The 72,089-nt window shown below is 38.6% G+C and overlaps 1 protein-coding gene and 1 long non-coding RNA gene across 2 annotated transcripts; both read left to right on the plus strand.

Annotated features, from left to right (window-relative positions):
- The first annotated feature begins 20,765 nt into the window (after window positions 1–20,765).
- On the plus strand, window positions 20,766–53,326 carry RAB11FIP2 (RAB11 family interacting protein 2). The gene is made up of 5 exons (XM_052677312.1): window positions 20,766–21,386; window positions 31,599–32,041; window positions 32,737–33,199; window positions 45,096–45,141; window positions 48,786–53,326. Exons 1-5 carry the CDS (start codon window positions 21,034–21,036, stop codon window positions 49,011–49,013), a joined length of 1,533 nt encoding a protein of 510 aa, XP_052533272.1. The 5' UTR covers window positions 20,766–21,033; the 3' UTR covers window positions 49,014–53,326.
- Window positions 53,327–62,430: 9,104 nt separating this feature from the next.
- LOC128077787 (uncharacterized) lies at window positions 62,431–70,450 on the plus strand. The gene is made up of 3 exons (XR_008205180.1): window positions 62,431–62,521; window positions 65,148–65,231; window positions 68,335–70,450. It is a non-coding gene; the product is annotated as an uncharacterized LOC128077787 (long non-coding RNA).
- The last annotated feature ends 1,639 nt before the right edge of the window (window positions 70,451–72,089 follow it).

Below are 72,089 nucleotides of genomic sequence, written 5' to 3' on the forward strand. Positions count from 1 at the left end.
ACACAGCTGTGCTGACTTAATGGGGGTTTGCCCTGGCTTTTCCTTGTCCTCTCCATGGGCTGCTGCCTCCATTGCTGCACTCTGCCTGCAGTTGGGCTGTAAGTTATTAGAAAAAGCTGGGCTTTTTTGTTCTGTGTTTCTACAGCACCAAGCACAGCGAGAATCCAAGGGTCTCTCACAGTACTGTCCTATCAATAATTAGGAGCAGTCATTATCTTATTCCTGTTACCAAATCAAAGAAATAATGCTGCTTTGAAGCAACTAACAGATGCTGGTGCAAGTAGCAAAGCACTTGTGATACCCACGGCTCTTTTTCTGCTCTTAGCTAGCCACTAACTCACTTAATTTTGTGTAGTTTAGCACATTACAAGATTGTTCAAGAGTGCCATAAATGATGTCAGGCACCATCAGAAACCACTTCAGAAAATCATTGCCTGTAGCCAGATCAAAAGGTGAACACCTGGAAACTTGCAGTTCTGGGAAAGCAGAATAAATCTTTTTTTCTTCTTCTTTTTTTTTTCCTCTTCCTCTCAGAGATTTGTTTCTTTTTGCCTTAAAGAATTTGAAAGGTTTATTTACAGCTTTTCAAATGACCCCTAATCTATTTAGAAAAACATAGCATGGCAAATTCATCTCGGGTGTAACTCCATTTGTTGACTTAAGCAGACTCGTGCCAGAAGGGAGCCTGGCCCAGGAGTTGCTCTGCAGAGACACACAGCAAAAAAAAAAAAGGCATTTGAATATAGTAGTTAATTGGCTTGTTGAGTCCCATCACAGACTGTCCTGGAATATATTTATTAAAGATAAATCTCTTATTTTGGTAAGATGCTATCAGTGACCCATGGTACAGCTTTAACCCTCGCCCTGTTCCAGGCAGCGCTGCTGGAGGCTGATAATTTTCACAGCACCTGACAGCATTTAAAGAGACATTGTGTTACATAGTTTGGTGAAATGTAAGACCATAAATAACTTGGCAAATTGCTTATTCTGTCAGATATCAGCAATATAGATAATTAAAGAATCCATCAGGGTCAGCTTTTAGGAAGCAGTATAAAAAATTACTTATTGCAGTGCTGCAGAATTCAGAGATGTGCTGGTAGCCTGTTGCAGAGTCTGTAAGTAATATTGAAACAATGCCTGCTCTTGGATAATTTAACCAAAACATGACTTGTTTGCTTAGGCTTACACACTGCCAGCATTATTTCTTGGCCAGGTGTGTATCAGTTTATAATACTGCGCAGGGATGCCCAAACCATGGATGTTTTTATGGTACCTGAACCCTTCAAAATATGGGGCACCTCTGTGCATCAGACCCAAGTCCTGTGCTTCCTGCACTGTTCTGGCCTTGCAGCATGGCTGCAGCTATAAGCCAAACAATTTACAAGGAAATCCTGAGGCCACAGAGCATACACAAAGCCCTTTCCAAACTGGAGTGATAAAGGCAGTGCTAAGATGGAAACTTGTTTTGAGAATAAAAATGACCTTCAGTGTGTGAGCAAATTGATTTCTAGTAGGGGGAAAAAATCCATGTATAACATGTCATCCAAAACAAGAGTCTTTTAATTAAACATTCAAATGAAGCTGGGCGTAAGCACGTGGATTGCTGCTAAAAGCAAATGGTTTATTATATATGCCAACACTTCCTAAATTTCAGCCAGGGTAAAAAATATTAAATAAAAAAAGAAAAAAGAAAAGCAGTATTTTGTATAAGGCTGCTTTGATATGTACAAGAAACTTTTGAATTCTTACACTGAGAGAAAGAGTGCTCTCATATGAAACAACAGCATGTAATATAAAAGCAACAAAGATAAACATTATCAAAACTCAAACTATTCTTTTGAGATAAAATAAATGAAATGCCCATATGATTTCTGTTTATGAGTCAGATCAGCATTACTGAGATTTTAGAAGTGTCTTTGTGAGAGTGAGATCGGGCTCTGCTGCGTGGCATCGCAGACTGCGTTTGGATCTGGAGTTACAAGGTCTGAAAACGTTCATTTTACCTCTGCACTCTCTTGTATGAAGCACACTTTCAGTCCTTCCAGTGGATTCAGGCTACAAGTGACAAATTTAATCTGATGCAAAGCGTTTCTGTGTTTGATGTTAACTGCAATAAAAGCGTTATCCAGTTAGACCTCTTAAAGCTTTGAATAAAGCAGGTACTTGACATGGAGTTTTCATTTTTTGTATTAGTTGTATCCCTAAAAAAGTGTGAAGTGATAAGTAATCTGAATATACAGCTTTTTTTCCTCAGGATTTCCCACGTAGCTCACATGTATTACTATTGCATAGTAAATAGAAGTTTTAGGTATTTGTTCATAGAGGTCTTTCCTTGAACTTAAGCATAAGTTATCTAAACAGTTGAAAAAAGATTTATAGTTATGAAGAGGCCTATATGTCAAGCGAAGTTTTATGATATGTTCCATAATAAATTAGCAATAAATGGATACAGGTGACTGTGGAATTTATGGCCTTTAATGTTTTAATGCTTCACTAAAGAAAAACCTATTATTAAGGTCCTAAAGGGTAATACAGGAATACCATCTACAAATTGTCAAATTAAATAGTTGTTGCTAGGTATTTGAACAGTGGAACATTTTGGTTTGACCAGCAGCAGGGGCAAATTGGAAAGAAAGAGAAAACTAGATCATCTCAGAAGTGTAAATGGAGGTTTTTATCCTGCAACCCTACTGCAGCATGTCCCATCTGCTCCAGCAGTTGTACTGAAGATTTTGGGCCAGATCCTGCAATCATCTTGTATTTGAATAACCTGTAATTACACATATAATCTTCCTAAGCCTCTTCACAGAGCTGTGAACTACTCATATAGGTAAAGGCTTTAGGATTCACCCCAGGTTAGTCGTTGGACAGAAGCTGGTGAGCAAAGCACTGTGTCTCTCCTTGGGTGAGATCTTTTCAAATACTTCCAACCACATGAAAATGGTTGTTTGAATTAAAGGAATAATGCGCTGTGGGAAAGGAAATTCTGCTAGAATGTGTTTGAACAAATGCTAAAACTTGTTGCACCTATGGCAGAGCCCACGAACCCCCTCCATTAAGCTCTCCTAGGTGGTTAAACCAATCAGAAGACAAAGACATGGGTAAAACTGGGAAGGATCCAACTGAAGAGGAAACCAAACCCTTGGGTCAATGCAGGAATGGTATTTGGTGAAGCAAGGGGGAGAGATCTAACTTTGAGGAGAAGGCAGGCCAAGTAATGAGGGGAATCTCCAATACCATTTGGCACTTGCTGGTGTGCTCGTGGCAAGCACCAAGGATACATTGCAGATCCAGCAAAAAAAAAAAAAAGGTCAAAATTGCTGTTTAAAATGACACGTATTCAAGCCATTAGCACGGTGTCTGCACATTAACACATCAGCACAAAGGTAGGGCCCAGGGAAGAAAAGGGGAGGGTGAAAGAGTTATTCCAAAGTGCTTTGGGACTGCTGCTGGGGCAGCTCATCTCTAAGAGGAAACACATGTTATCCAGCCCTGTGCCTAATAGGGTTGGACAGTAATTAAAAAATATCTTTTATTTGCAGAGCTGGGTCTTGAAACTTAACAACCATTGTGCCATTAATCTTATTGAGCTATAGTGAAGATTTGACCCAGGGTCAGCAAGTGGGGTTTTGCTGGTGGTGCGGGGCCATGCACTGCAATGGGATGATGCAGTCCTCAGCAGGACCAGTGTTAACCACAGACAGTAGTCAGGAAGGGAGTCATACAACAACTGATCCTGCTGCTCTTGAATCTCCTCTAAAACTGCTAGCACTTGCCCCAGAATACAGTATGGGTGAGGCAGAGTTGTTGGATGGAATGGGAATCAGGAAAGGAATGGTTATGGCCAGATTTGTTTGTTATGCTTTGATCAGAGGTAGCTCAGCAGAGCTTGTCTACCACTGAGCTGGAAACTGTTAGGTTTGCATTCCTGCATGTAGGTGCAAGCTAGGAGCTGATGGGTGGTCTAAACTTGAAGCTCTACCATGCTGTGTTGCAGACCTGTCTCATCTGTCCATCTGTGGAACTCTTCTGGCCTAGGGTGCCCTGCTCTGTTCTGCTGGTAAAAACCAACATGCAGAGGGGTTGCAACAAGCACTGCCAGGCACAACTCTTGCTCAGGTGAAAATCTATCCACAGTCAGAGTTGCTGTGACAAAGCAGCTTTCTAGGGGAGTTTCTAGAGGGAACTTTTTTAGCCAGCATCTAGCAAAACTTTGGAAAGTGTCAATTAAGCCTTGTTGTCATTTCATTTCTCTTCAATGTGACCTCAGTAAAGAGAGATACTTTTCACTCCAGATAATTGTTAACTAACTCATTAGTCTTACTTTGCTTTATTGTCATGACTCCTCCAGATGTTCCTGCTTGTTTTGACAGGGTTGAAGATCTGTTTGTTTTCCAGATTTCAGGTTGTTTCTCAAAAGAATTTGATGGAACACCTGTGATTTCATCTGGAAGCTGCTTTTATCCTCAACCTGCGTATAGCTAACTTCCAGAAGACCCTTCTGTCCATATGTCTATCAGCTGTTGGTTGGACCCACCAGAATTCCCTACCTTTTCTATGCACATGAATACTCTTGATACAAATCTGATTTTTCAGATTCAGATGTTATGGATTCTCCCAATACTTGTTATGTTTCCTTGTGCCTTTATATTATTCATCACTTGCACAACAAGTTGTGCTGTTATCAACACCAGACCATTAAATAGAGATCCAACAATTATTTCTCTGCAAAACAACTCTCATGAAAAAAACAGTCAATTGTTTCCCTCATCATTCTTCTAAAAAAAAAGTTACAAAATTTAAGACAGATTTGCTAGTTCAACCCAGTATTTGTTAATTTACGCATTTAGCTAGCCTAAGTGTACAAGGCAGATTAAAACTGGAATAGTACTGTACTTCATTATAAATATGAGGTTCTGTGATATGGCTTTCAGGTTATTTTGTTATTTGTTATTCCACCACAATAAATCTTTAAACATGCATATTACGTAGCTCTAGTTCTTGAGATTTCTGATGTATGGATATTTTAATGGCATCTGTGTAGTGCTCAAATGAGGATAAAGAAATAAAATTTATGGATTTCAGCTGCTTCCATGCTTTAAAGTAAAGCAAACTGAAATATATGAAAGCATATAAGTGATGAAGTGTAATGAACTACAATTGCTTTGCATTTGGGATTTTCAAGCATTTTTAAGCAACAGTAAAAGAACTGAGATAAGTGTTGGAAAGAGTCATCCTAAGAGATGGTACGTGTACCATAATGATGAATGAGAAATAAGAGAATCATAGAATGGCCTGGATCGAAAAGGACCACAATGATCATCTAGTTTCAGTCCCCCTGCAATGTGCAGGATCACCAGCCACCAGACCAGGCTGCCCAGAGCCCATCCAGCCTGGCCTTGAATGCCTCCAGGGATGGGGATAAAAAAGGTGTGTGGCAGTTCATATGATGTGATGTTAGATGTGCCAGGAGTTCACAGGAGAGAGAGAAGAAAAAAAAAAAAAAAAAAAAGGCAAAGGACATTCATGCTGAAAAATAGAAATAAAGAGGAAGAAAACGGAACACACAACCGAACACATCAGCCTCATCTCTGTGATGTTGGTGGTATTTTCCAGTTTAGAGAAGCACAAGAAAATATGATGGGATGGATCTCCATAAAATTAGAGGCTGTATGCTTTCCCGTGCAGCTTCCTAATAGAGCAAGACTGGGTTACAGCTCACCTTATAGTGTTTCGTTTGGTTTTTTGTTTGTTTGTTTGTTTTTCCATTTTAAGTATTTCCAATTCATTGATAACAGAGAGTGATTTTTTTTCTTATACTGGTGGTATATGCGGCAAACTGGTTTTTGTGTTCAATTCTATACAGCTCATGTAATTGGTACTTTAGAAAATACAGCAGTGACTCAACAGCATTTTTGCTGGGATTTATATAACAGCCAGGCTAAGTTCAGGGCCATTTATCTTTTTGTTCTTTTTTTTTTAAGTTTCTCTGGCCATATCTCCTTGTCTTCTTTTTTTTTTTTTCTTGTTTATTTCAACTCAAGAGAGATTCAGTGAAAAAAAAGTGGAAGTTATGCTAATGAATTCTGTGCTTCCCTTTTAAAGATACAAGCATAATCTTTTGCTAACATGCCTACTGCAAATTCAAGCATGCAGGATCAAAATTTGAAATTATTCTCACTCTCAAAATAAAACAATTATGTAAAAATCTCTAGAATGCACATTTAAATCGCAGTAGAGAATACAGCACCTTGAAATCCATAGTCAAGTTTAAACCTATTGTGAATGCACTGTATTGAACGCCCTGGGACTGGGAGAATGAAGTGACACCATTGAGCCATTGGGAACTGAAGCAGCCACATCCTGGCTGTGCTGATGTCAGCTCCTGGTTTTCTTTCTGCAAAGTTCAAATGTATAACCCTGCCTCTGTCATTTGACAGGCAAATGTGCTCAGGCCCCTAACATTTGCACTGCTGCTCTTGCTGCCATTGTTAAGAGAGCCTGTTGCCTTGTAAAAATGTAGCTACATGTGTTTCATAAAAATCTATGTAAGAATAACAGCACTGGGGTACTTACATCTTTCTGAAACAATTGAATTCTGAAACAAGCATCTCTGGTTCTTCCTCCTGCAAATGGATCAAATTACATTTCACTAGGTAATAAAGTGTGGTACAAAAGCCTGTCCAATCTGTTTTCATCTTGTCTTGTACAAAGTCTCAGATAGACTTACTCATTATTCAATCTAATGGGTCTGCATTTGGCATATATTGAATGTTAACGCTCTCCTTGAAAGCTGCAGAGGTCAACTGCTCCTAAAAATCCCTTTCCTTCCTTTCTGTGCATGTTTTCACCAGGAATAATAAAAACAACAGAACTGAATGTCATAACATCCTAGAATGGAGGTGCCGGTGTAAACCACAATGATGAAATCACGGAGGCAATTTTTTGACTGCAAATTTGGCCATCCCAATGGATCCTTGTCCCTAGCTGGAGATGTGCATCAGGGAAGGAATCTGCTCCTGACGAAACGCTCTCAGAATTGAAGGTCCACATTATTAAGCACTGTCATCATTGCTAATTGGCAGTGTTTGTGTGACTGTGGCAATGCATGCAAAAAAACCCGCCGGCAGAAGCTGAAGTGGGGATATTACACCATTCATTTAAATGCTTTTTAGGATGAAAATGATTTAATTTTATGAATTTTATGTTAGCTGTGAGTTAAGTCGTGGTCATCAGCATCCTGTAAGTGGTTCAGTTGCAGCAATTGAAAAGCAAAGTACTTTTGAAAACGGCTTGAAAAGATATTTGGATATAAACGATAGGCTCCGCAGCAAGGAATTACAAAACTTACTAATCGCAGACAAAGATGAATAACATGCTGATACAGTTAAAGTATTTCCTTCACTCTCCTTTTGCTCTGTATTTTTTTCTAGCACTCAAAGTAGACGCATCGCATTTTGATGTCGCTTGGCTCTTTTCAAGGTGTGAAATTGGTGAGTACCAACACCAAAGGAAAAAAGTTCTTTTAATACTGTGCTGTGCCACTTGAAGCATTATTACCCTTTGGCTCGAAGCCAGCAAACTCCAGTGAGAACTATTTTATAGCAGATGACTACAATAAAAGATATTTAAACATGGCCTAACAATGGATTAAACTAGTAAGACATAGTTTGCGTTAGATCCCAAGGATGAATATCAAAAATAGAGGCAATATTTTTGAAACAACAGCCAGCAGTGAAAAGTTTATTTCTAATATAAACCAGACAGTCCCCAAAATAATTTGTGGTTTATTTAATTCTTACCGTTCATCTTGTGTTCTTTTGAGTAAGCTAAAGTAAGGCACCCGCCTCAAAACAGCAGCTGGTTTAGATTTTGATTCTGGATCTCCAGTGAGCTGAAAAACTGTAATCTACATCTGCAGGGGTGGGGAGTCATTTCTGTAAACAGAAATAAGGATTTGTTGTTGGGGGGAGGGCAGATTATCCAAAGGTGCATTTGGGAGAAGAAAAAAAACAACCTTGCAAACGTATTATAATAAATTACTGTTTTGTCATTATCTGGTTATATTTGCACAAACATCAACTGCATGTGAGCCCTGAAAAAGAATGTCTCATTGCCTTTAATATGCACTGCAGTGTGCACCCATACAAAATCATTACTGTAACAAAACCAGCTGCGTGTAATAGAAAGCAAATGATTTACAATGTTACTATAAGAAACTACTTTATTTCGTATTATCATAAAAAGAACAGCACTGAAAATTTGCATGACAAACACAAGAATCCAGGAAATTCCAAATCTAATTCATTTTTAGGTTTTTAATAGGTATTAACTTAGGAAGGTGAATTGTTAAGAACATTTCTTGGAGAATATTCCCAGAGAGTTTAGCTGCAGTACTGGAAATCACGTTTACTGAAATACATGGCAGTCCAGTAGATGAAGAAAATGCACAAACCTTAAATACATGGGTTGCTCCAAAAGTAATGCCTTCTATTTATTTCCACAGAATCTACACAATATCCGAAGAGCACAATCACACTATTTGATGGAGCAAATTCTCAGCTACAAAACACAATTTTTCAACACTGTCACCACCATTAGCTGTGACTTGCCAAAGACGAACAAGAGCCTCCATGCTGTGCTTGTAAAAATCTGTACCAGCGGAAGTGACCCACTGTCTCTGTCACCACTGCTGAAATGCACCATTGAGCACTTCACTGTGCTGACATCCACAGTTTGGTCTCTATTAATGTTCAGCAAGCGTCAGTGAATGTCAATGGGTGCCATTTTTTTTTCTTCATGGAGGAATTCAATGACACATCTTTGCTTCATATGCACTTCCACGTCAGCTGCCATTTTGTCAGACTGCCCCTCTGCTGCCATCTGTCAGTCAGCAACAAAATGTAACAGGATATTGGTGGAAGGATCCAGTCTCTACTGCCATACCACCAACATCAATCTCCGACATCACAGGCCGACATAATAAGATAGGAGGCATTATTTTCAGAGCTGCCCTTATAGTTTGCATTCCCTGCAGATCCTAGAGAAGCACGTTTATTTTTACCACAACACTTTGGCTGAAGGTTCTGTGCTATCACGGATATTTCTGGAGCCATTGGGCCGTCACTCCCTGGGACAAAAACTGCTGGATTAGTCACCGCTATTCTTAAAATTTCAGTAGATGTCAACCTGCTTGGTTACATTTTTCAACTGTTATGAAATTAGAACAAATAAATATAAGCAGTTTCAAACCCATACTCTACCCAGTTGTATGGAGTAGCTGGGTTACTCAAGGGATTTACTAGATTACAGTGGACACCCCATGAGCAAGGGCACAAAGTCTGTCTCATACAAGTCATGTTGCATCATGGCAGATACGCTTATTTTGTGTAGGTATTGAAGAAGATAACACTTGTTGCAAAAAAAGGCAGAGGGCATGTAAAATGAAAGCTAGTCTTGAACAAACGGGGCTTTATAAGACTTAGGCAAAACTCAAACAAATGTTCAATGAAAGTCACTTTTATGGCTTTACTTTGGTTTATCGCAAGGCAGTAATAAATGTGTCTTATTAAAAGCCAGTAAAAGAACACCACCTACACCACCAATTGCTTTAACTGCAGATATAGCAGATCTGGAATAGTTACCTAAAGACCCTAATTTCCTAGCATTTAATGCTTCCCTGTCCATATAAACTAGCCTTCTATGGATTTAAAGACTGTTGGAAGCTAAAAGCAGCAACTGTTGCTGAGAAAACGACACTTTGAAAGCTCTGTTTCTTTCTCAAGGTGAATTTGGAGGAAGGTAGAGTGAGCATGTAGCTCTTGTTGGTTAAAGAAATGCCAGAAGAGAGCACGCCAGCAGAAAGAGAAGCAATTCCCCCAGTCTGCGTAGAGCACGAGCTTTTTGCCTCCACTTTATTGCTCAGCGGGTCAAATTCATTCCTGGTGAAATGGCAGTTCCCATGGTGAAGGCGCAGGAAAATTCTGAAACCTTCTGGCACCTGTCAAGAAATAGGGATGTGAAAGTGGGGGGAGGAACTGGCATGTAGAAGCTGGGATTAAGGGTGGGAGCCACCACATAAAAGGTTATTCTTGTTCTGGTTGTTAGAACTTTTTTATTGCGTAGAATTTACATACATGCTTATTAAGTGGTTTAAAAAAGAAGCCTGACAGATATTAAACAGCATGCCACAGTCTTTATGCTGCTGCCATACAGATGTGTCCAAAGCATAAACAGACTTACATTCAGCAATTGATTGCTCTATGGGAGAGGATCTCTCTAGTAAACTTCTCCAAACTTTTCAGGACAATTAGCTTGAGAATTGGAAACGTCTTTTTTTCCTAATTTGATCCTTTTCTTGATCTCTTGCTGCTTTCCAATTATAAAGAGAAAATATATAGCAAGTGTTTTAATACCCTAGATTGAATTTCCTAAACCTAAGCTAGCAGTAGAGTTACTGGGCCAGGGATTCTGGCACAAGACATACAGCTGTGTGTGAGCTGGTGGGAAAACTACTGGCATATCATGACTAGTCTTCGTGTTCACACTTCAAAGAAGGCATGGAAAATTGAAAATAGATCAGAAAAGAATGATTTCAAGATACATAATATCTGCCTCATAGGGATCGATGTATGCAAGCCTACTCAGTTTACTTTTTCAAAAGAAAGGTTAGGAGACTTGATGATAATATATTAATACCTACATGTGGAGAAGATTTATAATGGCTCTGATAGTTAGCATGTAAGAGTGCATTGGGAAGCTGAACATGGACAAAATTCAGATTATGGATAAAGAAAACAGGATTAACAGTAAAGTTAACGAGTTATGATGAACATTTCTACAAAAAGATTGTGGATTCTTCCCCCCAGCAGCTTTTTGGTCAAGACTGGATAGCTCTTTGCTGTAAGGAGAAACATTATGCTCGACCCATGAACTGCAAGGTGGCTGCAGGATTTCCAGGTAATACATTCTGGCCAGAATAACTTTGTTAATCACAATGATCTCCATGACCATGCACAGGAATGGAGCAGTCCAGTCTTGCTCAGTTGAATTAGCTGGTAAAACTGAAGCTGTTATAAGAAGTGTGTTAAAATCCACATCCTAAATGGTCCCTCGGGTCTGGCACATCTGAGAAGCTCTGTCACTTGCACTGATGCCTTTTATGCCTGGACCTAGGAGTGCCCGCCTTCAGAGGGGAATAGATCCTGTAGGCATCCTTAGCTCTTGAGTCCAACCCCAGAACTGGTGGACTGCCCAACAGGGAGCTAATTTGCTTGAAGTTTATCACCCTACCCTTTATTTTCAGTTTTCACAGTGTTTAAGTTGTGAAGATCCTTCCTTAAAGATCCATCCAGCTTGCAATAAGGAAATGGTAATTGCTCTGTTCTGTTCTCTTCATACTTCACCCAAACCATACTCTAAAATTCAAAGGGAGACTCTTTTTGAAAGTATTTTGAAGTTTATATGATAGTCATACACCTGGTAAAAGCCCTTTAATGCATGAACTTGTCTTATCTAAATATTTTTCTGTCCGTCATCCATTTTCTCAGCTCTGTGAAAATATTAAAATGTAGCCAGGTAATCTCTTATATCCAATCTCATTTGTGTCATGCCCAATCCAACTGCTCTAATCCTTCTTCCACCTTCCCACCCTGTTATTATTTTTTTTTTTTTTCTCTCAAAGACTCATAAATCTCTTGCCACTGGGTAGAAAACTCTGGAAAATGTCCTTTTGGGAATGCATACTGGGTGCTTAAATGCTGACCTGAATTTCTGTGATTTGAGCAATTTTCAGGGATGAACCTGTAAAGTGGTATCTTGGCCAGGATGATATTTAAATTAGCACTTACAACTGCCTCTGACTTTTGTTCAGTAAAGGCTATGTAAAGGCTATTTTCACAGTGACATTAGGCTCGTGCCTCTCCTTTGAGTCAGCAATCTCTAGGCATTATCGTGCCATTCAACCCCAGCTGTGGTGCAGTTAGTAACGCCTCACCTACAGATTTCTGTGACCTCTTGATATTGTCCCTAGGGATAGAAGGACCCAGGTAGTGGTAGGACACTTTGCAAACAATCTTGAGATAAATGAAGCTGGCAGATCCAGTTGTCAAAGTGGAGTATTTAATTATACAGCCTTTTCTACCATAGAAAATGAAGGTGAACCATGCTGTCCCTAGTGATGTGGGGGAGAGAAAAAATGAGATTGAGCAGCAGCAAAGAAACAAAGGAGAAGCTAAAGGAAAACAAAATATGGAGATGATTTAAAATCACTTATGAGACCTGTGCCTGCTAATGCATTTTTTTCAAATGATCACGACTTACATAAAATGCATTTGAACATCTTCTTCTCATTAGAAATACTGAGTTGAGAAAGATATAACCAGTATCCCAGTGTGTTCCTCTTACATGGGCTTTGAACCAGAGTTAGAAAGTTGCATCCAACACTGGTATGCCTTAACATCATATGTTACTGGGATGATGAGACATCTGTGTTCTTATGTGGACAATCATATTTACTCCAAGATCGGTGAGAGAGAACAGTTGCTGGTTAGCAAGGTTCCTATTTTTCTACCGAGACTGGTACACTGCGTCTTTTATTTCATACTTTGCTAGCAGATGGTGTTTCAAAAGAGATTTCATTTTCATTCACTGTATCTTCATAGACAATGCTGTCAAACATAAATCAAAAGAGGGGAGTACCACTGGCTTAAGGCCATGAAGCGAAAAGCATAAGGTAAAGCAGGAAAACACATCACTTGTTCATTAGATTCATTCAAAGAGGTGAGTGAAGAAGCTCAGAGGTGCATTCAGTCAAGTTCCTCTATTAGAAGCAAAGAAAGAAACACGATGGACAAATGTATACACCCAAGAGGAGACTGTAACATTAAGTGCCTTTTTTCGTTTTTATTTACTCAGATTCCATAAAGAACTAAATCTGATTGCAAAGCTTTGCTTTCAGGCACAGCTTGTTTCTAAAGCGATAGTGAATGAAAGTGACAGAGCAGACTCGGTGCACTTCTAGTGCAGGGGAAAGGGCTTCAGAGCTACACATACTAGCCAGAGCCTTCTGCTCTCAGTCACACTGGAGAAAATTCAAAGTAATTACCCTACTGACTTCAGTAATAATTTATATTAGCGTAAATGACAGCAAAAATTGGACCCAATGTAGAAATAATTTATATAAGACCCTAAGTATAGTTGCACAATTCAATCTGTAAATAATGCCACTAATGCACATATGGCTAATTTACATCCAGACTATGAGAACATATCCAGTACTGACTTCCAGGATGTTTGAAACACTAGGCAGTGCCAAAACAAATCTGCAGTATTCCCATAGCCTTCACAATCTTTCCAACTTTTGGTGTTGGGAAGATTCACTGCAGATATTTTGGAAAAGTGAAGTTTTGTCTGTTATATGACTAGGTTTTGAATGATTCTTGCAAAAAATAAATAAGAAGGGCACAGAAGGCTGTCAAGATGCACTCCATGTCTATTTGCATGAGCTCTATGCGCTCGCTCATCTCAATAAGTTGTTTTCATCTAATTTGTCTCTTACTGGGAGCAGAACTTAAGAAGCAGCTTGAGTTTTCTAAGAATAAACCATGCCTCAATGAAAGGAGGGTCGTAAGCAACACTGGAGAAGAGTGCTTGGAGTATGTACATTTAATGCACATAAAACTTTACTACACCAATTTAATTTAGATTCCTTCTATAATCATATATTTATATTAAGATCTGCCTGAAGCCGAACTGAAATTTACATTGCTAGGAGGCAAAGATGATATAAAATCTGAATTATTCATCAACACAGCAAGAAGAAAATTTCTCCCTAAATGGCGAATATTGTTCTGAGCTCTACACCAGCTTTGCAACACGGGGTGAAGAGTTAAACAACCTGCGTCTTGATTTACCAAGACATGAGAAGAACATGTATTCAACTGAAGCCTAACAAATAAATAAATCCTCCTTTCTTTTTTTCCTAAAATATCTTATGCTATTTTATTTATTTTTTTTTTCTCCCATATTATCAGAGAGTAAGGGTTCTCCTGTTACCAACACATAGGAGGTGTTGAGACTCCACAGTCAACTGCAGATTAATCACGGCTGACTTGGAGCTGCAGGTGGATTTCATTAGATCCTTCAACAACAGAAGAGAGATGCGATAGTCCTCTGGTAGGAGAAAATCTCTGGGAAGAAATTTTGGGGGCCTGGGAAAAAAAACTCTTGGGAATGAGTTTGAGTGTGTTGTTTTAGTTAAGATGATCCAACTGCAAGAAGGAAGTCGTCTCACCCTTTTCAAGCAGCTTTACTTTAAGCTGGATAGATACTTAACCAGCTTGCTGAAATTACTAACTTGTAGCAAGCAAGGAAACAATGGAACTATAACAGTTCAAAGTACCTGGTTTCAGGTGGCAGCCTACTTAGTTGAATGTTTATGTCTTATAAACAAGGGGAAAGAAGTAGAGAAGGTCAGAACTACAGTTATTAAAATTTGTTGTAAGGACACATTTTTATGGTGTTTGCTGAGATTTTCCTGCAGAGAATTGGTAACTTTGGGATAATATCTGAGGTAATGGTTTCTGAGTTCCTTAGAGACCTATAAAGAGAACAAATGTATGATATATTTAAGCGTAGGAAAAATACCTCTAAAGAAACCTCATTCAGACAGTGATAAAAATCTCTTTTTTTTCCCCTAGTTCATTAGGACAACAGAAAAAAAAGGCCATAATTTTCAAGTCATTTGTTTCTATTGCTAGCATTTCTCTGTTTCTGTCAAGTACGAAAAAGATTATTCTCCATAGCGATGGTGAAATTATTCTTGACTTTCCTTATATCTATGTCCAATTCCAGTGCATGAAAGATATTTGCAAACTTCAAGCATTAGATATGTACTGAAAACTAAAGAACGTGCATATTTAGGTCTGAAAATAGATGTCATACAGCCAATACTTCTGGTGTAACTCTTCCCAGTTTGAGCTTCTGTAATTTTTGGCTGGATGCTTCTCTAAAGGTCTGCTTGGAGATCTCTATTAATTTCTAAGGGAACTAAAGGTAAACCTGGATCCAGACCCCAGGCATTGCATGTTTCTGCTGCCATCTCTTGTAGGTGTCTTCCTGAAGATGATATGAATGCCACAGATCTAGGGCCTTTCAGTGTGCCTAAGGTATCATATGTGTATTTTAGATTAGAAGTGCTTGAGGAGTTTGCATGACAGGGATATTTTGACCCCCTTATTCCCCAAATAAAATAAAAAAAAACACAATAACTAAAATGACTTGCATTTTCTTACAATTTATGCAAAAGCTGATGAGAGCTAAGTGTCGTCTTAGTTTCAAAAAAAAAGCTGAATTGAAACCTAACCCAGACATCCAACTAACATCTTGAGGCATAGGCAGTTTGGGTCAAATCTGGATGACTGGCAAGTTTAATTACAGCATTTGATGACTGTTTTACAGCATTTAAGCCTCTTTTAGCTTAACAATGGATGACAGTGTTGAAAGGCTGTGAAACAAGTTCAACGAAAAATGAACAGAAAGGAGGATTCTTCCAGCACTCTTACCTGGTGTTTATTTAAAGTCTGTTATTTTACACGTCCTAATGCATCTGTGACTCCATATTTCTGGTTGAAAAATGACAGGTTTCCATCAAAACAATGAACAGTTCTATGAGCATTTGCCTTATTTTGATTTCTTGTCCCACTCTTTATGCACACTTTTCCTTTGCTATTTATCCTATGAATCTGTTTACTGAAGTTACTTAATGAAACCAGTGAAGAAGGAGGTAGGGAAGCTACATCCTAAGTAGAGGATAAGCTCATACCTGGTGAGAGGGGATAAAGGCACACTAGCAATGACAGGGCAGTAGCTGAGAGCTTCGTATCAGCGTGATAATGTGTGTACAGTTGTTGAGATCTACAGTGAATTTCAAACACAGTGTTGAGGCCAAGGCGTTTGGAAGATGAAATCATATATCTGAGGATACGTGCCATAATGTGAAAGACAGAAGAGAGCATGTAGAGCAGGGCATCGCCTGACTTGTCCAGCCTCAGAAAACTGGGAATCTCCATACTTGAGAATGCAAAATTTGGGTTCAGGACAGAAACGTGATGAATATTCATCTAGCTTTTAATATTTGCAATCAAAATACTTTCAGCTTAACAATTACGGTGTTTTGGGGTTTTTTTCCTCTGCAACCCAGAGAGCAGACAGAAACAGTAGCTCGAGGAAAACTTTCCAATTCACAGTGGTGGGTTTGATCCCAGCAATTTGATTTCTGCAATCAATTAATTCTGGTGAATTCCTGGAGAAGTCAGTAATTGAAACAGTAACAAAAGCTAAGATAAAGTTAACAGACAACTATGTTCAGTCTCAAAACTTGCACTGCTTCTCCACTAAATATGTAATCTGGACAGTTGCAACAGCTACTGAAAGCTATAGTCAGCTAGGCTGAAATCAGAAGCTTGTTACATGTGTAGACAAAATGAGCCTGTGTTTCACAGCCGCAATATGTTCAAAACAAATGCATCACCCAAGATCTGCCAACAAAGAATTATTCAGCAAATAATTTCAAAGAGAGCATTTTCAAAAAACAAAACAAAACAAACAAACAAAAAAAACCCAGAAAACGACAGAACGAATCCTACTTCATAAACAGAAGTCAAGGAGAAATTAAATCACAAAATTATCTGCTACAGTTCACCACTGTAAGCACAACTGCTCTGATCCTCTTTAGCAAGTATGTAACTGGAAATGAAAAGCAGAGGATAGAACAGCCTCACAGCAGCGCAGGCTGGAAGATTTTCTTGCATTTTCTTCTGCAAAGGCAGCCAGACTATCAAGCCTGATGTTTAATCAGATGTACTGTTGGCTCAGGAATGAGAGTGGAGAGGCTATTTCAAAGTACTGAAACTGTCAAAAATCCACCATAATTCTTAGAATTCCCTTTTTTGAAAAAAATAAAATACTGACCCTTTGGGCCAGGAATGCTTGGAAGAATGTGTAATAGAGATAGATGGCACACATGAGGATTATGGATTCATATTAAATACACCATAGATACGCACTGTTGTTCTGTGTTAAGCAATCACTTTCTAAACAATCGCTTTTTAAACTTTCTCTTGTCAGTGTGTCTTGTTTTCTGTCCAAGTCCACTTATTCTGAGAACAGTCAATCATGGTTTTTCTTCCACATTGTGGTTTTGTTTCTTTCAGAAGATTTTTGAGCTCAGAATATTACGTTTGGAGCTTGCATTCCAAAGTGTATCTTTAGAGCCACATCACAATGAAAAGCATTTCTCGGTGAGGAAGTCTTGTAGCTCCTGTATCATTTTGTGTTGTCCTTGTCCTCGCCTCTCTCTACCTGTGTAGGATTGGAGGAACACATGTGAGAAAAGAAAGGTCAGAACCCTTGATGCTAAAGAAAAGCCAATAAAGCTGGAACCGCTGGTCTAGCATCGTTTTTATTTGCACTCTTTGTTCTCTAGTGCTGGTGCTCCCAGCTTCTCACACTTCCTCTCCTTTACTGATAGGTAATGCACCTTCTCTCACATTGCCAGTCCATTTCCTATTCCTTCCTAAATAAACCAACCAAAACAAAACTTGTATGATTAAGGTGCATTTTGATGATGTGAGCCAAATCAGTGAAGGAATGTGATGACCTTGATATGTAAAAAGCCAAGTTCTTTTCACAGTGAAAGCATGAATTACGGATCTTGCCAAAACCACAAGCTAGGAGAAATTCCTCCCTTCGCCCAAGAGTCATTCGAGTTCTAATGATCTCTTTCAGAGTCCCAGGACTTTTCTTCAATCTATTTTTTGTTGTTTGTTTGTCTGCTTATTCCAATCAGCAAAGTGACAGTGAAAAGAGAATTTATCCATCACCTCTCAGCTTTGTGGCACCCTTCCCCATGTGATCTGTTGTTTGGTTAGTGCCCACTTCAAATTCAGGCAGAAAAAAGGGTTTCTCAAAGATCGGTCATCGTTATTAGCATTCCTGCTGTACTGCTAAGGCAAAGTATTTAATATTAATGACCACTGATATTCCTGTGCTGTTTGTCCTGCATTCAAGATGCTTGGTCTCAACATGGAGGAAAAGCGAAAGTGAAGGAACAATATGGTCTCATCACCACAACAGTGCACAGAAAACAAAATGGATGTTTCTTGTTTGATACTTACTAAATCAAGGATAGCGATAAGCACAACCTACAGCGTGTGCAGCCACTGCATAGTGGCTGTGGTTTAGCAAATGGGAATCCAAGTCATTTCTGGATTAATGCTCTAACATAGTGCCAGGGGACACTGTGCTGCTGGAGATATCATTATTTAACTAAGATGTTTTGTTATTTATATTGCACATTACATTCAAGAAGAGGACAATGTTCCTATTCCAAAGAGGACAGAATCAAAAGGCCAGATTGCAATTTGACCCTGGAGGGGTATAAGAGTGAATAAAATACATCTGGTGCACCTTTGAGCAGAATTCACTACGAGCACAGGGGTGGAGAGGATGTTTCCCCAGTGCTGGCTCCACCAGATGAGCAGAGAGAAATGAAAATGGGAGAAAGGCTCCCCCCTGTTCCTCTCACATGCCACACTGTGTGCAAGGACGAATAATCCACCACTGACTTTGAAGGCAGGAAGGGCAGACAGTGTATGCTACTGGTATACTGTATTCTGCGGTACAAAAGTTCCTCCACCTTCCTCTGTTCAGCTGCAAGCATATGTGCTCAAGCCAGTCCCAATTTAGAAATATACAATAAGAAGAAATGATAGAATACCAATAAATGTCAAAGAAAAAAACACAAATCCTGCCTGCTGTAAGAGCTCATAAAACTTTTTCTAAGACACAGCATGCAAGACATGATGTTTGACTTAAATTCCTGATTAAATAAATACATTCTGCCTACCTAAAATGCATTTCTTGTTTTGATTTGACGAGTGCATCATGCTCAGTCTAGACTTTAAGCAACGAAGAATAGTCTATTAAAACAGAATTTATATGGGGTAAAACTCACTTGAGAAATAATCTGATTTACATATGTCTTACTGTTTCCCAACAAGAACCCAGTGGCTTTCTCTCAGACTCCTGCAGAACGCTTCCATTGTGATCCTTCCTTGCTCTTCCAGCCATTTTCCTGAGACATTGCTACGCTGTGCACAAACACAGCGGTTCAGCCTGGGAATTTGTTTAACATCTCCTTGCAAATCGTTTGGGAAAGACACCCAACGAAGGATGTGGGACTTTGGCAGCAGCAGCAGAGAGCGAGCAACTTCCAGGTGAGGGTCAAAGTCAATTTATACCAAAATGATGATGCACAGCCATAATTTGGCCATTGGTTATCTCACCAAACAAACAAACAAAGATAATTGCAGCATTAATTTTCAAGAAACCCTGGTCCTAGATGAGCCATTTACATACTTTTTCTAAATATGGCCCCAATAAATGTTCTGAAGTTGTCATCACCAACTGCACAGTCTTCCAACATCAACAAAAAGCAGATACAATGTGGAAGAGGAAAGAATGCCAGCGCCGTATTAATAACTATCGGAGCATGCAGACAAATATCCAGCTCTCAGTCAAAACTTAAGGGTCATCCAAGTAGTTATTTAAATTGTTAAAGATAACATGAGCTTGGACTCAGCCTGTAAAGGGAAACTAATGACTGTGTGCCGAGCAGTGATCCCCAACCTCTCCTGACCTCGGACAATAACTCGCTCAGCATTACGTGGTGTGGGCAACATCATACTTTACTCTCCCTAATGGCCTTCAACTTTAACTTTTTAATTTCCTGTAGCTCAGTGCAGCAGGGGAAGTTTTCCCAAGCGTTTGTTGCTCACTAACCCGCGGGCCAGGGCTGGGGACATGCGAGGGGAGGAGGATGAAGCTTGGTTCTCTGCTTGCTGTGGGTGGGATACAGAGCTTTCAACCCTCACTGCACGCTGGGTTTTGGGTAGAAATGATGCTGTGTCTGTCATTCTGTTTACTGGTGCTTATATATGTGTGCACCGACTCCACAGAAATGCACCCCAGTACATACGAGAGATATTTTCACATCCTCGCTTAAATCAAGCAGAATGCTCAGGGCGGGGTGGGTAAAAAATCAAACAAGTTTCCTAAGTTCGCAGGCGGTTCGCACCAGGACAAGGGCCCGAGCTGGGCCGGCACGGAGCGGCCACGGCCTGCGTGCGAGGGGCTCCTTCCATCGGAGCTCCTTCCCTCGGAGCTCACGGGGACGGGGCGGTGTGGAGCAGAGCTCTCCTCCGCTCTACAAAGCGCTGAACGAAGGGCGCTGCGGCGCTCAGGCGGAACGCAGCCCCATGCCGGCCGTTCCCTTCCGCCCCTGCCGGGCACCACCACCGGGAAAAAGGGAAGGGGAAAGAAAGGAAGGAGGGGAAGCACCGCCCGCCCGCCCGCCCGGCGGCCGCGGGGAGGGGGCGAACTCTGCCCTCTGCCCTCCGACCGCCGCCGCCGCCGCCGCCGGCAGCATGGGGAAGGCGGAAGCGGCGGAGCCGGCCCGTCAGGCCGGGCGGCGCGGGGGAAGCGCGGCGAGAGGCTGAGGCGGCGGGAGGGCAGCGCGGCGCGGAGCGGAGCGGGGCGGCGGCGAGCGCGGTTCTCCCCCCCCGCGCTGCCCGCCGCCCTGAGGCACCGGGAGCGTAAGGGGCCGGGGAGGCCTGCGGGGCCCGCGCTGCGACGGGGGGCTGCGGCGCGCCGGGCCGGGCGGAGAGGCCGCGGGCCCGGGGATGCCCTGGGGGCGGTGGGGCCGGGAGTGCTGGGGCGTGCGGGGAGCCGGGGCTGCGCCGGGAAGGGCGGAGGGGCCGGCCGAGGAACCGGGAGCCCTGTAGCGATGGAGTCACCCGCGGGGCTGCCCCAGGGGGGGGAGACCTGAGCGGCGGTCGGTGCCTCCGGAGAAAAGTGCTCGGAGAGCGGCGGCCCGGGTCGGTGGCAGGTGCCTCCGCTGTAAGTGCCCTTACACAGTAACTTGGAGACTTAAGAGACTTTGTTTTGATTATTGCTGCTGCCTGGAGCTTCAAAATGATGCTGGCAGAGCAAGCCCAGAAGTGGTTCCCAACTCACGTGCAAGTCACGGTTCTTCAAGCCAAAGGTCTGAAGCCCAAAGGCAAAAGTGGCACCAACGATGCGTACACCATCATCCAGCTGGGCAAGGAGAAGTATTCCACCTCCGTGGCTGAGAAGAGCCTGGATCCAGTGTGGAAGGAAGAGGCCTCCTTCGAGCTGCCCGGATTGCTGATGCAGGAGAACCCGGACAGGTACATCCTGTACCTGATTGTCATGCACAGGTCGCTGGTGGGGCTGGACAAGTTCCTGGGACAGGTGGCCATAAGTCTGAACGATGTATTTGAGGATAAGCAAAGAAGGAAAACAGAGTAAGTGATAGTTGTTTCTTTGTTTTAACTGTGGCTTATTTCCTTCGTATACTTGGGTTTTGGAGGAGGGTGGAAATAGAAGCCTTGTTATCAAAGTATTTGGAAATGAAATTGGGACCTTTCTTTCTTCTGTGATGTTCAGAGCCCCAGGGATGTACACTTATGTCACTGGGGACTGAGAAGTTCTTTGTAATCACAGCAGTCGTCCTGCACAGGGCAGGGCTGTCAATAACATTAACATTCTTTGACAGATTATTGTGTACAACGTGAACTCATTGCAATCTGTATTTCTAATGATTTTTGTTTCACCATCTGCTCAAGGCAATATCCCCATTCAATATGTGCTCCAGTTTGAACCATGTATAAGACTCAGTCTCTCTGGAAGCCTGATGTCATTCTTTCTAAAAATGCTTTTAATCAACTCCTGCAACCAAGTATCTTTAAATATTTTTTATTTATGTTTTAGTGGCCACTGAACTGTGACTTACGAAGGCTTGCCACAGCAGTGCAGTGCTTTTCTGATCCTGATTAGTCCTAGGCCATGATCCTTGCTACAGCAGGCTTCTGCGGAGAAGACAGAAGAGAAAGTGCTGCTGTTGTAGTAGTTTCCATCGTTACATACAGAAGTATTTATCAAATAAAATTGTCATTTGCCAGCAAATTCTAACACTACAATGCAAGAAAACAAAAAGTATAAGAATCACAGCCGTGTATTAGGCTGAAAAGTAAATGTGTCAAACTGTTGTGGGTTTTTTTTTTGTGAGCGTTCTTCAACTGAACTAGTAAAATTGTTAGCATCTCTGGTGAGAATATGGTGGCACAAAAATACTTGGTTACAGCGTAATTTATCCTTCAAAGTTTGAGGGAATAAATTATATAGCTGTAAGTGTACTGTTCATATGTCTAGGACTGTTTGTTGTAGTAGATGTGTCCCACAGAGGTAGCACAAGAGCAGCATGGAGACTTCTAGGCTACCTGTATGTAGGCAGAGATGTTCTGCAGTGGTTAAGAGTTAATGCCCAGGTTTCTTTCCTCCTCTCCTCTAAAGGTTAATATCTCATCTGTAGAGTAGAAGTAACCCTGTGCCCAAACCTTAGCTGTTAAAACTGAAGTCCGGTATTTCTTGTGTTCGCTGTGGTGGGTTTACGGTAAGATGCTGGACTTTGCATCAAAGTGACTAAGACTCTGGCATCATTTATCTTTCGCTGACTGTGCTGTGGAGGCGTCAACCTCCAGCAGAGTCAGAGCAGACAGTTGGAGACGGCAATCAGTGCAGCAGTATTAGCCAGATCATTCTGATCAGTGCCTGAAAGCCATCCCAAAACCTGTCTCTGCTGATGTGTGGCGGTGGTTGAGGTTGAAGAAGCGCTGAAGACAGGTCAAAGCTGTCTTTGCATTGCTTTTCTTTTTTCTTCTTTTTTTTTTTTTCCCTTTAATTTTTTAGCAAAATGATGAGTGCACTAAACATATACTAGAGAACAAAGCATCCTTACAGAATCTCTTGTGGGTTTATGGTGTGAAGTAATATACTTTTTAATTGCTTATCTTTTTAAGGGCAAACCAACAGCGGTACAGTTATCTTTATGCAATATGTGGTAATGCCTGTAGCTTTAGGCTCTTAATTTCTGTTTACATTGGGTTCAAGAAGTTTCAGTGCTCTTTAGACATGGATCTTAAGTACTCTTTAATCATCAGTTGTAATTATCTTGCAAGTCAGTAGACAACTGCTTTAGGTTAAACACCTCACTGCTCTGCAGGAAAAAGGTGACTGAATAATGTAAAACCGCTACTACAAGTAACTTTGTCAATCTAGATGAAAATAAGCATTCATAAGCTGGAGGAAAATATGTAAATTATTCATGTATTACTATGAATAATATTTTCCTTTGGGGAACCATACACTTAGCTTCAATTTTACTAAAATTGATGGAGTGTTACAAAACCATTGCAAAAAAAAGGTGGAACTGGCAGAATAGACACAGTGCTTGTTGCAGTGAAGTAAATACACAGAGCCTGTCAGTATTTTTTTATATGAAGTTTTGTTTAGTGTGGTCTCATACGTGTTCTTTATTCTTTTTTTCTCTGAAGTGTGAGAGAAGAGCTCACGCTGCATGAATGCGCAGCGATGCCTCCCCAGGCTGCCACAGAACTGCTGGGGCTCTCCAAGCTGCCCATGAGCCGTACTGCAGGAGGTTGGGGCCCCTTGGGAGACTTTTACAAACAGCCTAAGACCTATTTTCAGAAGTTACTTGAGCATTTAAGATTGGAAATCTTATTAAAGGCTGATGGGTGTTAGGCTTCTAGAGCCTAACAGCCCTACTTATAAAAGTCTTATATATGTGTAAAAGCGTGGCTGGGTGGTTACTGGCAGCTTGGACAGCACGTGCTCTCTTACTGCCAATTTAAATTCTTACGAGTAGAGCCATTGAAAATCTACTTTTCCTATCAAGGTCTTTATGTCTTAGAAGCCTAGAAAAAAAAGGGGAAATTATTTTGGAAAAAAATAATTCAGTCCTCAAGCATTCAGATATTTTTGAAAAGTTACCATGGTTGCCTTCTAGTGCCTTCGTGCAGCACGTGGATGTTGTTGCTGTTTCTCATAAGCACTAGTTGGAGAGGTAGGTGCAGTATTTGTGTGTGTTAGGAGGGCAGACTTTCAAAAATACATTCGCAAATGTGATCCCAAACAAAATTTTTTCTTTTTTCCCTTTTATTAAATCCTTTTTGATACAAAATATCCCTGGTCCTGAGTTGGCAATAAACAAAAGGTAATATGTTGGAGCTGAAGAGCATCTAGCCGTGACTGTGCTGTGGGAACTGAGATACCCAGTGCCTTTTAAGACTGAGTCCAATGTCTTTATTACTGAAGCATTCTGATGGTTGAAAGCTGTACTCATTGTTTCAGAAACACTAATCTGTTTTATTAAGCAATGTTTTTACTTTCAAATATGTTCAACAGGCTTGCGGTGTTATTAAATCCAGAGTTATTTTCTTATGTTGATGTAACCTTAACATTTCTTGCTTTGTTTGGGGATGAATGAGATCCAGTTATTTGATGAAGTGTCTATTGGTAATATTTCTACTTTTTAATATATTTAATAGCTTCCTCTTTCCAACACAGCTGTACATATGGTGCTGTAAGAGACAGACTCGAGAGTCACCAGGGTATTGCAAAAAAGATATTTAATATTCTGCACAATGCTGAATCCTGTCAGCAATTCCCCAGAGCTTTTTTAGGAGGGAGGTATGAGAAGTGAAGGCTACCAGCTGATTCTGAATTCCTAGAATTGAAGAGTGTGGGGTGTGTGACATCCAGCTTTTTGTATTTTGTTTTATTTCATATCTTATAATTTGGAAGCAATACATTTACAAATTCACCACAACTTGAAAAACGTATTTAAAATACGTTAAAATAATCCTTCTTTCTCTGTAACGTTTTTTGTTGTGTTTACTTGTGACACCGTAAGAGAAAGACTTCATACAGACAACGTTTTAGGCAGAGGCCCTGTGGTAAGATTTGCACATTGTGTATCCTAAGAAACTTGCGCTGGAACAAGATTTAATGAAACAAAGCAATGTATCTACTATGCTTTGATAATGAAAATTCTGTATGCATCCTTTTTCTTCCTAAAACTGGTGATTTTTTAATTTCTTAAAAGTGAAAACTCCTGGAACAGTTCGATGCAGATGTGGCTCAGATGGTCCCTCTTTAGGTTTCTTCTGAGACCTCAGCCAAAGCATGTGCAGGATCCCAGCTTATTTTTTCCTTGTCTTGGTGGAAAAAGTGCCATCACCCTGTGGTACCTTTGTAAGTGTGTCTCTGGCAACTCTGCTTTTAGTTAGACATGGGCAGGCTCTTTAACTTGCTCTTTTCTCCTGATTTGAAAGCTAGGTCCAGATGCTGAGAGTTTTTACTGAGCTGTTTTTAACTATTTGGAAAGCGTGGGAGATACAGCTTTATTGGAGATACGTTTCTGATCTTAGATTTCTGCCATCTTTTAATTGTTTGCAGGAGAATCCTATGGCTTTTTTTATTTTAATTGTTAAATACATCTTTTTTTTGTCTGGTATTCTAGAATAAATGCACCTCTTCTGCTCTTGCAATTGAAATTTATATGATGTTAAAGGAATCTGTTGTTTTAAGGCATATATTTGTAAAACTGTATGTATTTGTAGTTATTTCAATTCAGTTGTTATTCATCATTGCCTTAATACTGCTGATGACTGAACAGTGCTTAACACCAAGCAAGTTTTTGAATTACCATAGAGCAAAAAAGCCATTTACTGATGTGTTTTAATTCACTGCAGTATTTTTCAGTAGCTTTTCTTTAATGAGTGTGCTCAGGTTTTTTTTTCTCCTGCACACTTATGTAACCCAGCAATGGAAAAAGGAATTTCTTTACCATGATGGTACTTATTTCATCAGCACTCATTTGGTCCTTGTTACCCTCTCACTCCATCCTGTTTATTGCCTATTCCTTTGCTGGCTTTCTTGGAGAGCTAATTTTATTCCATGTTCAGCTGATGTAGGATGCAGCACTGCTCTGGAATGCAGAATGCAGAGGGAGGCAGGCAGTGGTAGTTATTACTTCTTACAGAAATTTTGTTGGAGGAGACTTATTTGATTTGTGACTTAATTCCTCCTATCCCTGGTTTCTGTAATACAACAGCCTCCCCTTCTCACCTCCAGATTGCATCAGTGTTGACAAAAATGTTTATTTGAGCATAATACAGTAAAGGAATCTTGGCCTTATCTAAGATGTTTCTCCTCTGCTGACATCAGTCATATAAAATAATCGCAAGCAACTCATGAAATGAGTTAAAAAAACCCTAAGGAGTGAACTGATCAATACTACTCTATTGTAAGCACTTCTCCTTATGAATACTGAGCTTCCTGAAAGGTATGAAAACGTTGTGACTTCCTCCAAATTAATATGAATTCCTTCTTGGAAGCCTCCCCTCTTACACAGAAAGGTTCCTCTTCGATCGCATCCGCCACAGCAGAAGCAGGGGGGTGGGTGGCTTCAAATACAACTTGAGTGATGAGTAAGCAAACAGCAGCTGATAAACAGGTTGTCATGGATGGGCTCACTGCTTCCTGATGAACAGCGCTTTTTAAAAATCAATGCACAAGAAATAATCCATAGAAATAATGAACAGCCTGGCTGGTCCATGCAGATTTGCTTTCATGGTAGCTCTCAGGAAATGGAAGAAAAAAAGAAGAAAAGTTAGTAGTGGGGAACAGAGGAAAGATGGTTAAAGAGAAGAGCAAAAAGTAGAGCCTTGTTGTAGCTTTATGAGATTATAAGTGTTCTAAATCATCTAGCAGTATTCCCAGCATTTACATTTCGGCAACAAATGTGAGCATATACAGTGAATAAGTCATAATTCTGACTCAGAGGCTGAGTACCATCTGGATTGAAATGCTTGCGCTCCATTTTCTGTGCACACACATGCTTACAGAAAGCTGCAATAACTGCCCTTAATTCTCATCACTTCAGTTACTTTCTAAAATAAAAGTTTTCACATGTAGTTTTTAAGCAAAATAATAACTGGTGTAAATGAAGGCCACATAATTACCTTGATTCCAGCTGATGTTAGTGAGCCCCTTAGTAAGGGCATTGTTATGTCTGTCAGTTCCCATATGTTTTGTGGTGTTAAATGTCAGTCTGTAATATTTATTTTTAAACTCAACTTTGTATATCTCATTTCATTTGGCTTCCAGAAAGTAATAATATTCATCTTTGTGAATGTCATCACTTATCTTAATAAGTAATCCATTTTCTTCTTCATTTCCCCTCATACGCTGTGTATGCCATTTTCCTACTTTTCCATCTCTTTGGCCAGTCTCTTGTATGACATCTAATCGTCTTATTGGGGGAAAAAAAGTTTCTGAATTTTTTATTTATATTAATTTCCTGCTAATGAGTATGTTAGATGATTCTTGGCTTTGAACGTTGTTTCTTTTACCCATTAGCTGGATGAATCTAACATCTGTGTTAGTAGGATTTTGTGTAGTCTCTTCAGCGTACCTAACCTGAGCATACATAATCTAACATAAAAGCAGCAGTTCTTTCTCAAGGCAGCTGATGGTCATCTCCACTCATTGGGATTTGGGTGATTGTTTTAGGGCTGATTTTATAAGTACCTGCTGACCTCCTTGTAATGGTGCAGCGGAATTCCTTAGCAGATCAGGCTTTTGGTTTTAGCTATAATATCAAAGCTAGCAATCTTGTAGGTGCTCTGATTGCTTGGCTTTTTGCAGAGTTCATTCGGTGACTTAGGAATTAAAATCAGGATTTTGCAAGAAATCTTTGAGTGTAACCTAAAAATTTCAGCAAAATGCAATTAGATCAACTCAATAGGTGTTTACAGAGTGAAGGCAGAAGATTGTATTTGAGAAGCTGTGAAATGAGGGAGAAAATTCTTCTGTTAGTTCACCTCTTCGGCATTGGCAAGGAAACTGAATCAGAAGGTGCTGCCAGCGTGCAGAGTGAGTCTGTATTATGCTTACAAAATAAAACCACAGAAACCTGTGCGAGAGAGGGAAAGCCCATTAGCACACTCAAAGCCATATGAGAAAAAGAAGCAGCGGTTGTTCTAATGGAAACCATAGGGAAAAAGTAGAAAATAAAGGGTGTGTGGACGTTGTCCTACAGAACACTGGAAGGTGAGAGCAAGCAGTACGAATGTGATTCAGAAGGCAATAGGGCTCCCTTTGAAGTTAGGAAAATTTGCCAGACTTTGTACAAGGTCTGTTTAAATAAAGACTGTCTGCAAGACTGGATGTAATATTTGGTTATTAAATAAAAGGGCATCTGCTCTCATAAAAGCCACCCTGTTTTTTTTTTCATGTGTTATTGGCTATTTTCCTACTTTGTGCAGGCTTTCTATAGAATAAGCTTATGGCAGCCTGACAAATGGAGTATTTATTGTGGCTAAAAGTACTGTAAACAAAACCAAAATAGCAAGTTTTATTGGCTTTTATAATACATTACAATTTTTCAAATTGGCAATGGTATAGTGGAATTTAGTATTTTGGGACCCAAATGTTATCTGAAAACAGTGGACCTCATTTTCCAATTCTTTTTCTATTATGTACAGTGCTGTTGTTCTATTTGTTGCTCACGCCCATGTGTTGTAGAAACAGATTCTAATAAGAAACATTTACAGACTCTGTTACTCATGTGCAGCTCCACACAAATGCATTCCTTGCATTTGTTCTCATCTGTTTAAAAAAAAAAAAAAAAAAAGTAATAATTATTTGTTGTTGAATTTGAAGAAAATCACTGAGAGTGCTTCTCATATTGTCTTGTATGAGCAGAAGCATATGGGCCCTTCATGATTCAAGATAAAATCTCAAACGTGACAAAGAAACCTCACCTCCTTTACTTGCCTATAACGATTAAATATATGTGTTTTATACAAAGACCTGACCCAGCAATCATTCTTCAAATAGAAATTCCACTGAAGTCCAGAGGAATTTTGCTGAAGAGTTTGTGATTAAATTCTGTTGAGATCAGAAGTAATGTAGAATGTGGTCCCTTACGGGTCTCCCCTGTCTTATTAAAGTGAGAAGAGTTACTTTGTTTTCCCAGCTGAACTTACCTTGGTGTGAAGTCCTTCAGAGCCAGCTTGGAAAATAGATGTACAAACCACAGAAGGCAGTGTAGTGGTTGTGTATGGAAGTTGTACAGACCTGGTAAATATCAAAATAGCATGTGTGGATACATCATTAACAAGGAAGTCTTGATAGTAACAGAGTTGTTAATTCATGATAAGAATGCGAATAATTGGGTTAAATTTAGTTTTAAATGTAAAGGCTTTCTTCAACATAGCAAAATCTTAAGAAGCTGTTGATGTTCTAAATCAAGTTAAACAGTGTCAAACATCAGTTTGAAGTTTCAGTAATGCCTAACTAGAAACATGAAAATTCATGAATCTTATCAGAGATACAGTATGAATGTTTAAAAGAATGAGAGGAGGGAAAGGGAATACGTTTCCTTACATTGCAGAGTGAGCTCATAAATTCGAATGTCAAAAAATGAAGTCCTCTCTGCCTGTTAAGCCTTCTAAAACACCCGTGAGCCTTATATATATTTATATTTAGAGACTGCGTAAGCCATCCTGCACAGCACTTGCTCAGTGTTTTTTGGTTTTCTTGTTTGTTTGTTTCTTTTCACACAGACCAGACATTTGGAAGGTTATAAGGAAGGGCTTGCTTGTTATGCTTGTGGGTCTTTTTTATTTCATTGCTATTATTTTTTAAGAGTATATAAGAACATATTTTCTTTTAAACAAAGTAGTCTAAGTTGTCTTTCCTTTTTTTTTTTTTTCTTTTTTTTTTTTTCTGTGATATTGTAAAAAAAAGATTTACTCTCGTTTCTGTTGTGTATGTTTCCTTTGAAGACTCTGTAGATGAATTGAGGAGTTTCTGGAATCAGTTACAGAGGAGTGAAATCTTAGTAAGTAAAATGAAAAATGATCCTGTCTTCTTTAGAGACTTAACATTCAGTTTTTGCATTTCATATAAAACACATAAATGAAGTTATCTCACAACAGAAGGAAAACTGTCTCCCTAAAAGTTGAATTGTCCTTCATTGATGTCCTACCTTTTTGAAGTTCTTGATCTCTTGATCTGGTGTCAGTGTCAGGACAGAGACTTTCTGATATTTCTTAATTATTCTGCTTTGGAGTGGCATATAATACTTCTGGGATATCACAAGGCAACAAAGTCACAATACTCTTTATCCTTTCATTGTTTCTTTGGAAGGTCACCTTTGTCAACTCAAAAAAATAGTATGTCTCCCTGAAAACTTGATTTCTTCTGTCACCTTTAAATATATTTATGAAATCTGAAAGGAAATTGAGGGCTATTTTTCTCCTTCCCTGACCTTGTTTTGTGTATTTGACAGTATTGAATAATGTATGTATAACTGCATAATCAATTTTGCATCTGTGTTGATAGGCAATTTCATTTCTTAGTCTCCAGTTCAAAAGTTACTTCATCATGATAATGTACTCTTGTGTTGGTGTGCGTGCATGCATTTCTACTGACAGTGTGTTCCCAGGAGTGGTAAAGCAACAGGAGAGTGTTGCTACTTGATATTTAGCTGAGTCTTTTTACTCATCTAACTTAGAGAGCTAGAAATATGAGTTAGAGCCTGTTAGATAGTTTCAAAATTAATAATTTCATAAAATTTACAAGAGATTTTTCCAGGGCTTCTAATTCAGCATCACCTCAAGGCAGGTGGAGGAACTTGTCCTTTGGATGACTTGTCTTCCCCTTCCCAAACCTTTTCAGGAAGGTTGAGAGGTAGTGTTATTTCTTTTCCTTAATGATGTCAACCAAAGAAATCATTTAATATTTTTCACGTGTGAGAAGGAGTATAAGAAAATCTCTCATGTCCTCCAAAAGGAGAGAAAGAACAGCAATGAGAACATACGCAGACGTGTTTAGAGCACTTCTGTGGAACTGGAAAATTGGAAATGTGCCCTCGTGCCCCTTTTGAAATAGGAAGAAACTACTCATGATGAGTGGGGAGAAGGTCAGTCATTCACTTAGGTAAGGCTGTGGAGGAGGGACTGAATCTTAATTCTGCTGGTGCATCCAATAGACAGAGGAGTGAGATGGACAAGTAGTCAGGTGTCTGATTAATGATAAGGTCTTTGTTGAAACTGAAGAAACACATATATTTTTTGAAACAAGTGAGCTCTTCAATTGGAGGTTTGGATGTTTCCAAAGCCTCTGAAGACGCGCTGAAGTTAATCCTACCAGTTACCCACAATGAAGGGCAGTGTTGGATACACTGATGCTGTTCCGCCACTTGTGTTTGTGACAGCTGCAAAACCAAAATGATTGTAAGGTGTGAATCATTCCAAGGTCTTGAATATTTCCTTATTTGTTTCTGTAATAAATATTAGATACAAATTCTTCTTTGTAAGCAGATGTGATCCCGTTAGCTTCAGTGGAGTTTAGTAAGTTTCCACTGAGTTGACTTGGATTCTTGAAGTGAACAGAGCAAAGAGCTTCCTGCTTCCTAGTTATTGCATGTATCCTCTTCCAAAACCAAGTATGGACCAAGAAGTTTTTCAGTATGGGAATTTGACTTTCGTATTTTTAATTATATAGCCAGGCGTTAATCAACTAACTAGATTTTAATTGCTAGCTTCCAGAGAACACAACTTAACTTGCTCTTTTTCTCATTTAAGGTGGTTTCAACTAGAGTCCAGGCAAGGGAAAAGAACCAAAGACAGAGGAGAAATAAAAGTCAATATTCAGTTTATGAGGAATAACATGACAGCAAGTATGTTTGATTTGTCAATGAAGGACAAAACCAAATCCCCTTTTGCTAAACTAAAAGACAAAATGAAGGGTCGAAAAAATGATGGGACATTTTCAGATACGTCATCTGCAATCATTCCAAGTACTCACATACCTGATGCGAACGTAGAGCTATGTAGTGGTGAAGTACAAATGAAATCAAAACCAAAAAAGCCTTTCCTTTTGGGACCTCAGAGGCTATCTTCAGCTCATTCGATGTCAGATTTAACAGGATCCCATGTCTCCTCAGAAAAATTAAAATCCAGCACAGTTGGCTACTCTCATCTTTTCAAGCGTCAGCTGGAATCTTTTGGTTCAGTTGATGAGGGAGGTAAGTAAAACTCACGCTACTCGATCACGACCATTACAATTATAATTCCCAGCTTCTAGAGCAGGTGAAAGTCTGTTTCTTTAGTTTATGAAGCAATTATGAGGCCAAAAAATAATGAATTATTGCTGACCTATTTTTTCTCTTCCATTAGTTGGAAGTAACTTATAAATGCCTTTAAGAGTGTAAGGAATAACTTACATTGGTCATAATGTATTATAATTTTTAATTTTTCTCGTGTCCTCATTTTGAGAGTATCTTTTAATGAAACGTTGCATTCAAGAGAGAACTCTAGGCAAAGTAATATAGTGTGAAGAATAAGTCTTTTTAAAAAAGTTAAAAACTATCATCAAAGTTGTAAATCTCATTTATACAAGTAAGTGAAAGTGCTTTGCATCACTCAAAGTTATTACACGATAGATTACTGTCACTTTCTGGCTACAACTGTATTCCTTATAGAACATAGTTCTCATACAGAAAATTAAAAAAATGCTGTAGTTTCTTCCTTAAACATTTCAGTACCACAAAGACAATGCCAGAACTGTTGATATTTTAGAAATAGATTTGTTATTCAAGGGTGTTTCAGACTGAAACTCAATTTCAAACCCTCTATACTGATGCTAAAATGGTTTATCTGTGCATTATAAGCTATGCTGTAGTATCTCATCGATGGTGTACTAATGCCAGATTGTTTGCAGGAAGTCTAAAATCTCCGCATAGGAGGACATTAAGTGTTGATACTTCTAAAATGAACCAACTGGACAGCACAGCTGATGAAACTGCACCGGAAGCACAAAATGACCCATTTACCAACGTGAGTGCTTCGTTACCCCAAAAATTCGCTACACTGCCAAGACAGAAGAATCCATTTGAAGAAAGCCCAGCAACATGGGATCAAAACATCAATCTGTTTTCCAAACCTGTTGAAATCAAAAAAGAAATTAGAAAAGAGAAAAAAGAGAAGGTTAGTCTTTTTGAAAGAGTGACTGGCAAGAAAGATAGCAGGAGGTCGGATAAACTTAGCAATGGGGGATCAGAGAGCTCCACTGACTTGAAATCACCGAGTGCATTTGGTGAAACTCATCAGGAGAGTTTTGATTACGAGTCGACTAATCCGTTCATGACAAACTTCAAGCCTACAAGCATGTTGCCATCTTCAAGGTAGGTTTTGGCTGTATTTTGATCTGCTATCTTGAACGTGTTATATAAATGAAAATGTGAAGTGTTGAGGGACACAGTCTTTGTGCTTCGTAGTTATTTTTATCATTGTTAATCCATTACTGAGTAACATTTATGAACCTTTAATGTAATTTAACTTTTTCATTCTATATTTTATTTAGAAGTTGCATTTATATTAGTAAATGTATTAGTACTGTGACTATTCTTAATTTTGCATATGCAGAAAGCCTTGCTCATTGCTAGCTATTGCACTACCCTCAGTCTAAGCCAAGGTTTTAAAGGGAAAAGTTTTAATTGTAAGGGTAAGATGGAACAGAATAAATAAAAGATTTGAGTAATGAACGCAAATGCTTTGGAAAAAATGGGTTTAGATTCTGTGTGTTAAACCACAAGAACTGGAGACCATTCTGTTTCTAAATGAGAGCATCTGCCTGGGCCTTTATCATGCCTGGGATCGTTTGGCTCACTGTAGCTTTCCTGAGTTCATGTGTATTCAAGACCTTACACCAGGCAGCAGTTTATATGCTAAACAAAATGACTTGAGTTATAGGGGTTGATAAGAAACTTTGATTTAAATAATCTATTTTAATCTTTGTTTGCTTATCAACAGTTTACTTGTTTTCCTTAAATTAAAAAAAAATTCACTTCACTTTTGGTTTTTGTTTGCTGGATAGACTATATACACAGATATATATGCACACACTACATATTCTATAGCCAGTGTTCATGATTAATCAGATAATTATTTTTATTCATTTACATTCCTAAATTTTTTGTACGTTAATGTCAGAAATTAATTAACAGATCAATCGTGTTGTATCCCTACTTTTAATTCATAGTTAGAATATATGCACTTCTGTTTTAAACTTCAAATTATTTTCTCAACAAAACTAATTGTTGTGAATTAGATGAACTGAAATGGGCCAACTGTAAAAAAGATTAGCTGTCTACAGGCTCATACAGACTTCAGTGACTCATCTTCTTAGTGCCTCCTACAAGTCAAGCCAGTTCTACTGTCTTAAATAACGTATTTACAGCCAGAGTCTTAGAATATTATTTGTTTAATAAAGGATTTCTCTAGATTAAAGCGAGGTTAGGATGTAGCTTGGTTTGTCAGAAGTTAAACTTTCATTTAAATAATCTCCTTTAAGCAGAGCTAATTTAAATAACAATTAAAATTACATAGCATTTAATATTTTTTAAAATGAAAAAATGTGTTCGGGCAGATGCTAGATATCAGTAGCGAAATCTTTTGAAGTTCTTGAATGCAACAGATCTTGATAAATATAAATCTTAAACAATAATCACGATGGACTTGTTTTTTCTTTCTTTTGTAATTAAAAAGCTCATCACAGTGCCCATTTAGAAGGGTTCTGGTCTTCGTTCCCTCTTTTTGTGTGAGTCTCTTTTACTAGTTCTTGACTTTTATGTAAACATAGCTACTTGTCTTGTCAGAAGTTTTTGTCATTTCCAAAAATGCCAAAAGTAGAAAACATTGTGACCATTTTTATAAGTCAGCTACTCTGGAATAGTATGTATCATGCAATAATTTATGTTGTAAGCTTTTCTACCCTCCACTACTATGGTCTATGAGTATCTTTTAAAAAAAAAGTTCACTTTCTTTCATATGTATCTTGAACAATTATTTTCTTTTGAAGTAGAAACTAATTCAAAATGTGCATATTTAATAAGTTTACAGTTTAAGTTTACCTTTTATCTGCAGAGGATTTGTTGAATAGAATCCATTTTTAATTTTTAGAATTAGTAATACTGTGAGGAAAGAGTTGTACAAATCTGTGAGCACAAAATAAATGAGGTTGAGTAACAAATTCAGCATGCAGGAAGCACACATGGGGAATTTGGATTTTGTGTTGCTGTTTATTTACTCAGCATGCTGTTAAGCTTTTTGATGGATACCATCTTGCAAGTAAAACAGGCGGCAAGTCTTAGTAAGGTGTGTCCAAAATCAGTGTTCTGGGTGGATGATGAGTTTGCTTTGCAGTTCATCTCCCAGTTATCCCTGTGTAGCTATGCCTTGCTTTGAATAATGGAACAGTCATGGATTCCTGTCTGACGAAACTGAGCAGGAAGATGTGTGGTTAGGCCATGGGACCTGGCTGGGGCTAGTAGTACAAACTGGAGGAAGAAAGCAAGAAAATTCCACGCACTCCCAACACTCCTCATCCCAAACCACTAAACCAACCAGTCCAGGCCGGTAATATGTATAAATAGATTAATTAAAAGCCTTTTAATATATATTTACACCTCAGATCAGCCACAGGAGACTCATTTGGTTTTGTTTTTTTTTTTCCTCTGTCACCTAGTTAACAAGATCTCACAGGGTTTATCCAATTTCATGAGGGTAATCCAGTCATTATGAACCGTCACTATACGTTTACCTTAAATTGAAGGAGGACTCAGTTTGGAGACACCTCTGTACCTCCTTTCTTTCTCTTTTGTTCTCATTTAGTTTCAATGATTCTTCTCTCTCAGATCCTTTTGTCCTTTCTTTGCATTCTTGTCTCCTTGCATAGCTGGAATCTATATAATCTATGTACTACTGACCTTACCTGTCTTTGTAATACTAAACATTTCAGCAGTCATCTTTTTTAATCAGCGTGTTTATAGTCAGCATCATCATTAGAGGCTCCTACTGCTACTTATATCATATCTAGATTTGTTTTCTTTTTTAATGATTATTTTTATCAATGTCAGTTTGATTAACTGCTTTAGGACACGTGATGTTTGACTTCGCCTGGCTAATAATCTCTTTAGAGCAAGGTGACAAATTTTAGGTTAGGAATCAGTGGATGTACAAAAGACTACCAGTAGAATTCATGGTTATGCATTTTTGTGTAGATGTTTTTGTTGCTGTATTATCATTGTTCTAGATTTGCCATCAAGGCAGAGACCTCTTTTATCAATTGCAGAAGTTATGAATCTGGGAAGAAAAATATATAGTTTCTTCTGTTGCTAGCTGCATGGCCATGCATGTCTATATCCTGATATCTCTTTAGAGTGAATAACATTGTAAAGCAGCTTTTCAGCAAGTTTGTTGGGCTGTGGGTCTTGCCTCAAGTCCGTCTGAACTGATTTGGTTGGATAATCTTGACCAAACACCAATTGTGTGCAGAGCTGCAGCTCATAACATCACTGACTGCAGGCTGGGGGAGCTGCTCAGCAGAGCTTAACATTATCTTTAAACACATTCACTAACAATTAGTTTTGTTGTCTTGGATTTCAAGTGGTTAAATTGCAATCAGTAGCCACGTGGATTTTGTATTGAACACAGTTACAGAAATTGACAGTAATCCTTGCAAACAAAGATCTTTTTATTTGCAGTGACCAAAGCTTATGCATCATTTCTCAGAAATTGTTTATGTTTAGGAAAATACACTATGGTAGGCTAATAAACCGATGTGAAAATTTCTCAATTTACACCACTTGACAAGTGCTAAGAGAAAAGCATCTTTAATTTTAATGTGTTATTAGGACCTTTTTAGAGAGATTGGACAAGTTATTAACAAGGTCCACTGAGACAGGAGACGGGTAATTAACAAGACCTACAGAAAGGGAGTTTAGGTAATTAACAAGATCTTAGGCACTGGACACAGGGAAACAAATAGTCCAATATTTAAAGTTGACAGGTTGTTACTAGTCTGATCAAATTCCAGATCTGGGAATCTGGATTGATAGGTGCAAGCTCTCTACAAAACATTGTATGTAGTGTGTGTATGTGTATCTTACATATGTGTGCATGTGTGTGTGTCTGTATGGCTTGTTTCCTATGTATAGAACATGAGTGTGTGTATATATATCGATATATGTATACATGTGGAGAGAGATGCATTAAATAAAAATAACTTACAAAATAGCACTTCCATCATATAAAGGAAGTAAAATAAAGCTTGTGTTGTCTACTGAATGCTGGTTTCACTTTTTCTCAAGTTCAAGCAATAAATGTGTTATGTTCTTACTAAGAAGTATGGGAGATGGAATACTGGAGGGAAAACAGGCATATCTTACTGGATTCACTGTAGCCAATGTGAATGATGCTCGTATAAACATCAAGTATTGGCTGGCTGGAGCCTAAGGAAAAGCTGATGTTAACTTTTAGGAATTATTCGCATGTAGTTGATCTCTAGCAAGTTCATTGCTCTCCTTGCTAGAGCAATGAAGTCTGTTCAGACATTTGGCACATATTTCTCTCTTAGTCAAAAAATGACGTCAGGTGAGCTATGCTCTTTTCAGAATTTTGTTTTATATTGAAACAAAAGGATTTTTTTCATTTCACCACTGGAATTTGACTTCCCGTGTTTCTAGTCATATGTGACCATTACTAGATAAAATTTTGATAGAGCACGGCAGTTCATTAATTATTCTGTAGACTATTAGTATTTATTAATTCATTAAAGCAAATATAATACTGGTATGTGAGAAGAGACAGAAATCTACAGAACAAAGAGAAGTTATGCAAAGATCCTTACTGTGCTGCTGAGACTGTTAGCATCTGATTTAGGAAGATCACTACTCCATGTGGTGAGAAAGAAGTCTTTTCTGAAGCTATGGCAAATCAGTGATCATGTTGTTAGTTACATTGTGAGGATAGGTTGGAGCAGTCGATTCCTGGAGAGAGATCATAGAAATACTCAGTATTTCTACAATTAGTAATATTAGTACTTAGTGTTACTTTACTGCTGACTTCACCATCAATCACTTCTTATTATATTCTAAGTCTGTTTTAGGAATGCTGTTTTAGAAGTTCTTCCTGCTGAATGACAAAGCATTTTTAGCCTTTAATTTTCTGTTGGTGCACATCAGGCGTAAAATCTTTCTTGAGTGACTTTGAGGCATATCATCTGTCCCAATGGGCAGTGTGCTGCTGTTTCTATTTGCTTTAAAAACAATAGTGAATAGTTATATCCAATTTCTTTATTACTAAATCCAGAAGCAATATAAAACTGATTTTTTTTGTTGTTGTTGTTCTTTTTAAGAATGAAGAATTAGTGCTATTTCTTTAAGCATTCAAAATCATTTTCTTAATTTTCAATGCAAAGTTGTACTTCAGGGTCATTGTTCTTTTTGGTTGGCTCACACATCTCTGTACGTAGAGTCTTCTTGTAGAGGTGCTGGCACAGCCTTTAGCATAGAGGATTGTTAGTGGTCTCCCGAGGATAAATAATTCATCAGATTTTTAGGCATAGCACAGCTGCCTAATAAAAGCAGAAAAATTCAAATGCTTTACAATGCTAACTTTTGTATGAAACTGTTTTTGTTTATGAACATTGTTGAACATGAACGTTCAGTTGAGCACACTGCGTAGGTCACTTTTGGATCTAGATACCTCATAATGAGTAAACTCACATGAGTAATGCGTCCAGCAGTGTGCAACTACAAGTTCCATTATTTAAAGATACTTAAATATTTGGAAGCAGAGGGCTGGCCATCTGATAGAGCACAAATGCAGCCCTGCACACCTCCAGGTCCCTGGTCTGTCTCCAATAACCTTAGAACCAGCTCCCAGCCTGCTGTGGGTCTCAATTCATGAGTTTTTAAAATGAAGTTATTTACATGTATGCACAGACTAGGGATCCAACATACCTTTTTATATCTGCTTCTCAGTTTCCTCACAGATTTGTGAATGACTGCATCTTGTTAGTTGTGCTCTTGTATCATCTTTAATTGATTTAGTGCATCAGAAAAAAACACAGAAAAACTTTCAAAACATGTCATTTCAATTGCAAAACAGTGCAGTTTCAAAGTGCTAAGGCTGAATTGTTTAAGTACTATCATCTTGTGTTGCTGTTAGTTTTAGAAACAGTTTCTAAAGTGCATACAGTGAGGAATGTTCAACGTTCCAGGTTTGCTTCACTTCTGCTTTCTTCAGCTCACATTCATTGTCCGCTTTTGTTCTCGTGCACAAGAAGGCAGAGTGATAATGCATTTGAGTGTGAAGAATACTGACTTTTAATGCCTTGCTGCTTAATATGTTAGAACAGATTAAAGCCAGTATATAAAAAATTAGATTATTTATTGATAAGCATGTTAATGGGTTTAAATGTTCCTGTTATGGAAAGCGCTGGCTTTGTGTGTGATGTTGGTCTTGCCAGAGATTCTTTACCATTGCTAGGCATCGTAAAGTTAGTATAAATCTTCCTAACAACTTTATGTGGCTTTTTTTAAATATTATTTTTGTAAATCATTCAAGTTTTATATCTGATAGCTGCTGTGCTTCTATATACTTGCACTGTGGTGTTTTACTGCTCTAAATTTGAGATATACCTGAAGCACAGGAGAGAAGGCTGCTTCCTGGAAGTGCATATTGTCCAGGACTTCTGGGACTTCCTCATCTTCACAGAGCCTGCTGCGATCAGGAGGGCTCCAGAGAGCAGCAGTCTGCTCATGGACAGGCATGTGTGTAAAGAATATGTATAGATTGGGAACAAATGGCTTGCAGTAAAAGTGTATCTTACAAAGTTTGGGGTTTTTAGTGCAGTTAACTCTTGGCATGGGACGTCATAGTAATATTAAGAAAATGGAGTAATAGCAACACAAAATGATATTCTTTTTGTGTCCTCATGGGGTTACACAAACTCCAGAAGGCCTTGGAACACATCTTGACAGCAGGACAATTTATGTAGTGAAGTGTCTTAAGTGATGTTCCCCAGAATCTGATTGGGAAATAAATGGTAATGTGCTTGCTCCATGCTTGCTCAGCTGCCAGACATGACAGTCATTCCTTCTCAGAGTATAAAGTGATGTCTGCATTGCCAGACACAGCAGGCTAATAATATTCTACAGAAAAATAAGTTTCTGAATTTCATTAACTGTATGCAATTTTATTCATTTCTTTTGTTTTTCTATTAGATTGCTAGTAACTGAAACTGCATCCTAATATTTCAAGTTTCTGGTGTGTGTTGTGATAATCCAAAGAAAAAATCATAAGCAATATAATAAGAATCATAAGTGCAAAGACCAAGAATTAGGAAGAGAAAGAATTCTTGGACTCTAATGGAAAATGATCATGGTACAGCTTTGCTCATTACCTGTACAGGTATTGATTCTATTAAAGAGCAAGTTAGTACACTGGATATTTTCTCAATATGTCAAGTTAACAAAGAAAATTTCAGTATTTTGAATATTAAGTATTTTATTTGAATATTCAGTATTTTGAATATTAAATGTTAATGTAAATTTCTTAGCTTTAATTTGTAATACCATACAATACAGTGATCGTATCACTACTGTGAGGAATGAAAGATAAGTAAAAAGCTTTTGCTCCTTAGGAAAATATGACTTCCATGCAGCATAGTGGAATCTGACTCCCATTCATTATGTTGTCAGAGTAAATGGTTCAGGCACTAAAAATGTTTAAATCAGTTATAGGAAAGATTTTTTTAAAGCATGGTTTTAATTTCTAGGCATTTAGAAGCTAAATATTTAAGCAGCCACAAGATCCAATGTTTGAATTTTTAACTACCATTCAGCTTCAGGAGACAAAATTACAAACTCCAGTTGTAAACTGGTGCTTGTGATACTTGAGCTACATTCAATCTTAAAAAAAGGTAACTCAGATGGTGATTTACCAGCCCAGTGCTCAGTGCTGTAGTGCTTCACCTTGGCACCTGGGCTGCTTCCCTGCACACCATTTCTGGTGTGTTTCCACTACACTGACATTTCTACACAGACTGCAGATAATCAGCTAGGAATGTAACTGCCTCGTAAAGTCAGTGTTAGGAAAGAAGTGTGAGAGCTTCTTATTGTTCTAATGAAATGCATTTAACTAAGGAAAAGACAAGAAAGTAGAAAACAATATAGTTGTTACAGTAATGAAGTCATCATCCAAAATGCTATACAGAATCAGTTATAATGTCTGTCCCCAATATAATTTTATACTAGATGTATTTCTCATTGCTTTTATTCCCCCAGCAACATGGTAGCAGAGAAGCATTCTCATCTCACGTACTAAAGTTGAAATCCAAGCTAGTAAACCCCAGAAATTCTAACGAGCTTTTACTGTTCAGTGAAAAATGTAAAGAAACAATTGTAATTAAAAAAAAATGGATAGGATTTAGTTTGGTGAAAACATCTGATATGAAGGAACTCTTAAGGAAAATAATTGAATTCCCAGATGAGTGAAATGGGGGCATGACTAACTTCTGTGCTAGACCAGGTAAGTCTGTTTCACCTCTGGTTGCTTAGAGGGTATGCAAAAGCTGAGTGGCTCACTTGGTCAACCACCTTATGATCTCAGTGCAGTTTGTTTTTCCAACCTCAGGCTTGCTGATGTGGTTTACCTCCTTGTATTAGTTCCTGAATTTCTTAAAGTTTCTCAGAGTGAATGAAAGTTTATTAGCTGAAAGAGAAGATCCACAGAGCTTTTGGGACCTGAGACATGACCGAGAGGCACACGAGAGTGGTGATGGGCAACAGTAGGGAGGGAGAAAGGTTTCTCAACCTGTTTGGATTAGTAGAACAGACGGAAGGTCACTGGATTCCTTGAGTTGATTAAGGAAATGGTAGTAGGAAGGTGGACAAACTCTTCTCAGTGAGCAGGAAGAGGAGAGGACAAGCCAGTTTGTGTAGGTTGGCTGATACAGTCAGTGAGCAGGCACTAGTGTCGGATGTAACACCTGGGAGTTATACAGTGTTAATGAGGATGCATGAGCCAGAGAAACCCAGTTGGACTTCAGTTCTCAGGGGCAGTTGGCAGAATGTATTTGTTAGAAAAGAAACATCTTTTCAATTGTACACTGAGCGAGTTTAGTTTGGGCATAATTGAGAAACAGTAATTATAAAATCCCGCGATGCCAGATTTTTACAGTCACTTTTACAGTGAACTGCTCTCTAAAAACAAAAAGAATTTTTTTTCTCAAGCTGTGAACATATTTTTATGCTTCCATAGCAAAAGTTTCTTGCCAATTTATCAAGCCCTGGGGAAAAAACAGAGACAGGCCTATAACTAGGCTATGTGCTGGGATTGTAACACAGTTAAAAAATGACATGATTTTATATGGTTGCTTAGATTGATAAATTCAGAGTGCTCTTATGGAGTCAAGAAAAGGGCTCCTGGAAGAATCACAGAATCATAGAATTGCTCAGGTTGGGAAAGACCTTAAAGATTATCTCAAGTCCATCCACAGCCTAACCAAACTACCCTAACTCTAACAGCCCTCCGCTAAATCATGTCCCTGAGCACCATGTTTGTGCAGTTCATGTTCTGTAGTACTGGAGGTGTGTTTTCTGTAATCTATGTAAGTAATCAAATGATCAAGTCAAGCAATAACATCAGGGATGTATTGTTGAGATGAAATTTGAATTAAAAAAAAAAATAACAAAAGCAACAAACCCTACTCATTAGTTTCAATACACAGTATCTGCAACTCCCCCAACTGCATGCATTCATAATTTTACAGTATGCTCTTTCAAGGTATTACAGGGCTCTTGGACAGTGAGTTATGGGTGCAGCTGGGAGAGTCTGCAACGGCTCACGTTCACCTCGAGCTGGAGGAGCTGGCAGGAAACCCTGCGAGGCTCGGCGGGGCCGCAGAGCTCCCACGTTGGTTGGTTGGACAGGCTGACTTTAACATGCCGTATGCAATCCCAGCACCTGTTTCTTCCTGCCTCACTGAGAAGCAGTATATTTCTTCATATCTCTCTAAAATATGAGTATTCGTAGGGTTGGGGTTTTTATTGGTGAATATTTCATTCAATAGTTTTTTGGGGTTTTTTTTGCAAGGATATTCAGATTACTTCATGTGAAATACGCAGATGTGCTCTTTTGTAATTGCAGTTACAGCGTCCACAATGTTACAGAAGTGACTGCTGAGTTTTTAGATGAAAAAAAGATTAATCCATATTGCTAGTGATTTATATTTCTAATTTTCAAATGTAACTTTTCATAGTCAGAACTTTTCTTTTAAGCAGCTGCTGTGTAAGGGAGTCCTAGAACTTATTGCACAGAAAGTCATTCAGCGCAATGAAAGATTTTGCTTTTTTAACCTTTCAGAAGCTCACTCAGTTGAGCAGTCAGGCCGTATTATTCTATATCTTGTCTAACATGAGGAAACAGTCCCAAAAGAAAGATATCCCAAATTAACGCCACACTTCGTTAAATAGAGACATTCTTGGTTTTCACCAAGCTAATTTGATCCAGTTCAGTTAACTCTTTTTTTTTTTTTCTCGGATCACAAAAGGCAGCCATGAATGAAGCAAGTTCATCATGTGTTTGACACATCAGTGTGAAACTAAAATGCAGACCGTGAGGGAGGGTTCCTGCCTTTTGCTTTTTAGACAAAACCCGATGAATGCAGCCCCTCATTCAAAACTATTCTCCAGCAAACTCCAGGCAGAGTGCTTCAGATCGCTGTTACAAACAGGTACAATGGGAGTTAGCCAGACCTCGAGTCTTCAGATGCCTTTTTATTCCTAGTTGTGACTGGTCATGTAATCCAATCTTCCTCTAATGTCCTCAGTCTAGCAGAGGGTTCTCTGGACTTCTGTATACAAGCAAAAGACTATTTTTGAAACAAAATAAAAGGACATAATAATAATAAAACACCAGTTTGTATGTTATGTCTTCCATTTTTACGCCGTGAAATGTGTGGCTTATAATTTTGGATATCAAAGAGTGATGGACACAAGACACGTGCTTTTTACTTCAAGCCAACTTTAGAATTAGAAAACAAAGAAGTGTACAATTGGTGCTTTCCAGATTATTCTTTCAAGCATAGATTGCAGTATTTTTTTTGCTAATTTGTTTTTATTCATGTATCAGCTTGTTGGCTATAGAATCAGTCATTAGTTTTAGGCCGATAAGATTCTCTAGCCTGAAAAATAGGAAAGAAATGAACTTCTGAATGCCTGTCATAGCATTCCTAGGTGCTTGTTACCAGTTTGGTGCAGCCAGGCACAGATCTGTTTTCTTGAAGCTCTCTCAGCAGAGATCATCTTTGACAGCCAATACATGCAACTTGAGTAAATGGTAGGTTTTGTGATGTGAAAGAATGACACCTACTATGGTGCTACCAGGGAAGTATTATTGTTGAATCATATCCAAATTCAGAGCGCATTCTCTCTGAGACTTAATTTTCTCTCAAAATTTGCTATAGCAAATACATGAGACATGGCAGCAGTGTTTTTTGAGGAGGCTTGCAAATAATTACATCAACTTCCATGGACAGTGTCTGTTTCTTGGATCTGACACTTTGACAATGGCTGTTTTTATCAATATCTACTGCCATTTTTGCAGTTGAGGACAAAAATTATCTTCACACAACACAATCATGAAATAACTTTGCTTTCCGAATACGTGGGATAATCACTGAGTTTGTAAAATAATAGCTTATGAACTCAATTATAGGCATAAAGAAAATGTGGTTAATACAAGGTAACTTTTTAGTTCTAACTGAACCTGGTGACCTCAGTGGAATTTCTCAAAGGAGAGAATTTTTCCTTTGGCAGCTTCCATGAAAGTTGGCAATGAATGTTAGCCTTTTTCTTGTTGTGTTTATATTTTAACTACCTCATCCCAGAATCTATTCCCAGAATAATTCATATGAAGTATTTCTTTTATACTTAGAAGTATAAAATACGTCTAGAAATAATCAAATTGCTGGAGGAGCCCAATCTGTAACATCTTTACGCTGCTTACTCTGATTTTATGACAGGAGGATATCAAAAATTGTGGACGGAGAGTATACGAAAATTTCCACTAATTTCAAATATCGTCCTAGTTATTCAAAGTCTGACAAGTCAGGAAAATAAGTCATGATAAATACCTTGTGCAGCTAGTTCCCTCAGTTCGGTAGTAATTTCTAGTGGAAGTTTTGGTCAAATATGTGTGCACAGTTGATGTTTGTTTGTTTTTCCTCCGCAGTTTTAACGTGAATCCTTCTGGCACTGAGGACCTCAGGAAAACAATGGTGAGTTGTGAAGTGTTATGGAAAGCTATCAGCAAATACCAACTAACTGGTGCCCAGTACAATATAAGCTAGGATTCTTTTTTAACTTCTTATAAGGAAATGCTTGTTGCTTGTTTGTTTTGTCTCTGGAGGTGTTCAAGGCCAGATTGGATGGGGCCCTGGGCAGCCCCTGGTCTAGTTTTAGGTGTAGAGGTTGGCAGCCCTGCCTGTTGCAGGGTGGTTGGAATGTGATGATCCTGGAAGTCCCTTCCAATCCAAGCCATTCTGTTATTCTGTGATTTTGTCTTGCTTTCTATTCATATTTCCAGAAAATCTAATTGGAAAATAAGAAAACTGAAACAAACTTGGAAATAAACAAGAGTTTTGTACTCAATGTGCAAAATATTTGGATAACCTCTATATTACAATGTGGAAAAGAAAGGGAAAATTAGATCTATACAGGGAGAGCAACAAGAAACACTGAGATCTATCTGCAGATAGCTCTAGAGAAATGTGGTCAGATGAGAGCCCTGCATTAGGCAGCTGTCCATTAGCCATCATCACAGGTGTTTTCTATTGCCAGGCTTTGAGATTGGAGGACTGCTTTTAGATGGCCAATCCAAATGGAAGTAATGAGCTGATACATGGCAGGATTCATCATAAAAATAATAAATGAGCAGCCTTGCAGAAAACACTTACAATAGAAATAAATACTAAAAGTTATTATTCAAAATACTCTTTTATTGTAAGAGTACCTAAAACTGTGTACTAGGAAGAAAAGACAAAGCAAACTCCACAGATGGACTATGCAGCATCTTTGTTTGGAAGAAAATGTGGTCTTACTCAAAGTTATTCTGTGAATAGATCAAATCTTTAAAAGTGGGTTTGTTTTCAATCTTTACAATACATAGAAAACAAGTTTCACAGGGAAATAAGACTTTGTACTGTTTGCTTTTGCTGGTTTATGTAAATGTCTTTTAATAATATTTGATGTTATTATAAACACCCAAGTTTTTTTTAATGCAAGGAACTGGTGGGAGATGTCAGCGTGTATGAATGCTGCCTTTGATCAGATAGTAAACTGAATTCTACCAGGCGGTTACTTAATCTCTGACAAAACACAACATCAAAAAAACTGATTTAACTTTGCAGCTATTGTCTGTAAAGTAACCGTAATTACAGTTTCTGCGTGCTTGCAAATGTGCTACTGGAAATTGTGTAATTTATTGCTGGTAAAAGCGCATTTATAATTCTTTTAAGAAGTAATATGTGAGTTGTTTTATTTAAAGGATTTAAAGGTGATAAAAGAAATCCTTGATGATTTTTCTTTTGGAATAGCAGCTATTCTAAATGTCAGCTGCAGGATTATGAGGGTGCTCATTTCATACAAAATACAAATTAGGAGAAGAAAATATATCACAACCGTAGTTTTCAATGAAACCATTTGAAATTTTTTTTTTTTAAATACTCCAGTTTGCTTTCTGAGGTGTTTGAAGTAATTTACTGTTAGGTTCTGCAATAATAGGCCTCACCAATTCATTGCATTTCTCCCTTGCGCATCGCATTGAGTAATTATGTTTGTGTGTCTCCCACTCTGGTGCCAACACCTGTCTCTGACAGCACTGCTTAAATGGGAGCAGTAGCCAGTTGAAAGGGCAGCATGAGCTCTTTAAGGCCTAATTAAGAACTGAAAGGAGGATGAAGTAAGTAGGACAAAAGATGTGAAAAGAGTATAGATTATATTCCCAGAGTAGAATTCCTCATTAAATATGGAGATGATCAGAGATTGCCAGGCCATCGCTTTGTCTGACTCCTCTTCCTCCATGTCCTCTGGTTGTCAGTCTGTGCCTCAACGGGGTCTTACAGCTGAGGCAATACTCCTTACCATACACTTTACCATAAGATTAATGTATTATATTACATTTTTAGTATCTGTTTCTGTAAGTATATAGGCGTTTAAGTACCCTTTACTCAAACTGGACATTTAAAATCTTCCTTCCTTTAGCAGTATCTATTTCTAAATACTAAAAGCATTGTAGAATTTTCTTGTGTGTTTAATTTGATAAGTTATTCACACAGAAGATCACACAGAAGTAGCGAGCATATGTGTGGCAAAACATCTTTAAAGCATATGTATTGTACATGATTTTCCAGTAAACTTTATATAATGATTAAAAACATCATTGCATATTCTTTCCTCTTCCTTTGCCAAATCAGAAAATTAAGCAAACTCTGTATTTCATACATTGAAGTCTTAATTTATTTTCTAGTGTGTAAAAAAAAAAAACAACCCTAAATCCCTAATTCTTTGAAGATAAAATTTAGCTTCCTTCTTATGGAAGAAAATGTGCTAAAAATAGAATGACCACAAAGTAAAGTTATTTCCTCTTCTCTACTTGTTGGAAATCAATTAGTAACCAATTTATGGATTTCATCAAGGTGAGCATTTTTATAAAATGGCACTTATTGATCGCGTCGAATGCTGTCACTTGATAATAGAAGTTCAAAATACTAAATACACGTACATGAATGTGCTGTGAAACATCTTGAATGCAGTGAAAAATCCTTAAAAGCACCTAATTTGAAGAGCTGCTATTAAAATCTAATTGATGGAGAGTGACTGATTGATCTGTGCTACTTCAGCATGTTTGCAGTGCTCCGTCTTTTCTTGCAAGGCTTTACTGAAAACTCTGGGCACCTGCATATGTTCATGATTTGACATGCCAACGTGTCAGTATGGAGCTGTATGGGAAGAAGCAATCTTTTCCTGGATTATAAATTGCCAAATATTTCATTATCTGGTTACTGAAGATCTCAGCTGTATCTTCTTGACATAGAATAGGACATTATAGTGTTTTGGTTCGCCTCCTGACCTTTCTTACATGGACCAATTTGCCCATCTTTGTTGATAACTGCATCCACAGCCATCAGAAATCAATAGCAAAGCGCTGCTGTTTCCTCTGCTGCTTTCTGTGCCCTTTCTGCTTTGTAGGCAGCAATGCAGCAAGGTGTTCTAGCAGTACACATTTCTGCCTTAAGTACTCTGGTCTTCTTAACTTCACCTGAAACGTAAAATTGGAAGCTGTAATGTATATTTCAGAGACCAAGGCCTGGCAAGCTGCTGGTGACTAAAAATAGAATATGAAAGACAGATGAGGGCTGATGTCATTTAAAGCTAAGTAAATGTTTTGCTATAATATTCTCTAAAGATGAGAACTCAGGAAAGTTACGGTAGGGCCGGAATTCTCAGGGCTCTTTTTCTGCTGCAATTAATGTTACCTTATTGTGGGTTTCCCAAAAGGTCCCACTACAGTTTGCTGGGGTTACTGCTCAGATGTTCACAAAATGTGTGCACATCTTTCTGAGAACAGCGTTGTTTTTTTTTTCTGATGTGTTAGTGTGGGAAACATTTCAAACTGGGCAACGTATCGCCAGCTGTTTGCTCCGGGAGGGATATTGGAGGGAAAAGCTCTAGAGTGAAAAGAGAAGGAACATAATATAAGAAAAATGTCCTGTGTCGGAGGTGTACATGAGAAATATATGAAAAGCAACCTGTCAACCTGTTCGGTTCAGAAAACTAATTAATTAAATCTGGTGGGTTTTGTTTCCTTTTCTTTTGCTTGTTTTCCTACCTGTTTATTTTTGTTCTTTTTTCCTACCTGTAGGATGGAAATCCTTTTGACGCCACTGCAGGATACCGGAACCTCACCTACGAGGAGGTTTTACAAGAGCTGCTGAAACATAAAGAGCAGCTTAAGAAGAAGGACAGCCATATTCGTGAACTGGAGGATTACATTGATAATCTTCTTGTACGAGTGATGGAAGAAACACCCAGTATTCTCAGAGTGCCATATGAACCTTCTCGAAAGGCTGGCAAATTCTCCAAAAGCTAAGATGGTGACACTTGGTGGGACATTCTGCTGAGTACAGTAGTGGAAGGAAATAACATTTCAACGTTTTGACTTCTTTTCATTCCTTTTTGTTCTAAAAAAAATTCCAGACATTGGGAGGATGGGACTGTGGCGAAGTTTTTTGTGTTGCTATTTGACTTTTGGTTTTAATTCCAAACACTTGCAGGTACTGCCAAAATGGTACTTCATTGGGTTAGCTGAACAAGTTTGTTTATTTTTCCTTTTTGAAAACAACTTTAGCTGCAGCATATTTACTGTAGAGTAAATAACACACATGAATGCAGTGTCTGTGTCCACACTGTCCATGCAGCATCAGCTGGGATACCCTGTGCTTTTTTGAATGTTTTCTTGACTGATAATTAATATTATGCAAATATGTCAATTCTGGTATTATGGCATGCCATTAAGGCCACTGTTTTCAAGCCAGTGTAGAATCTAAGCGTGGCTTGTTGCAATGGAATGCAGTTTGTTTTACACACAGAGGAAAACAGTGATGCACAATCTTTACAGAGTAAATGCTGTACTGTATGCAGTATGCTTTTGTATGGCAATGTGAAAAATACCATGCCATTTCACTAATGGCACATGTGGGAATGAGTTAATTTACACTTAAGTGCAGATTTTTTGTGTATAACGATTGAACTTTGGTGGCGAACTCATTACATGGGATTATTTTGCAGATCTTTTTGTATGAAGTTATTGCATGCTTTTTTTATGCATTAAAGTACTTTGAACAGTGTTAATAGAGTCAGAAGTAGGATGGAAGAAAAGTTGGAATAAGGTAAGAGTACTTTGTTCAGCCAAGGTCTGCTACAGTAAAAGTATAGGAGAAATGAACAGACTGAATTAAAAAGACATGGTAATTCTGAAAATGTAGAACTGACTGAATTTAAGGTTGAGTTTAACGTGATCTCTATCTCCTAGGTTTTTTTAAACTTATGAGAACAAAATATAAGCCTTTAGAAATAGGCTGTGTTGCTGAAACATGTCTAGGGGAAGAGGTTCAATTTAGTTTTATTTTTTTAGAAAGGTCTGTATTCTTTATATGTACTTTCAGTTCTCTTTGAGGCAAATGAAAGAATGTTGTACATGTCTTCCTGATCATTTAATAATTGTAAGATGACAGATGAAAAGGATATCTGTTATTCAATAAAATGGCTAAATAAGGTGATGAACATATTAAGGCAAAATAGTGTAGGAGAAGAATCCTTACAATATTAATGTAGGTAGATTTTAATTTCCTTCATAAGAGCCTCAGTTGGATTGTCTATTGCTGTGAAACAGTAAGAAACTAGCAGAACAAAAAAAAAAAAGGTACAGATAATATTTTAGATTTGGATTTTAAAAGAATGACTGTCTTTTCACCTCTTCTTTCTACGCCTGATCTGTTTTCTTACATAACAACAGTAATAGCTGTTTTGAGAAAGAAAAAAGCGTAACATTCCTCTTTTTTTTCATGCTGCAAAAAATCTGTTTTTTTGTTTTTAAAGCCACAAAGATTATCTTAAATAACTATTATGTAGAAGAGATGAAATGGATCTACTGTCTGAATACTTCTGACAATGTTAGCTTTATATGATAGCAAAGGAATATACTTCTCAGACAAAAAATAATTTGGTACAATCGTTCCCACATTTCATTTTCTTACTTTTTATTCTTTTCTCCTTCTTTTCACGCTCATTTTTTTATTTTCTCCCATTTTTAGGAGCTATCTCCCCAACCCCTAATGTTAAAATTCATGCAGTTTGAGCATTCTTAGCCCTGTGTTGGGATCCACCAGTGCAGGTCATTTTGCCTGGATGAAGCCTCAGTCATTTGAGACAAAGAAACAGGCCCACTTCATCAAGTGATTTCTCTATTGACAGCCAAAAGATTTATCAAGTTCTGTACCTTGTAAACCACGTGAATGTCTTTCTGACCCACTTAAGGTCTGTATGACTGTAAATTTGCTGTAATATATTCAAAGTGCCAAAGGTTATATACAAGTTATGGTACATTTACTGTTGGAAGTTAGGTTTTGCGCTCATTTTTATTTCCTAATTACACCAAGATGTATTTCAGATACGCAGTATTTCCATGCAAGTTCTTGAACATTTTTCAATGTTTGGCTAAGGCAAGTGGTTTTCTCATATTGTTAACGGGGAGGAGTTGTGCAATTGTTTTGAATTCAACAGTCATTTTCAAACTGACTGGTACACGTGAGGCAGTGTGTAGTATCCATGATGATTAAACCATACACACCAGTGGGGTTTAACAAGTAAATACACTCCAATGACTTTTCACTTGCAAGCCAACTTATAATTATTAAAATGAAACTCTACTATATTTAGCACCTCTGAAATCACTCCTTTTAGAATGTAAATGTAGAATATCAAACTGCATAATTGACTAAAAGCAGATCATTTGACATATTTGCATACCGACGACGATAAGCAGATTAAAGGTAGCGAAAAGATCAATTTTTGTGCATTAGTGAAGAAATTTAGTGAAGCTTTGAATGCGCTATCTCGTCTTTATCTGATCTGTGAGGGAATAAATGCACCTTTTGTTTCCAGCAGTGTATCAAGAAAGAGAGGAGAACGACAAATGCAATTTAGGAAAGGGTAAAGTTACCAGAAGGGACGGGAATTTCAACTCTGAATTTTTATATGGAGTTCTTATGGCTAAAGATATAAGCTCTTCTAGGGCAATTTTGGAAAAATTGCACACCTGTCATTTTCTGTTTAAAATGAAAATTTTAACATTTTTCTACATTTTGAGACTGTTTTTGAAATACACCTTCATCCCACCTGTATTTGATGGAGCATGCAGCTTTCAAATGAAAACATTTCATACGGAGTGATTTATATGCTGAAAACAAAGTAAGTTCTGTTTCTCCAGTAGGACAAAATTGTAAATTCTCCGACAGATCATTTAAAAATTATAATAACTTGCCACTTACAATTAGTCTTTCTTGCCCTCTGAAATGTAGGGATGAGAACTTGGGGCACATTATTTTGGTCTCTTCTGTCAAAAGTAAGAATGAAAGTTCATCCGTGCACACCCTGTACTTGAAAATTCTCCTTTCAAACATCTCTGCTCATAGCAATGTACTTTCCTTACTTCAGAGAACAAATATCAAGGCTGTATTTTAGTTTTGTAAGTAACATTTACTTTCTACCGTCCTGGAAGGATGTTTAATATTTATATATGTTACCTCGTGCTGCTGTATTTTATGTTTAGCTTGGTTTTCCACCTACTAATGAATGTAGCATTCTCCCTAGATTATACATAGCTACATTTATTGCTGTTGGCTCTGTATCAAGAACTATTTGTAACTTTCCAGCTGTGAAAATGTTGCCTTGCATTTAGGAAGGCTTTATGATGTGGGGACCTAATGAAACTCAGGCTCATTAGGTACTAGTCTGCATTTCTTTCTCTAGAGGATGCCCTTTCTTAGATGCATCTAAAAACAACTGTTGTCTTAATATGTTTACTGCTGCACTGGAGGCTTATTTACACTTCCAGCTTTAAAGAAAAAATATTGTCCTATATTAAATATGTAAAGTATGCTTTTTTGCTGTTTCTGTATCCATTACTGTTGCTGATATGATAGAGTTGTTAGCTCTGTGATTTTAAAATGGTGATATGTGAAGCATGTTACCTAACTTCCTCTCTTTAAAGTCCGTGATGAAGGATAATAGTGCTGCTGCATTCATGATGCTAGATGTAAGGGTCTGTCAGCACCTTCAGTTTGAGACACTATTTTCAGGAATTTATAACTTCTAAATCTGCATACAGGCACTGGAAGTATTTAATATGCAATAGGTAGCACTTTAATCTGTTTATGAAGGGTTTTGAGATTTGTTTCTGTTGGAAAAAGTCACAGCCTCCTATAGCATAGAGAGCATTTACTTTGCCTTTCACAATTTGTTCATCAGCCACTGTATATTACAAGTGATAGAGCCATTCCTATTCATCTTAGAAGCTTCCAGGTGTCTTGTGTTACGATATGCTGTAAAAAGCTGAAGATCCAGGTTATATAGGAAGTCTGTAAAAGATTCTACCTTAGGGGTTAATTTTGTCTTGTGCAATCAATGGTACTTTGTCTACATTTAATAATGGTACAGAATCACAACTATATGCACATGTGAGAACTGTAAACCTAGGATGCATGAAAAAACTTTATTTTTGTTTCATTATTGCAACTTCAGCTCTTTAATTTGATTACAATGTTATCTCAGTATTTTAATTTCTGTCCATTAAAACAATATTGCATGTCTAACACTAATAAAGCACCACAATGCACTACCACAGTACTGTTTGAGTTGTGATCTTAATCTGCATATGCAAAAAATGTAACTTCTAAGTTCCACTTCCATATGTGTTTGTAAGAATCATGCTTTTGAGAGTCTCAGCCTTAGAGAATGCTGTTTCCTTAAGGCCGATTAACTGAATGTAAAATACAGGGCAGCAAACAAAGGAAGCCTCTGCTCTCTTCAGTAGTTGTTAGGATAGCAGGTGCTCAGGAGGAGAATTTTAGGTGTAATTCAGCGAGTCCCTTGAGGAGGCTTGAATTTTGGTTGGATGCAGCTCCTTTCCTTGCTCTGGCAGCATGGCGGAATCCTTTGTCATATTACTATGGGCTTGACAAGAGGCTTAGAAAGGGTTCTTCCCTTTCAGGATTCATGAAAGAGGATGGTTGTTGCAAATAAGAGTCAAATTTTGAGATGTATGTGCACTTACACATGCTTGGTTCTGCGGATCTCCATCACCTATGTTACCCCATTCTTTCTGGCTATGCAGCTTTCTTAATGGGTGAGCGGACAAGGAATGAGGATGGAGAAGGAAGGGAGGTTTCTGGAAGCACCGTGCTGCATACTGAAAGGCAGTTTCCATCTGTAATTCGCAGATGGTGACTTCATTCTCAGGTCCATTGCCCATCTGAAAATGGATCCAATGCGATTTCTGTGCCTCAGAAGCACGATGTTGCTTAGTTGATACCAACTGTACTTCTATTGACAGGTAAGATCCCAGCTTCATTAGGTAGCTTCCCATTTTCCCAGCATGGACTTGGCTTTCGAGTTTTTACTACTTAACATTTCTAATCCGTGATAACAGTATTTCAAGGATATTTTAAATATAAGCTAACAGTTAAAAAGCAATTGTAATACTTAGACGTAAACAAAGAGGAACCATTAAAAACAATTTGTCTCTCTTCAGATATATAAATATTAAACTTATTTAGTTAATTCTTTATGGAAACGTACAGAATAAAAGTCAGGATTTCATTTTCTTATTTTGTTTTCTCTGTTGTTAGGGGAGTGCTGTGCAAGGTCTGGCTGAAGCTCACTTGGGATACATTGCCCTTTTGTATAACACTGGATGTGTTAGTAAAGCTATAAATAATGATGATGAAGAACAAATCTCATCTCTCATTCCACATTAATAAATTAAACGTTGGATTATTTTGTATTAGTGCCGTTTTGTGGGAGAGGAGTAAGACTATCTTTTAAAGGAAGCTATAACTCTCTTGTCTGTTCTGTATATTGAATAGTGATGATGGAAGACTACCACGCTCAGCACAGTCCAAGTGAGGACATTGTCTGTGCAGTGCTTATGTAAGTATCAGTACATTCCATCCTGTGTACCAGTGTCTAGTCTGCAGAGGTTTTTGTAGTGGGTTTACAATGGGATTTATAGCATAGAATCCTATAATTATTTGAGTTGGAAGAGACATTTAAAGGCCAACGGATCCAACTCCCCTGCAGTGAACACGGATGTCTACAGCTCCATCAGGTCCTCAGAGCCCCATCCAGATCACTCCCTCAACCTGCTGACCATGCTTCTAATGCAGCCCAGGCAGCAGCCCATGTGGCAACATAGATCAGGCTTTGATATTCACGACAGAGAAGTACTCTCCATAGCTAAATGCTGGCAAGTTTAAAAGTAAGCTTCTTAAAATCTTCTGGGCACGTTATATTTAAACAAAGCCCAACATTTCAAAGGGAAGGAACTTCCTTGGGATGGTCCTTTGCTTCAGACTTAGAAGCAGGATGTTTGGTGGTTGCTATGTGGCTGTCCCCTGGGGACACCCGAGGTCAGGCTGGATGGGGCTCTGAGCACCTGATGGAGCCACGGGTGTCCCTGCCCACTGAATGGGGAGTTGGAGCAGATGGCCTTTAAATGTCCTTTCCACTTCATGATTCTATGAGTCTATGATTCTATATATCTGCTGTGTGGTGAAGAGGAACCAAATAGAAGGAATGTTGGATAGATTTCACTGCTGAAATAGAAAGAAAAAAAAAAGGGAAAAAAAAAGCCTGCAACACAGAAACAACCCAACAACAGGAAGCTGAAGTTGGTAGGACAGGATTCTGATTTTAAAGGCTCTGTTTGCCCAGCATGCAGTAGATTCTTTTTGTAATAGGATGCTTTGTTCACTTCTCCTTTGCAAGCAGGATCAGTGTCAGAGTGAAACACATTAAAGAAAAGGAAAAAGAAAATGGGAGTTCAACAGATGGGTTAGCTACCGTTAGGTGTGAGGCAGATGTCAGGCAGAAGCCAAGAGCTTCAGGCTCTTGTCACCTCTGCTCTTTCAGTCCTTCTGACATTGTAGCATTAACTTTAAGGATTAAACTAAGCGCTTCCATTGGAAAGTAGAAAGTGCCTGAGGAAATGCAGTGCCTGCAGCACGTGGCTGCACAGGTTGCCTCTCTTGTTATTGGGGTGTGTGTCTGGCACAGGGCCTCGTGGAGACCACAAGGAAAATGCCGAAATGTGTCATGCCACCTCTTTCTCTAAATGATTCATTTGGAGCCTTCCGAGGTGATGAATGTCTCCTTCTCCGATAACTTGCTGCTTACATTATGAATTCCTTGAAAATTGACTCCCTGGGACATCTTTACAGAAAACATCAAGCGTCTCCATTTAAATTTAATGAATATTATGTCATTTGCCAAGGGCTTCTACAACACATTATGAAAATCTGCCCCTTTGGGGCCAGAGGTTTGTCTAAAAAGCCAGGAGCCTCGTGGCATCCTTGGAGAACCGCTCCCAACTCTCCAGCTATGAGTGTTTTCTTTTTCCTAATAAGAAGTTTTCTCCCATTAAAGCAGCTTATTACATAAGCTTACAATTCAAAGCTTAAATATATTTTGCTAACTGTGGACTATTTGGTGTTTATTTTTAAAGAACGCAGAAGCACAACATACAAAATGGCAATTGTTTTTTTAAAAGATTCTCCTGCACAGCAATTGTATTTCAATAAGCATTCTTCAATGCACTGTTTTTAAGGAGGGTTTACATGTTGTTGTAAAGGAAGTCATTAAACTTGTGTAACAGAAAGCAATTTGAAGTCTTTATGCAGTTTATAGTTTTGATTCCTTTTAGATATGTGCTACAATATTTTAGGATTCAAAAGTTACCATAATTTGCTATTTTGATTTGTAAGGTAGCATGGTGAGATCACAAATTATTTTCCAAGGTATACGAGGTCAAATTATATACTCTTTTGTTCATGGCAGACATTAAAAAAGGGTTCTGGCAGGAAGGAGAGTTCCCTAAAAAGAAATAAAATAGCTCAAATCTTTGTATGGAACAGCAATGCAGCTATATTTGGGCATATAGCCTCAAGCACTCCTTTATCAAACAGGTGAGCACCAAATTCACTACCATTTCTTTATAACATGGAGGACAAGAGAATGGGAATGGTATTCTAACAGGTGCTGTGTGCTATGAATGTGGAAGAAAATAGTGGCCCAATGAGAGAGATGGTCTTGACTTGTGCATATGAAGTACCTGGCATGTGAGGGCCAGCCTTGTGTGCTTCCAGAATTCGATATTTCTTACACTTTCCCATTTAAAGACTTGTGTAAATGACTATTTCTTAATTTGTTAAGGGCCTAATTATTGTTGATTGATGTTACTGAAGTTTTAGAACTCTTTGTAATTGGCCTCGTAATCAATACACAGAATACTGTGAAATAGCATGGATTTTGAGAAACCACCTGAAAACAGCATCCAACAGCAGCAGGGAGAAATAAAAGTCTTCATTATGAACAGAAGAATTATGTGACTTGGTTTAAGATTCAGTTTTTTCCTGCAAGTCAGTGTCCACTGTGATTGAAAAAACTCATTGTTCATTTTTGATGGCATAAATTGACTCTGTCTTAATAAAAGTTATGGTAAGGACTTATGCTTAAACTTTGTTTCATTGGAAATGATTTCAGAGAGTTAAAGCACACTTCTGTTGCTAGAACCAACATGATAGGGGTATATTTACTAATGAGCTGTTAGTCGTTTGGTTTTTTTTAATCCATTTCACAATTTTCTGTAGTAGTTGGAAGTTCTGAACATTTCGCCACGTTCTATTTGGAGCATTTTTTAGCACTTGTTCCAGTTCTCTTCATTCTTACACATGCCAATGTGCTGAACTTCTCCACAAACCAGCGTGACTCTCCCTATTTGGAGGCTGCTCCTCTTCTTCACTTTTTGGCTGTTTGGGATGGGGACTTCTGACCAAAGTAACGAAGTATGTGACAAGAGCTGTCTGCCAAAACTGGGATCACAGCAAGTTTTTGAAGGCTCGTTTGAAAACTATCTTGAGCTTTGGGAGGATGAGTACAAGCCTGAACAGTGCAAATGCAGTGATGGAATGTCAAGATGGGAACAGAGTTTGTGAGTGGGGGTGAGGGTTTGGAACTACGTTGTCACTCTGATCTTGGAGGAAGGGAAGCAAATAAATGGATTTCCAAATACATGTCCATCAGGATGGAATAGGCAGGATGCTTTTCATCTGCAAGTGCTTGAAGCTGTGCATTTCCTGCTTGAGTTTAATACGCACAATTTGTTCAACATCTTAGCTAAGGAGCATTAAACTTGCAGTTGTTATTGATAATGTCATGCGAGAGATTAACTTGTCTGAAAAGTTCCTAGGTTTGGAGATGAAAAGGTTAAAAAATTGTGCATTCCTTTCCCTGTATCCTTCTAAGAAGCATATCATAGAATGGCCTGGGTTGAAAAGGACCACAATGATCATCTGGTTTCAACCCCCTGCTGTGTGCAGGGTCGCCAACCAGCAGACCAGGCTGCCCAGAGCCACATCCAGCCTGGCCTTGAATGCTTGCAGGGATGGGGCATCCACAGCCTCCTTGGGCAACCTGTTCCAGTGCCTCACCACCCTCATTTTGCAAATGCAAAATACAACTAACATAGCAGAGTAGATAGCTGTGCTTTGCAGTTGTACGTGTGCATTAATTAATAAAAGGTAGTGCTTGTGTTGAAGAAAGAATATTTCTGTGAAAAACCAAACCAAAGCCCCTCTCCCAAACACAGCACCTTTCATTATCCCAGTGTTGTAAGGTGTTCAGAAACAATGAAGTAGGAGAAACCCATTCAGCAATGATGATCTTTAGCAGCTGGGAGTTATGCATTTAGGTAACAAAGTGAAATGCTGATTTTAGAAGGAGAGGAAATAGGACAGTTTTTAGATTGGTCAAATACTAGTCGTATACAGGGCAGCTGCAGACGGGAACAGCATCTCACTTGCTGTTCCTCACATATAAAAGGTGAGGAATGAGTGTGCTGTTTTGCTGTGGCAGGCATGAGAAGCAATAACCAGTGACTTATTCAGGAGGCAATAGATGGCTGCCTGCGCTAAGCATCACATTTAAGGACTGTGCTAGGTGCTGTGAACACAAATGGGAACAGATTTCTCAAATTTTTCAAGTGCCTGGAAAAAGAGTACACAAATCTTTCCCCCTGACAAGTTACTTGAATTATAAGCCCTTGATTTTATACATGTATATGTATATATACATATTTACCCAAAGGAAAACTCACAGATATGTGAATTAATAAATCTTTCACTGCTTTACTTGATTCTTCCTTTGACTCAGCTTCAAAAGACAGACTGTGGGTTTTAATCTGACCAATGGCCAATAGAATCAGTGCTTTGTTGAAGGACTGTCACGGAAACAGGGAGTGATGCAGCTCCGGAGGAGGCACATTAGACTGGTAAAGATTTTTCTACAATCAAAACCCTTTTTTCTGAAATGGTGATCATCAGGCAGGAGCACTTGTTGCAATATGGTTTGATGTCGTGGGAAATGCCTTCCCCTGTTTTCTTCACCTTAGAGGGTTGTTGGGAAGAGATATGAGCGCACGACTGCCCAGCTGAAATAGTCTCTGCAAGCCCAAATGCAAAGCAATGCTTTTCAACACTGAGGGGTAAGAGCATCACTGATAAAATTACCAGAATTTTACCTTTTTTTCCCATCACTAACCTAGGAGTGGTACTGGGGGAGCTGGGTCATCTGACAACCTTGGAGCAAGCTGGCCATCTCTCAACTGCTGGATATTAATTATTTAGACCATAGGAAAACTGAACCCCATGCTTCCTTCTGGCATGGAATCTCTTTATTTTAGATGTGGCTCTGGAGTTTTCACTGTCTGTTGCTGCCTGTGAGGAAAGATGGCAGGGTATCTGCCAACAGCCCCAAATCTCTGCTTTCCAGAGCACTTGTGATGTGGGCTTTTGTTTTGTCTATAACTTTTACTAAACAGAAAGTTATGGGATTCTAATAACCTTTTTTTTTTCTTTTTTTTTTCCCCCTAAAATTTGATATTAATGCCAGACTTTGCAATTGTACTAGGTCAGACTAAGAACTAAGTTTAAAAGACTTTTAAACTCCAATATTAAGAGTTATTCCCATTTTGCACTGGTTCTAATGCGTGTCTTAGATCCTGTGCAGCAGACCCTTACCACACCTGTTTTCAAAGTAGCTATTAGCTCTGTTGACAAAGGAAAATTTAGGGCTGAGTATAAATCCTGTTCCATAGGAAGGAAATATTTTGGTTTTCCTAACGGTAAAGTTACACCAAAAATGTGCATGTAACCCAAGATGTTTGAGAGATGGCTGCAGCATCAGTCTTTTTTCTGAATCCTACCCCTCTCGTGACTCACAGGTAAGCAGCTGGATATACTGATTTGCAGAGCATCGGTTCTGAATAAGCTTTCTCTTCAATTATTGGAATACTCTCAGCTGCTGGTGCACCTGTACTTCCAGTTTGGCTTCAAACCAAGATAGAATGTGCATTTTTGCAAGCTGTAAACTGAAGAACAACGTGCTTGTGCAATACGCCATTCTACTTTCTTTACTAATATCGTAGCTCAGTGAACATATTTTCCAGATACACTCGTGTATATTTAAATGTGTGTCTCAATAACTGTGCTTCTTAAATTCAAGAGTCAAGTAGCTACTTGGTATGCCACACTTACCTTAAGCAGAATTTGATTTAAAACATTTATCTTCCCTAGTATCATCTCCTATGTCAAAGCACGTTTAAATCACACGGTTCCTAAATCCCCTTGTGTTTAACATGGTGTCAGAGTATGAAAGAGTTTGACTAGCACTCTGTTGTTTGCTCACTTTTGTCATTTCCAGCTGCTCTGGCATTGTTTTGAACACATCAGTGAAGCTGAGAAGGAGACGTGTTAGCAAAGTAAACTTTTAATTTTTAAAAGCAAGGTCAGACTCCAGGGCTAGCAATGCTAGAAGACTGCAACCTAAGATGGGTGCAATTATGCGAAATCATGTGTTGAGTTACAGCCTCATGTCTCCATTAGGCTCTGTGAGGTTGTGCAAGTAGAAACACAAGAGAAAAACCATCCTGAAGTGCCTTTGATTTCTCCCTTCGTCAATGCAGTGAAGGATGCAATGCTGATAGAAGTGCTCATTTTTACATCAGTAACTCAAGAGGAAAACCCTTTTTCCAGGAACAAATCACTTTGGTGAAAGCAGCAGACTCAACACGGGGCTTTGGAGGGATTTGACACCTTGCAGCATTGCATTGGTCTCACAGGTAGAACGTTTAGGCAGCACCTCTGAATGCAGAAAAAATTCCCATCGAGGGACAAGAGGTGACCCACTAAGGCAGAGCAGATTTTACTGATTTTGTGTTAGTATTTAAACCAAATGCCATCACAATTAAGGTTTTTGTTTTTCCAAAATCCTCATCTTTATTTTTTCTTTATCTTTTTCTTCAGATAATTGGAAAGTACTAGAAAGCATGAGTTGATGCCAAACAGTGGTTCCCAGAATAGCTAGTGCGTTTGACGTCAGGTTGTGTTTACTTGGTGAGGAAGTCAAGTAATAAATTTGCCAAAAAAACCTACTTGACTTTTCTGAGTGAAGGAAAAAGATGTGATGCTATGCTGTTAATGTCTTTATCCTCGAGCCAAAGCACTGTGCAGATATTTTGTAGTCTTCCTCACTTCAGAGCACATCAGAACTTACTGCCAATGTAAGTTCTCAACTTCTGAGTGAATCTGAGGTGTACAGTTTCATAACCCTGACCATTTATTCATGTTAAAGCATTCTAAATAAGAGAAATGGGCATTCTGTTGTGTGAAGACAGGAACATAGAAATCTAGTTCTGAGTATGTTCAAGCAAGTTTTGGAATTGATAAACAAAACTACCGAGAATTTTCTTCACTCACACAGACACAGAAAGTCATCAGCAGTTGCTAAAGATTTCTACAACACTTGGGGCAAGTTGTGGCTGGATCCTCTTAGAAACTTCAATCTCTTCTAATATAACTATTGTAGCAAGGAAGCTTTAACATTTCCATAATGAAATGGGAATTTCACCATTTGAACAAAATATTAGGCTGTGGTAAATATATTCTTGTACTGTGAGGAAGAGAACATATGTTGGCTTTTGCAAAACATTTCTCTTTCAAGCAGCCCAGAATTTCTGTTTCACAGCTGAGATATTTACCACAGTTGTTCAAATGGCTTTGAAAGAGTGACACTTCCTACAGGCAGAACTAAGGCACTTGTATGTGGGTTTTGTGCTGTTTCTTTGTGTAATTAGCAGAGTACAAGGGAATTCACTGTCTAACTCTGAAACAGCCTAATATTACTCCTACATTTCTACTTGTAAATATTATTCAAATTTCACTGAATCACTGATGAAGGAGCTGAATTCTAAGCCTTAAATTCCATCCCTCTCCAAGATCATCTCTTATCTTTAGATGATGTTTAGCTCCCAGATGTCTGCTTGACGTCCCACCCACTTCCCACCTACTCAAGCTCTCCCTTCCATCAGTAGCATCTCCCATTTGGAAAGCATTTCGCTCTGCCTCTAGGTGGTCAGTGCCCACGTTGGGTGAGAATATCTGATATATTGACTGACTATATTGTTTTGCAACATAAAAAGGATAGTGTTGTCAAAACCTGGCTTGAGACACGTGAATTTACTGTGGGCGAATGGAAAACAAAATGTATGGGAACTGCTGAATCATGGCCTGGACCTCTGATTGATCACCTGAGGCGAGCAATGAATCAGTCCTGGGAGCACAGGTGAAGGCAATTCACCCGTGCTGCTGAAGGTATGGAGCTTGGCTTCACCTTTCCTAGATCTCATTTAAGAGCTGACTACTGGGGAGAAAGGATCTCTTTCTGGAGATTCCTCCTTTGGAATTTTCCAGTGAGTTCAGGACAAGGGTAAGCCCTCTATTTATTCGTTCTTGGTGTAATAACTTGCTTAGCCAAACTCTTGTTTATTTCTTAATTATAACATCTATGTGTTCATTGATTATACACAAAACAGAAGGCATTTAATGTAAGAAGTCCAACACTAGACTCAAAGTAGGGAAGATCCCAACTAGTTTTGGAGTCCAGTCTGAAGCCTGCTTCTGCTGAAGCAGAAACTAGAAGACTGAGCACAACAAAAGCTGGATGGGGGAAGATGTGAACAAAGCTTGAGAAGGGCACGAACTGTGCTCTGATTTCCATATAAGCAAAATCTTGTTTTTCATAATATTGAATGAAAATAAGAAGTATTTTATCTTGGTTTAAATGAGCAGAGTTTAGCCACAGTATCAGCGGTCATTAAATATTTTTAATCCTTACATATTATCATGAATCTATCATTATTTAACTGCTCTGAACTCCCATAAAGTAAACTGATACAGGCTTAGGCTGTAACTTGTAACTTATGTTTAAAATCTCAAGTCACTGAACTGAAGCAAAACTCATGGTTCAAAAAGACACAATATTTTTACACGAGGAAAGCAAAACAAAAAGAGAAGAACAAATCTCCTTTTGCAATAGACTTCATTATTTGGTTTTTCTGGACTTACTTTTTTTTTTCTCAGGGAGACTTAGGGTACTTAATGTACAATAATTAAAAAATTGAGGATTTATTATGATATTTCAAAATATCATTAAAGCTTATGTAAACTAGAGTTCAAATTGCAGTTGATCTAGATCCTTGGAGCTATTTAAGCTAGAAAGAACTCATGAGTTTTACAGCCTACGTTTTTATAAAGCATATTATCCCAAATGGGCCAATCTGAAAATTACCATAGTGAGAGTTTGTTATATTTGGCTGGGATCTGCAATTGTTAGGAGTCAATCCAAAATTCGGTGAAGTCATGGATTTTCATCAAGTCAGTATAGATTAATATGGACTAGGTCTGTTACATTTCATCTAACAATGGCCTTTCTTTACATGTGAGTGCATTCACTTTCTACATTTGGTTGCCAATGTACGTATTTCTTAAGCCCTACAGAGCACTTTACTTGGGAAAAATACCTTGCCTGTCAGTTGTTCAACCAGTGGTTATAAGTAGTCGTGGTAAATCCTGCACTCTGAAACTAATCCAGGCAAAGAAGTGCAAGTATTGAGACTTCCAGTCTTTCCAAATAAATTTAAGTTTATTTAGCTATTTAAATCATACATTAATTTTGAAAAAAAAAAAGCACAAATAAGCTTAGGCAGTTTCTTAGCATTACTTTTTCTGAGTAACTATGGAGCTAATTTCCACCAGAATTTATCATCACATGCAAAATTGCTGCAGTTAAGAAAATTGCTGTTTGATGTATAAAGGGGTGAATTGTTCTTCTGAAAGCAAGGTAGTATCGAGTTTGGCAGTTGTTATACCAGGTTATATGAACTGTGAATGTTCTACAATGTTCTCCCATACCTAATCGGCTCTAACTGTTGATACGTCTCTGAATGAGGCTTGTAAATGGCGGTCCCAGGAGTACCAGCCAGCTCTGGAATACAAGTTCCGATAATCGAGTCACATATTTGCTCCTTGTTGCATTTAAATTACACCACTTCTGTTTCTCTGGATTCCCTTTAGAAATAGTTGATTGGCACCACACAGTTTGTGTACAGCTATGGAGTTCTGGATTCGGAGGAGAAGTTTTTTGCAACTACTGCAGGTTATTCATAATGCAAGTGAGCGTGAGGACAGTACTGGGGTATCTGAGATGGCATGTTGATTGACTGGGCTGAAATAACATGTAGACTTATACTGCTTTTATATATAATTAATTCTTTCATTTCGCACACAAAGATTTTTCCTGCTTTGTCCTTGTTTTATTGCTTGTTTTTGCCTCTCACCTCAGTCAGTGTGCCCTGTACTAAACGATGGAGAAAGCCATCACATCTCCCCCTCCCTGATGACTTGCGTCAGCTGTATATGATTTATCTTTTAACGTGCTGAAGTCCTGCTCAAGATAATCTCTCATTGACTCCACTGGCAGGTTTTCTTACAGCAAGAACATTAATGGGAAGAATACTAAACAGAACATCTTTTTTTTTTTTTTTTTTTTAGTTTTATTTTGTATCTCTTTAATTTTCATTTCTGTCTCAATGAGACCATAGACATAACTTATTAAGATACAGTTTATACGCTCTTGTTCCAATTCCACTCTAATAGCTGTCATGAATGATAAATAGATAGGCTGGCAACTGGTGTAAATTACAGGAGCACAAGTATTGCATTATCCTTTCTAAAATATTGCCAGCCCCAAATTGCTTAATGGTACCTGGGGTTAGCAGGACACTAAGTGTTACTGTGGTCTGTAAGGAATGCACGACTGAAAGTGGGGCAGGTCTTCGCACCCTGGGTGTGTAACATGCTGTGCATTATATCATGAAATGTGATTCTTCCTCCTATGCTTTGCTTCTGACTTTATGGCAGAAGATTTTGCACTTAGGCACTGGGTTGAGTCACTTTTTAATGGGAGGGTCACTGTTATCAATGGTTATTTTTCATGCACGTTGATACTTGTGATGTTTTCTGTTAACTTCAAGTATTCATGCTTTTTTGTACAGAGGGATGTTGATAGTGTGTGACTTTGAGAAACTGAAAGTCAACAAAAAAATTGCCTTAATACTGTGGTCTGTGGAAGATAAAAAGTTACAATACTCTTTTCTTTTTTGTGCTGTAGAAAGCATTCTAAATTTTATCACGTGTCCACAAACTTGATGTTACGCTCTTGAAAATGCTTGTATTGACAATTACCCTTAATAACAGAAAGGGATGTGAAATCAATCAGTGCTGCTGTTTCTGCTATTTGAGTTAAATGTTTAGAAAACAAGTTCCTGAATTAGGATGCTATAGAGAAATTTGTATTTTTTATTTATTATGATAGTTGACATAATTAAACACTTTAATTAGAAAATATTTTTTGTTTACTTTCTGGGAACAGGCACTGATTTTTGTTTGTGTTGTATGACCTCTGCTTGAACTTCCTTACCAAATTCCTATCTCTAGAGTAGCTCTCTTAACGGCTTTACACATTTTTGAACCTTTTTCCTCATTATGTGTGGTTATTGAGTTGCAACGGAGTGCGAAATCAAAAGGCAATTTTGCTTGTTGTACATGTTATGAAGCAAGGTGACATTTTCCTTTTGGATTTTTTGCCAAAATGCTTGGGATTTGTATCTGCCAACTTCAAGCCAGTTCTGGTGTGAACTTTGCCAAATTCCTTGAATGAAAAAAGCTGAGGATAGGAGAATAACTCACAGAAACAGAGAATGGCTTGGGTTGGAAGCCCAACCTTAAAGCCCATCCAACCCCAACTCCCTGCCATGGGCAGGGAGTCCTCCAACCAGACCAAGATGCCCAAAGCCCCATCCAACCTGGCCTTGAGCGCTTGAGGTATGGACCATCTGCAACTTCTGGGGATTTGCAGATGTTTATTTGCATTGGGACCCAGTCCTGCTGAGTTTTTCAGCTCTCAACCAACTGTAACCCTAAGAAAATACAACAGAAAGCTGAATTTCAGCTCTACAGCTGAACCTGAATCTTCACCCACTCTGACCAGGGGGACGAGGCCTTGCTGCGGGATCAGTCCCTATGGCACTGCATTGTATCTGAAGCACGTGCCAGGTAAATCTGCATCAATCTCAGGATCTCACTTCAGAGCTGTCTGCTCCATTTGTGTTTTATCTGCACATTGACCATAGCTATATCCAACTTTCCTGGTAGCAGAAATGGCTGCCCTACCTTGGGGAATGTGGAGGCCAGAAGTAAATTTTGAAGAGCAGCAAAGAAGACTTATCCCTGGGATCTCTGTCCATCTTGCAGGGGCGGTAGTGCCTGCCATAGTGTCAGGCCTTCATTATACTGATAGGAATATGGTAATACAGAAAGAAAAGCTCAATATTCTGTGGGTTCAAGTTCAAAAAATCACCTTGTCCTGGGGAAGATGGCTTTCCTCAGGCAGAAATATATATTTCCACAGTTTGGTATCCTCATATGTGAGTCTCACTTACAAAGCAGTCATTTCTGGCCTGCTCACAGTCATTGCCTTGAAGAAGATGGGTTCTTATTGTCCGTGCTGCGCTCATTGCAATGCAGACTGAATGCCTCTGCATCAACAGTGGATCTGACTTCCTCACATCAGGTGCCCTTTTGATAAATACTGCTGTTGCAATGTGTTTGCACAAGGTGAAGACCTATCACTTAAAAACATTTACTTGATATATTTACATATAATTCTGCATTCTCCCAAGACCTGTTGACAGCGTTCAGTTATTCTCCAATGTCAGCTGTTGCAAGGTTGTGAGCCCCGTGGCTGTTCAGTTCTGCATAGAAACGAAGTACTTGCAGTTGCTTTGCCATTTGGCTGTCTTGTTGCTTTCCATCGAACAAGAAAGCATTTCTTAGATGTCATAGGAGCATCACCGTCAGATTTCGGAGTAATTAGATTGGTGCCACAGGTAGATCTAAAACTGTTGCTCCTGCCGGTGTGTGCTAAACCGTTAGTGAGGCCTTTGATGTTTTAACTAACTGCTTACAAACTGTTGCCACCTCAGTCTGTCAGCATTTTTGATGTTCCAAAATGCAGAAAAGATAACCATGTATCATTAGCAACCTGTTGCTGTTCAAAGATAAAAAGCTGTGATGGCAAAAGCAACATTCATATCTGCACTGTTATCTTAGAGGCATGTTAGCTGTGCTGTGCACTAAGATTTGTCTTGCCAGCCATTAAAATAATGAATTAGCAAAATGACATGTTAACGAGGACTGTAGAGATGCCTAAATGGTTCATAGAAATGATCCTGTGTCTGAGGGTGTTTTTTCTCTGTTCTTCCTTGCAAGAAAGAGAATCCAAAGAAGCTCTGTGCATTATTCCACGTACATTAGTGTTTGAGTAAAATCAGAAGCAGATCCTTTAAACTGAGGCAAAGTGTAATATGAATGAACAGCTTTTAGAATGATTGTTTGATTTCTTTGAGAGGGTTAAAAAACACTTCTGAAAATCCTGAAATATTTCCAAAGATTGCTTTGGTTTTTGTTGTCTTTTCTTTTTTTTAAAGTTAGGAGTGACTCAGGTCTGTGGTGGCAACTAAATCATCTGTCTCTGAAATGCATGCAGGATTGGACGATAGTTTGGGAAAGAAAACCCCCCTAAAAGCTGATAGGGAAGTGCTTGGAAGCAAAGTGCTTAGTAACAATCAGAAGAGATGACAGATCGTATTATTGCACAACAATAAGTCTTCAAGGTATTAGAGGTGTCAGTTTGCAGCCCTTCCTATATCATCATTACCTGCCACAGTCTGACTCTAATCACAGCAATAGAAACTGGGGTAGCTCCGTGGGTGTTTGTGACTTTCTCTGAATATTTATGAAGGTTATAAATGAAATCAGGATCTTGCTCTCTGTTCTTAGCCCATCTGTATAACTATGAAGGCCAAATGAAGCTTTTAGTCATTATACTTAATTGGATGAATGGCCTTCAAAGCTGTCAATAAGTGGTGTGTTCACAGTAAGGTAATTAATAACGCTATTTCCTTTTGGAAGACATATCATTAGCCGTTATTTCTCGAGATACAACACTGATGTCTATTCAAAGAGGTAATTGCAGGTTACCCACCAATTCCCCACCAGTGACATCATCTTTGCAAACTGAATCTCACAATCTGTCACTTTTGAATTCATAATTAGGATATTTTTCTAATGACAAGTGAATGTTATTGAAAGAAATACCTACTTTGTCTTTACAGGAACAAGCACAGACTTTCTGAAGGGTGAGGGCTTGCAACACACAAGGCTTGTGAGCTGTTAGACCAAACATCTGGGACCTCCAGAATGGCTGCATTGATGGATCCAGTGAAAGTCACAGAGGCAAACTGGCAGCTGTATCACTGCCAGTTGGTCACCAGCAATTGTGACTGCATACTTGAACAGACATGCCAAAAATATTCTCTGCTGTAGAATTTATTTGCTAGAAGCATTTTATAATAGCAGATAAAGAAAGTCGTTGGATTGTCCCCATTCGTTCTCCTAGGAGGAAAAAAAAACAAACTACACAGTGCAAATGATATTTTTCACCTTTTTTTAATTAGCTAATATGCTGTGCGTCATGGTTTACTTCTGACCCCATTCTGGAAGGTTAGAAACATAGACAGCAATGGGATACTTTGGTTCTTTTAATTTGTTCATCTTATTTTAAAATATATGTATACAGATAGCAAGGATCTTTCACCTGGAGGTGCTCAGCTCTTGCTAGTACTGTAAAGCTATACAGATAAAAATATGTTGCATTTATGTCACTGCAAAATCCTAAAGTGCATCCATTGTTTTCAGATGTCTTGGAGAGTTACTTTTCATCCTGCATTGGGTGCTAGGCCGTTTTCATTGTCTTGGGAGCTTCACAAAGGTATAAGCAACAATGTGCTATGTGCACTGACTTTGATCTGCAGACTTCAAACGAATGCACTGTGCAAGCGTTCGTCACAGACCCAACAGTCTAGCAGGGGCTGGAACCCATTCTATGACCAAACCCAGCTATTTTGATTCTGTTTTTGTATCCTCACCTTAGCAGGAACGATTTAAATGACACTGACCCTATGTCAATGCATGTTCAGGTGCTTCAGACTAGATTTTGGAGAGTTAACAGCATGGATAGTCGCCAAGCAGGGCGCACCACTGCGGTCAGGTCCCAGCCAAAAATAGCGTTCATATTCTTGACCCAGGATGGGGAGATTATTTTTTCTGTCAGAAGACTGTAATGTAGTGGAAACTAGAGTTTCTTTCTTAGTGGTTGAAGATTTTGGTGCTAAGCAGTTTCTTCTGGTAAAATATTTTAAGTAGTGACATAATTTCCTTTGAATAGCTATCATTTTCAAGCCCAGTAAAAGTGAGAGGTTTATGGGCTGTATTAACTCAAACAGCCCTTTGGAGAGCTTCTAATGTTTTATGAATACTTATTGTCTGCTTTTTCTCCCTGCTTTAAATAATGAAATACCTAACACCTGCAAATGAGTAATGATGTCGAGAAAGAAGATCTAACAGTTAGTGCTGCCTGGAATATCAGGCATCAGAATTTCTCATTTGTAAACAAGGCTTCTCACAGGGGTTGCAAATATCAGTCGTCATCTCCGAAGCTGCTGCAGGAAGCATTCAGACCGTCAGTGGGTGAGTGCACTGTGACTGATGGCATGCTGGAAGAATTTGCCTCAGTTTCAGGCCTTGTGAACCATAGGGAGCACGTCTGCAAATGGATCTTACAGAAGTACAATGTGAAAGAACTTGAAGATCATATAAACGTTTCTCGTGGGAGCAAAGAGATGTGGTGTTTCAAATTTAACACAATAAAAATTGAGTTCAGTGCCTGATCTCTTTTTTTCCTTACCTGACTATATTTGCTCTCTAACTTGCTGTGTGGAGCTTGCTTGGCACTTTTCTTCGCCCCAGTGATCTCATCTCTCTTTAATCTTGTTCTTTCCTTTTTTTCTTTCCTTTCACACCTCCCCTGGCTGTATTTACCTATTTACAAATCTGTGGAGAACGCTACCGCACAGCTGCGTTTAAAAAGCAGCATTAAAAATAAAAGTTCTTGACTTACTCAGCAAAAGGAAGATGGATTTTTCTCTGTCCTAATCTCTTGAATATATGACAGATTATAGTGTGGACTTGTAGAACTATTAAGGCATAATTACTGAGAAGTGAAAGTGCAGCAATAAAAGCTTCTTTGAATCTTGCATTTTAAATAGAGTTGAATCCTAGAAATCTTTCTGTGGTGAAAATACTTGTGTAAGAACAGATTGTTCCATATCTGTCTCTATCAAAATGCATTTTCTAGGTGATAGGATAGATAGATAAATAGAGTAACGAAGACAACAAAGCTTGATTTTTCTGGCATGGAGTTACTGTTGGATGATGGAGGTTCCCACAGCCCTAGGGATGAAGCTGGAGCCCGTGCTGATGATGGTGGATGAAACACAAGGCCAGAGCATGCCCCATACAGCAGCTGACTTGACCACTCCTTGCACGACTCCCTTTTCTGCTGTAGGAAAAGAGCACATCATAGGCAAAATGCAGGACCGAGGCTATCAATGCAGGACCATCCCTTCTTTTTTCGCTCAGCTGAATTAGCAGGATAGCAACAGGGTTGTGTTGATTGCCCTAGAGGAGGACTGGAGTTTGGGGCAGCTATGGAAGCTCTTTTCAACTACTTCAGCAGAGTTTGTCACAGGACCTGGAGCACTGACATAGTATGCTGTTGAGAGATTCTGCCATGATGCAAAGAGCTATGGATAAAGGACCTCGAGAGCTGTCTGAAAATCAAGGTACTGTAACACATATCTGTCCTAGATGCTCAGTCTACTGATTATGCAATGGAGCCACTTACAAAGTTGTAAAGCACGAGCAGTATCACCATTGCAAAATGAAATAGTTGTATAATGCATATTTAATTATATATTGCACAAATAGTGACGCTGCCAAATGGTAACTGTATTTCTCACTAGAGGGCAGATTATAAACCACACTGGGTGCTTTCCTGCTCACTGCCTGTGTCACAAGGAGACAACAGCTCTCAATGTTTTGCAGACAGATGGGGCACAGAGAAGCTATCTGAGTCCAGTGAGTCTGGTGGCAGTCATATTGTCTTGCTGAAACAAAGGAGAGCCATCGACTGCCCCAGCTTTGAGTAATAATCTGGTTGGTTGCTCCTTCTGGAATTGCTCATCTGTGGGTTTTTTATTTATTTATTTTTTAATTTGTTTTGTATTTATGGCAAAATTAAAACATAGAAAGCTGAAGTCTAGCTAAGGCATTATGAGAGAAATTGAGATGCTTGGATTTATATGCAAGAATGTTTGCAGAATCAGGATATTCATGATGATTTTATAAGCTCGTTGGTATTTAATTTGCACTGTATTTCTAGCCCTCTCATCCCCCCCCCTCCCCCCTTTTTTTTGTCTTTTTGGAGTTAATATAAAAGTATATTTTACTGTAAGGCCTACTATATATTTTTTCCCAGTACAAATTTATAGGAATCTATATTTTAAGCTTCTTTAAGTACAGACCCCACTTCGAAAATATTCAGTCAGCTTTGGCACTAGCCTAAATTTCTGCCTATTTATGTCCAGAACCACCATGGGGGAATCTACTTTGTGCTGTGTAACTTAAACAAACCAAAAAAGACTTGAATGAAGTCCTGAGATCAAGACAGTTCTTGTCTTTTCTTCCTTAGTACAGCATACTGATAAAAATCAGTAATGTTTCAATCCCTTGAATTTTTAAAGTAGAGAGACTAAATATAGTCATGGAGGCCTCTTGCTCAATCTGCTGACCCTGAACCAAGTCACTGTAGGTCGCACTGACAAGAGTCCCTTTGTCCTTTTCAATAATCAGACCCACTGAGCCAGGTAAATCTTTAAACAAGATGAATGGGCATCATTTTAAAAAGTAAAATAATTCATTAGGCTTCGGGTGTGTTTCTCTTTAATTAGTTTGATGAGCATGAAGTCTGAGGCCTC

The sequence above is a fragment of the Tympanuchus pallidicinctus genome, unplaced genomic scaffold (genome assembly GCF_026119805.1).
Source record: "Tympanuchus pallidicinctus isolate F22 unplaced genomic scaffold, pur_lepc_1.0 scaffold16, whole genome shotgun sequence".
Taxonomy (NCBI): Eukaryota; Metazoa; Chordata; class Aves; order Galliformes; family Phasianidae; genus Tympanuchus; species Tympanuchus pallidicinctus.

Bases quoted from the DNA above. Each gene is read 5' to 3' on its own strand.
- RAB11FIP2 (XM_052677312.1), top strand. From the start codon at position 21,034: ATGATGCTGGCAGAGCAAGCCCAGAAGTGGTTCCCAACTCACGTGCAA. The intron at 32,042-32,736 runs GTAAGTAAAACT...GATTGTTTGCAG, and splicing joins TGGTTCAGTTGATGAGGGAG to GAAGTCTAAAATCTCCGCAT. The intron at 33,200-45,095 runs GTAGGTTTTGGC...TTTCCTCCGCAG, and splicing joins AGCATGTTGCCATCTTCAAG to TTTTAACGTGAATCCTTCTG.